This window comes from Zeus faber, assembly GCF_960531495.2.
Source record: "Zeus faber genome assembly, chromosome: 20".
NCBI lineage: Eukaryota > Metazoa > Chordata > Actinopteri > Zeiformes > Zeidae > Zeus > Zeus faber.
In genome coordinates this window covers 4690692-4762780 of record NC_137207.1, presented here as the reverse complement: position 1 = coordinate 4762780, position 72089 = coordinate 4690692, and the positions used below count along the sequence as shown (strand labels likewise).

At 43.6% G+C, this 72089-nt stretch overlaps 3 protein-coding genes across 4 annotated transcripts in view; 1 reads left to right on the top strand and 2 right to left on the bottom strand.

The window, feature by feature from the left end:
* The window catches only part of xrcc6 (X-ray repair complementing defective repair in Chinese hamster cells 6), an 11972-nt gene extending 2859 nt beyond the window's left edge, over positions 1-9113 (bottom strand). Inside the window, exons 1-9 of one of the 2 annotated variants that reach the window (XM_080021879.1) lie at positions 9074-9113; positions 8695-8790; positions 8112-8224; positions 7429-7570; positions 6688-6939; positions 5092-5278; positions 4307-4478; positions 2474-2642; positions 679-840 (exon numbers count right to left, since the gene is read on the bottom strand). In XM_080021879.1, the coding sequence (XP_079878005.1) occupies positions 679-840; positions 2474-2642; positions 4307-4478; positions 5092-5278; positions 6688-6939; positions 7429-7570; positions 8112-8224; positions 8695-8770 (1273 nt within the window). In that variant the 5' untranslated portion in view covers positions 8771-8790; positions 9074-9113. Of the gene's footprint in view, positions 1-678; positions 841-2473; positions 2643-4291; positions 4479-5091; positions 5279-6687; positions 6940-7428; positions 7571-8111; positions 8225-8694; positions 8791-9073 lie in introns of both variants that reach the window. The other variant, XM_080021878.1, reaches the window with a different exon arrangement.
* A 703-nt stretch (positions 9114-9816) lies between these two features.
* On the top strand, positions 9817-12162 carry LOC307245413 (desumoylating isopeptidase 1-like). Its single transcript, XM_080020981.1, has 6 exons — positions 9817-10109; positions 10307-10328; positions 10451-10520; positions 10650-10759; positions 11216-11338; positions 12050-12162. Exons 1-6 carry the CDS (start codon positions 10019-10021, stop codon positions 12132-12134), a joined length of 501 nt encoding a protein of 166 aa, XP_079877107.1. The 5' UTR covers positions 9817-10018; the 3' UTR covers positions 12135-12162.
* An 8566-nt stretch (positions 12163-20728) lies between these two features.
* On the bottom strand, positions 20729-65456 carry shisa8b (shisa family member 8b; the record flags this gene model as incomplete). The annotated part of the gene is made up of 4 exons (XM_080021942.1): positions 20729-21309; positions 31428-31541; positions 50215-50339; positions 64783-65456. The coding sequence occupies 4 exons, from the start codon at positions 65454-65456 to the stop codon at positions 20729-20731; spliced, it is 1494 nt and encodes a 497-aa protein (XP_079878068.1).
* Positions 65457-72089: the final 6633 nt, after the last annotated feature.

Genomic DNA, 72089 nt, shown 5'->3' with positions numbered 1-72089 from the left:
AACCAGAGCTGGGGGTCCATGTGCTATTTATTTTTTGGGAACCTGCCCCTCTTAATGTCTCTACATGGGCCTGTGGAGCGGGGAGGTGAGATCCGATCACCATTGGTTACTCGACAGCTCTGAGCGGAGGGGGCGAGAGCCTCCGCCCCCAGACTCCCTCTCCCCCTTTCCGCTCCAGTTTCAGAACACGGTAAACTGAATTTACACCGTTTCTCTGCTGGGATTTTTCCAGGCGATTAACAAATAAAAATAAATTTAAAAAAATCGTCTGTCATCAATGTCAAACGCGATCAGTGGAAACGATCGCCGATTGACGATTTAAATCGTATATCTGCCCAAGCCTAATTTGCAGTGTTTTTTCATCATTGCATGTAAATTACCCAGGTCTTATCACACACACACACAAGTCAAGCGCACAGTGTCTGAAACCAGTGATTCCAAATGGCAGAAATGTTTTTGCATACTCCATTTGACTTGACATACAAGTTCAAGGTCAGTTGGAGACATGATTTCATGTTTAGCAATGGTTGGGGCTTGTTTATTCATACATTCTATAATTTTTGTTTCCCCGAAACACACTCCGCTAGTGTAGGCCAGTGTGGGTTACCGTTACAGTTATCGGTCTGGTGCTTTAGCATTGAAGCGGTAAAGCTGAGAGCCATTTGCTTAGTACTGTACCCGGTGGTGTAATCTGAATGCGGCCCTCGTCCGTCTGCTCCCTCTGGGGCACCAGGGCCATGAAGCGAGGTGGGTTGTTCCTTCGGGGGATGTATCGACAAAGGGCGAAAACATTCTTCTCGCTGCACTTTTTCAACAACGCAGTGAGCAGACAAGCGCTGCCTAGGTGTAAAAAAAGAAAACATATTATTCTTTGTGCACATCTCTCAACAATAGTTTCTAAACAAACTAAATACAATTTCCCTTTGTAACAAAACAGATATGTAACGAAAAGCAGATCAGAGCTTTATTTCCTGAAATACTTTAAGACAGTGGTCTTCAACCAGAGGTCTGCGACCCCTGCAGAGGGTCCAGCGATTTTCTTTTTAATGCCAAAACAAACAAGTAGGAAACTAATGAAAGAAAATAAATCTAAATTTAAAAACACACAGGAACCGTAAGACTCATAAATTAGTAAATATATAAAATATATAAATAGGTTAATAATATGCTATTATTGGTCAGGCTTAAAATACAACACAACATTATATAAGAAAATAATTAGCTTGTAGCTGGAGTATATTGACTAGTCGATGGATCTTCCGGAATACGCGTGTCTGCATCAAAGCGACATCAAAAGCCACTTTCACACATGCAGTCTATCCGTGAAATGTTCCAGAACATTTCCTGCATGGGCTCATCTGTGAATGGGAGCAGTGATCGATATTCCGGAAAATCTGTTCCGGCAATTTCCCACCTCCCACCTGTGTTGTGAATGGAAGCAGTTACATTGCATGCACATCGCAGGGCCAAATAATGCATCCGTCTCTTTCCAGAATCTTTCCAGACACTTTGGGGTCAGACACTGTTATCGGCTCATATTTTTGGCTGTTTTGACTTGACATTGAGAATTTCATACAACTAACACTCACCTGGTCTGAGAAATGAGGGGGATGCAAATTAAAAAGGTAATGAAATACACATACACATAATAAAATACACATACAAATACACATCTGACGAATAATGCATCCACACTGCAACTTTATTTCTCTATGAAGCAAATCGTTTTATCAGCATATACTTTTGTGCCATTTTGGATCAACAGTGTGAATATCAGGTCCATAATGACCCGAAATGAAACAACCCTTAACACGCAACACTCAGTGCATGCAATTCTCGCAGGGCATGTAGAATTCAGCATAACACTGGGACAAGCACATACTGGAAACAGTTAAGTCCATCTGATGTCAGACGCGTTCACATGGAGCGAGCGAAACCAATCACAAGACTCCACTGTCCCTGTCCAGTTTAGAACCCAGCACTCTTTTAATGTTACTATTAATGTATTGAATGCCTATGAACACGAAAAAACATTACTTGTCTCGCAAACTTGTTAAATATTAGGGATGCATTGATCATGATTTTTCATGGCTGATGCCGATTTTTCACAAGCAAATTGGCAAATGAGTTGTCTATAAAATCTTTGTGCAATGTTTCAGCAGAAATGTATAATTTTTTATAAAAATGTTGTGCACATACATCCTCTTTGCCGCTCTCTGGCGTCTGACTTGGCACCCCCCCCCCGGCCAGTGACATCACTGGAGGGGGGCGGACCGCGTGGACCGCACTGGGTGACTTCTGCTGGACTAGTCCTTGCCCCATCTATTACGTCATGGTATTATCATGGCATGTGTGAAAAGGCACAAGACGGAAATGTTCCTGAATGTAGCTGCGTGTGTGAATAGTGAAATTCACTGGCAGTGCCAGTTATTTACCGGAACTATGTATGAAAGGGGCTAAAGTCTGTCCTGACCTGCCACTTGGTCCTCCTCTGGGTAGAGAAAGACAGAGGAGCGGATGTGGTGGTGCAGCTTCAGCCTATCCATGGGTTTGAAGCCAAACAGAACGAGTCCAGCGTCGTCAAACTTCTTAATGGTGTCGACCTCCTCCCTCTCCATAACAATCTGTCTCTGGCCATAGACCTACATCGAAAAACAGATACACACCATCTCCTTACTCTAAGCACAACAGGGGAAAGGATAGATACGTAAATATATTGAGTATGCGGTTCATATGGTATCGGTTCCTGCCTTTTAGTAACATCTGGTTCATGGCTGGAGAGTAAAACCAGATACAGTCGATGGAATGGAATGGATAAAGCCAAGGATTAACAAATGTTGCAGAAAAAATATACTTGTGCTGTTAAAGTAATATTTGTAATCTGCATGAATAGATTACGGTAAGTGCTGTTGTGGAAAGAACTGACCTTAATTGTATTAGGAACAATACCGTAAATACTGATGTATGTGTGCATACTAATGTTTTGAACTTAAAAGACATTGACCATATAAAAGGAGACAAACTTATAAGCCCTTTTTCAGTTTGACATGATATTGATATCGCAGCATTATCGCCTCAATAGCCTATTCAAATTAATGATTATAATGCTGTTACATTGATACATTTTGAATCGAAAAATCCTGTTTTACAGGATAATCCTGCAATGCTATATTATGGAGTTTAATTTACATAGTCAAATACTAACATTGTTTCTTGTGGAGAAGCTAAATTTCTTCCTAAATTCTGTCCATGCCGAGAGAGAAAATTCTCAGTTTGAGAAAACTGGTGAATGTGGAAAGTCCCCTTATTGTTCCAAGGTCCTTGAAGTATTCAATAATGATTATTACAGTAGATAGGGATGCATAGTAGCATTTTTTTTGGCCAAATTACTAGAACTGACAACTAACTCCTCACTCTTTGCTGATACACAGTACTGTTTGGAATACAGAAAATTTCAGCTAGAGTTAGCTTAAAGGTACAGTGTGTAGAATTTATATAACAGACTTGGCAGAAATGGAATATACTATTCACAAATATGTTCTTATGTTCTATGTTCTATATAATCCCATGAAAGTAAGAACTGTGTTTTTGTTACCTTAGAATAGACAATTTTTAGCTACATACCAAAGGTCCCCTTCCACGGAGCCCACGTTGTACTGCCATGTTGATTACAATAGCCCAGAATGGACAAACTAAACATTGGCTCAAGCGAGGGCCTTTCATGTTTTTCACGGCCACCACCTCTTCCACAGAGACTGCAATGTTGGGGAGGGGATCAGATCGCAACCAACTGAATACAGTTGATTGTGATCTGCAACCTCAACGCTAGATGCCACTAAATTCTACACCCTGCACCTTTAATTATTTTTAGTAATTTAGTTAATCTTTATAAAAAATATATATCATTTATATAAGGAAAAATAGTAACAATATTTACACATGTAAATGGGCTATATACTGTATGCATACATGTCTAAGCATATGGAAAACAACGTATGTATATATAATAATCATATACACACACATCATTTTTTTTTTTATCAAAATCAAATGTGAACATGAAACAGTCACTGTGTTCCAAAAATGGAACATTATAAGGAACTTGATTCAACAGCATTCTTCAGAATCAGAATCAGAAATACTTTAATAATCCCAGGGGGAAATTACTTTTGTTACAACTCCAAATCTACATACAACATACTTACGACATTACATTGTGTACGTGGGAAACAACTGTGACCTTCTGCCTTAATCTACCCCCAGGTGTTAAGCAGTCCTATTCCAGTCGTACCTGAGATTTCTTCACCTCACTGGGTAGCAGCAGGCTGCCGGTCTGTGTGTGGAAGGTGCGCGTCTTGCTGCGAACCGGCTTGTTGGTCTCGCGGTACAGCCTGACTGGGAAGGGTTTGCGGGCTGCTACCGCCATCATGTACACCCCCACCGCAACATTCATCCCTTCACCAAGACACAGGTTCATCCTGAGCAGAGAGGAGGAACATGTGTTTGGTTATAAACAGGGTTCATTCTGGCATTAGAAAATCAAATTCAAGGACTTTCAAGCACTATACCTTTTTTTAAGCACTATATTTTTTTTTTTCAAGGACTTCACGCAAAACAAATACAATAAATTTTCAAGGTGATCATTATTGATTAAAATATTCTCAGTGTCTATCTATATAAATATATCTACTATTAATCTCATTGCCATCTACTATTATAAGTGTCTATTTTCAATCATGCTGGATTAAAATTGAAATTTCTCTGGTATAATCTATGTTGTAAAAGTGATTCTGGATTTTTTTTACGATGCTGCGATTTGAATAACAAAACCAGGGGGAATATCACTGGTTTTCAATTATCACATACTTTTCCAATGACTTTTCCAGGGAATTTTTCAAAGCACTTCAGCACGAAAGAAGGTATTTTCAAGATATTCCAGTACTTAAATTTATGAGGACGAAATTCTAAGAACTTGGAGCACCTCAAGGACCTGGTAAGAACCCTGTATAAATGATGGGTATCGACGTTGTAATAATAATTATAATAATAATAATAATAATAATAAAATATGTTTGCCTGCTTGCCATCTACCTGCCTATGGCCCTTTTCTTCAGCTCCTTGGCCCGCACCCTCTTCTGGAGGTCTTCCAGTTTGGCACTAGGCTCCAGCTGTAGTCCCAGCTCGCTCTCGTCCTCCGGGGGACTGATGATGTCGCAGAAGAAGAGGGAGACGTCAAAGCCGCCGTTTTTCAACAGGTGCATCAAGTCAATAACAACACCTGAAAGAGAGGCGGTCATGATTCAATGTAGTTAGATGCAGCCTCAGGGGTGGACAGATAGGTGTTGGGTGTCAGGTCTGATACTGCGGTCATTCACTTGTACTTGTAAAAATGCTCCTGTGCCGAGCACTTGAATCGATTTCCTGTTTCATGTTCATATTTGATTTAAAGAATATTATATGTGGGTATGTATGTGTATTATAAAAATAGGTATGGAGGAGTTTAATATATTTTGTGTTTTTTTCTATCTATGCTTAGACATGCATACAGTGCATCCAGAAAGTATTCACACCCTTTCACTTTCCCCACATTTTGTTATGTTACAGCCTTATTCCAAAATGGATTAAATTATTTTTTTTCCCCTCATCAATATACACACACAATACCCCATAATGACAAAGCAAAAAAGGTTTTTTAGAAATGTTTGCAAATGTAGCTTCCGTCTGGCCACTCTACCATAAAGGCCTGATTGGTGGAGTGCTGCAGAGATGGTTGTTCTACTGGAATGTTCTCCCATCTCCACAGAGAAACGCTGGAGCTCTGTCAGAGTGACCATCGGGTTCTTGGTCACCTCCCTGACCAGGGCCTTTCTCCCCCGATTGCTCAGTTTGGCTGGGCGGCCAGCTCTAGGTAGAGGGCAAGTGGTTCCAAACTTTTTCCATTTACTTATGATGGAGCCCACTGTGTTTTTCGGGACCTTCAATGCTGCAGAATTTTTTTTGTACCCTTCCTCAGATCTGTGCTTCGATACAATCCTGTCTCAGATGTCTACAGACAATTCCTTTGACTTCATGGCTTGGTTTTTGCTTTGACATGCACTGTCAACAGTGGGACCTTATAGAGAGGTGTGTGGCTTTCCAAGTCATGTCCAATCAATTGAATTTACTACAAGTGAACTCCAATCAAGTTGTAGAAACATCTCAAGGATGATCAGTGGAAACAGGATGCACTTGAGCTCAATTTTGAGTGTCATAGTAAAGGGTGTGAATACATGTGATGTTTCAGTTTTTTATTTTTAATACATTTGCAAAAATTTCTAAAAAAACTTTTTTGCTGTGTCATTATGGGGTATTGTGTGTAGATTGATGAGGAAAAAAATGAATTTAATCCATTTTGGAATAAGGCTGTAACATAACAAAATGTGGGGAAAGTGAAGGGGTGTGAATACTTTCTGGATGCACTGTATATAGCCTATATACATGTATTGACATTGCTTATAGAGAACTGAAAGTTCCTGTATTCCTTACAGTACTGGGTATTGGCAAAGAGTGAGTAGTAAGTAGTCAGTTCTGGCACATGTCCGTCCCTGTGTAGCGTAATCATAATTCTTCTTTGACATAGTTTGTGTTAAAAAAACTTTTTTAAATTGAAGCCAAAAACAGCTGCCTGTGTGCCGATTTTTAACCTACCAGTCTCTTTCAGGTCGCTCGCTTTAGTGCGGGCTTGCCGGTCCGTGGCACTGTCACCCCCATGTGGCTGGTCCTTGCAGGTGAAGATCATGAGACGCTTGTGCGAGAGGCGCAGCTTAATGTCGCTGTACAGGTTGGAGCAGCACCACAAGGCGTCACCCAGAGACGTCTCGCCGCTGCCCATTGTTTCCGCCGCCAACTGGGCGCCTGTCGATCCCCGCAAGGCTTCCACGTCCTGTACCCGCTTGGCGCCTAGATGCACAAAAAGTGAAAGGAAAGACAGAGGGAGGGAGGGAGGGAAGGAAGAAAACAGGAAGAGTGCAAGTAAGATTAAGAGAACAGTGTGAATGTATATATAGTTTTCATACCAATAAATCCCTTCTGCACATTGACATTAACTCTACAGTACAGCACAACACTCGATAAAATATCGTCGTTCGAATATCTTATTGCTTAATCCTGAGGATTAAGCAATGAGATAGATGTCAGAACGTGCATCCAGGACCTGGATTCAACAGGTCAAACTTAAAAATCCCAAAATGAAAATATGTGCCTGCTGTCAGAGGTGGCATAATTCCAGGTCTGTAAAGTAAAAGTTCTGCTATGTTTTCACTCGAGCCCTGAACCGGTACTCCATTCATTCACACCATTTGGCCAATCCCCACGGTTGATTCAAAATCCTGGAGCGGGATTTTACTCTCTGAACTCGGATTTCCCCCCTGCCTGCTGGTGGTTTCCTACCGGGTTCGTCGAGGTCGTGGTACACGTAGACGTGTTTGAAGGAGTTCCGGAGATTCTTGCTCTGCACTGTCCCATAGAACACCAGGGCGACCAGGTCCCTGTGGCTGCTGATGATCTTACTGGTATACACACTGCGCACACACTGCAGGGGAGCGAAATAATACAGGGGGGTATAAATTAGGGATATACTAATACAAGCACTCCTCACTTAACGACCTACCTGTTTAAGGACCGTTCGGATTTTCGACCGGCTCTCCAACCAATCTATATTGTACGCTGTACCGTGTGCACGCTGCGTGTGCAGCGTCTCAGTGTCAAGCATCTCATCGCGCATCACCCTTTATATACTGTATACACTTAAAACACTATATACACTGTATACATATCATCTTTTCACTGTTCTCAGTCTCGTTCCCGCAGTCTGTCAGTATTCACTACACTAGCGTTCGCAATAGCCACGCCCCCTTACGGTGAAATAACACGGGTCCTCGCTTATTGACCAATCAATACCAAATCAACCAAGTCAATGAAGGTAAAACAAACGATTTCATAATGCAGTATATACTGTAGCTGTAGAGCAAAATGGCATCATTTTAAAGAGGTAGAGTCAGGTATTGGAAACCGGGGATGGGCAGTACTGATACAGACAAGACAATTGGGTCAGAGAGGAATGGCTGCCTTACTTGCATGGTCATGTCAAAGTTTGATGGCTCCCCGTTCTCTCCTTTGATGAACATCTCCTTGGAAGCGTCAACCAAAAACACCAAGCTGTCTCTCCCTGTGACCTTGTAGTCTCCTATATGGAAGAAGAAAAAAAATAGCGAGTTTGTTGATTAATTAGAAGCAGAGCATATACAGTACAATATAATACATGATTGTACATTGTTTATTTTAGGGCTGGTTGATATTTACAAAATCAAATTTTTACCGAATACCTCAATAACAACAATGTGACTATACTTTGTGGACTATTCCTGCTGTAATAGGATATTCAGACAATAAATATAGGAGAAACTATTAATAGTAACATGGATATAATAACCATAATAACCAAAGGTAGAGGTGTTGATGAAGTTCATAAAATTACATTACTTTACTGTAATGAAGATATCACTATAACCAAAATCCCAGACAATATTGATATTTATATCGATATATTGATCTGCCCTAATATACCTGAAGAAGAAAAAAACGAAGAAAGTGTAGTTCACACATAGAAAATGATGAGTTTTGAGATATATTTGATGTATAATAGCCAACAACCACCTCCTGCCTCCTCTCCTTCCTCACGCTCCTCTTCCTCCTCCTCATCGTTCTGGTAGAAGGATTTCCACTCTGCCATGGTGCTGCTCCCTGGCACTGCTGAGCAGTTGGGGGTGTTGGCAGTAAGAAATGTGAGTTAGCAATAAACAAAGAAAAAAGTTTGCAACGAACAGCTACTAATAAAGTTATTGTAACGGCGCCACTGCATATACTGGAATTCACTGACAGCATATCAGCTATTGTAGATGGGCTATGTTAGTTAGCTAACTTATTAGCAGCTACTTGGGTGGCTCTTTGCCACATATCATAATACATTCAACAAAACTATATTTAAACAGTTAGGGTAACAGTAACCACATTAATGGCATGAGACTTGACATACCTTACAGTTAGTTGCATGCAGTCGTAAACATGCGCTTGTACTTGTACTTCCAATGCTCAGGCGTGGCGCGCGACACAGTGCTGTGAACTGCGCGTGCGCAGTAGTACAATCGCGCACCCCTCCCGACACCACCCTCCGGTGTCCGGTTTAGGCACCTACACAAAAATCCCGAACAAATATTTATTTCTTTATTACTATAAGCTGATATTGTTACAGCATAAACGTATATCAACACCTTTAAAAAAAATATTTAATTGCGGGGGTGGGTGGTCTTGTCCCATAAAAAGACAGCTTTCTAAAGCTGCTTTCATGTCAAACACTACTCTTTATATAATTACATTATTTAATATTATTCTCTTATTATTCAGGTGATTTGTAGTCGCCCCCCCCCCCCCAAAAAAAATGGAAGACACCCACCTAAAAAAAACAAGTCACCCAAAGTTAATTTTGGGTCTGACGTCATAACGAACGTTTTCGCTTTGTTTTGGACCCTCGTCCACGCAGGCTTCACTTCCTGGTTCACGGCTCGTGCTCCTTTCCTCTTCTCCTATTGGCTGCTCTCTGCTTGCCCTTCTTCTATTGGCTGCGTTCACTGCTTGCTCTTCTCCTATTGGCTGCTTTCTCTACTGTAAAGGCATTTCGTGACATTCACGTTTGTTTACAACCGGCTCATAGTGACACAGCAGTAGCTGTCAGCAGCCGGCTTGTGCCAAACCTTACTCTCTTTGCCCGTATCTGTTTTACACACGAGACTTCAACCAACACTTGTATTTTTACTTTCTCTTTTACCAATACAGTCGATAACCTTTTCCATTATTACAGTTCTAAATGTATTAGCTCACTGTATAACTTTACTGGTGTTAGCTAGGGCTAGCTAATCGGAGATAAGAGATCAGAGTTCTTTACAGCTGCCAGTGTATCATTTTGAGGAACACGCCCGAAATCATGGATCAGGACAGCCCATCTTTCCCAGTTCAACTGTACATTTACGACTTGTCAAGGGGCATGGCTCGCCAGTTAAGTCCGCTGATGCTGGGTAAGTCTTCCTTATAAACAAACTAGGTGCTTGATGGACCAGGAAACAATAACAACACAATACAATGACAAACGCATGTCAATGTCCTTTCTGTTGGGAATGTAATTTAATCCATTCATTAGAATGTGTGCAGTGGAGTTTACACTCAAGTGTTCAGTAGCCTTAATCTGACCACACCAATGGCTCTATTCACACAGGGAAACAGCTTGATGGAATATGGTGAGTGCAGCAACTTTGGAATTTTACTTTATGACACAAGATCAAAAGTCACCCCAATTATGTCAAGGTCTCCACCGGCTTGGTTGTATTTTCTTTTAAGAGGGGGCTTTGAATCTTCCTAGGCACACTGCCATTGTGGTCCATGGAGAAGAGTTCTTCTATGGCGGGGAGGGGATCTCAAATTGCCCGCCTGTAAGAATATAGTTGTTTTCTTGAGAACCATTTACAGGCCTGCAGATACTCTTGTGTCTTCCAATGTTTAACAATTACCAGGGGGTGACAAAGTCATTGAGGACACTAAGGTAAATTTGTGCGTTTTAGGGTGGGACCCAGCTGGGGGAGCCCAACTCGATAGTGGATTTAGGCCAAACTGAAGTGACGGCGGAAATCTTCATGGAATATCTTGCTGCCCTTGGGGAGTCTACGTACAGGTGAGTGGGATGTCAACCTGCATTATCTTTTAAGCTGACCTCCCAGGGCTGTGTGTTGGTAAGAATCTGTATGTTACAGTTTTACCGGTGTTAAGACTAGCTAGATAAGAATAGCATTAGTTAAAAAAACAACAGCCGTATCAATAAAGATAGAGTACAACAGATATAGTACTGTAGAACAATAAATGACTAATACAATACAACCAATACAATATAATCTTTCTTTCCCTACCCTACTACCCGAATCATGTAAGAATTCAATCAGTCTCAATGAATACAGCGTTGTAAGAGAAAGTCTGTCTCTTATCTGCTTTTTTAAGATTCTCCACCACTATCTTACTCTTTCCTCCTGCCCTGCTTCACCCTTCCACTCTTCTCCCCTGTTTATCCCACTCTGTGCCTTTGTTGATTTCCTTGTGGTATTTCATTGTTCTCCCTGCCTGTCCTCCGACGAAGAGCGGCGCGATACCTCTTGTTTGAGCACAACTGCAACACCTTTAGCAACGAGGTGGCTCAGTTCCTCACCGGCAGCAAGATCCCTGCCTACATCACCGACTTACCATCGGAGGTGCTGTCCACGTGAGTCTTTAATCTTTAATTTAATTCAGGGATTCATGATATCCGGGTCTTCGAAGCAGCAGCTGGACTCATACACTGTATGTTGAATCTCTCTTCCTTTTTCTTTGTTTGTAAACACACACATTTAATTCAGTTTATTCAGTCTATTACATCCGGAGAAAGCGGTACAATTATGAGCGGTGGCTGAACCCGGATCAGAACGTGCTGCAACAATGACAATCAGCTATGACAGTGTTATAGTGGGATATAGATAAAACTAAAGAAAGTTTACAGGAAAAATATTACAAAATAACATGGTGCTACAGGAGAAGTAACAGCATAGTATGGAAAAAGAACCCTGCAGTGGAGTTCAGGATTGTGATATATGCACTAATAAAAAAGCAGAGGAGCAGCATGTGGTTTTGACAGCAAGGGATCAGCTGTTAGGCTTTTTCAGCAGGCAGCCGACTCAGCTGTTAGTACACTTCTGGTACTCAATAGTTATAGGTTATTTTAGGACATGGATATCAGTGACCTCGTAATGGCCAATATTTTCCCCCCACATCTGTTTTGTCTCATTTCAACATGGTTCCTATGGTGATGGAAACAATATCGGTAACTCTTTGTCTATACACAATGTTCTGTTGCTGTATTATTTCCATCGTCCACCAGGCCTTGGGACAGGTCCTCTAACTGTTTTAACGCCTGTTGTCCACTGTGTTTTGTCGGCAGGCCGTTCGGCCAGGCTCTCCGTCCTATCCTGGACTCCATCAGCATCTCACCTCCTGGAGGCAGCAGCTTCAACGGCCAGAGATAGACAGGAATGTGCTCTTTAATAAATAAATTCATAATTTTAAGGGTCCGGGGGGGGGGGGGGGGGGGGGGACAAACACAAGCCACCAGCCAAACGACGACATGTTTTTGAGCTGTGCTCGGTCAGTCTTATCTTAATCTACCAGCCATTTTAACTCTAACCAACAGTCCTTGAAACAGCCTTTTCTGAAGTGAAGTCAGTCTGTTTTTTTTTTGTGTTCTGCAAGTCTGATAACTGATAATGGATCGGTGTTGGGAACTTATTTTTGTGTACTTTGTAACATGATATTTCTACGAACATATACAAAGAAGTCCTTGCGTCCGGACACGGAGAACGGGCTTCGAGGTAACTAGCATGTGGAGGAGCCTACACGCACACCTCCAAAACCTCAACTATCAGATGAAGCTCATGCTGTAGATGGAACGATTTGCATGTCCCCTCTTTAAAACCATTGAAGCTATTTCTTTGTTTTCCCAACATTCTCCTTTGGTAAATGTGATGCCATCTTCTAACCCATACACGAACATTGGTAGAGACCAACGTCTGCGAAGAACATCCTAATTTGAGCTTTCGGATCTGCAAGTTTCAGGCTTGAACAAACTGAGGCAGTCGGATGCAGTGACCTAACGCGCACAGAAATGGAGGTCAGTACTCCAGAGGTGGAAAATCCCGCTTTAGAAAGTCAAGATTCCACTCCAGGATTTTTAGCACATCCATATGGATCTGCTAATGAGACCTCAACCCAGAGGTCCAGCCCAATGAGTGAAACCAGCTGGATCAGTGTGTGGCTGGAGCAAAAACATGACAGGTTTTTGACTTTCTGAACCTGAGTCGCCAACCTCAGTCAGACCCGGAAAGGTGGAGGAAAGAAACGTGGGTTTGTCCTCAATTTTTGCTTTGGTTGCTGAACGTTCTGAAAGTCTGGTCCTCTTTTAACCTCAACCAGTTCTTTACCAGCAGAGCCTGACCGATCCTTAACAATACTCTGGCCTTAACAGTATATTACCATAATTCAGCCTTGCCTTCGACAGCTTCTCCGCGGCCGCTTTTCAAGAACAAGAGATCAGAGATCAGACGTAGTGACACAGCCACCCGTTTGAGCCGTAACTTCGATCCCAACGACAAAAAAATCCCAATTCCCTGTGTACCTCGGACTTTGTCGAACATCTCTGACAATTAGTTGAATCTAATCTAATTAGATCCGATGTTTTGCTAACAGCAATGCTATTTATTCTAATTTAATCAGAGGTTTCCCCCCGCTGAAGTACATGAATCTCCCTGAAAGGTATGCATATTGTTTGTGATTCTTCATAGTATTGTCATGTACATGGAACTCAATTATTAATGTCCTTTCTATCAACTATCACCTATTTCTATCCTTTTAAAAATTGATTCCTTCCAACATAATCCGAGGATCATCTGAATGTATAATATCAGGATTTTAAAATAATTTTTTGGGGGTGGGAGGGTGGGGCTATACTGGGGGCCCAGAGCTTTCCAGCTCACCGTTGCACAGGGGGGTGGGAGGAGGGGATGAGAGACTAGAGTGGGTTCTTGTGCAGTAGTGTTTTATCACCATAACTCTTTAAACCTCATCCACACAGTCGTGTTATTTCGTGTCGTCTTTCTGTATCACTCACACTCCGCAGCCGAAGCTGGAGTCTCGGTTACACGGTGTCCTTGGTGGAAACATCCTACACACGCTCAGGAACGGCCACTACCGACCTCAACAAGCTCCGGGTTCTCCGAATTCCCCGCTTAAAAAACGAACAAACAAACAAACAAAAAAACAACCGCATTCCCAAGTGATATAAACGATGTCGGGATAGCACAGAATGTCGTCGAAAGCAGCTCTGCCACCTGTCCGTTGAAGTGTCAAACAGTCGTTCACTTTCCTGCACTTTTGTGTTTGATGTTTGTGGCCATCGGTTCTGCCTTTTGAAGCGACGGTTTCTGTTCCGTTTTAGAACATACTTGGTGTTTGTTATGAGTTAATCGTCTCAACATTCCCCCTCAGATGTCATGGTTGTTGTCCATATGTATTATTTGTATTGTAATTACCAGGGTAGAATATAATAACTGTTATTTAAGTCTAGTTATTGGATTAAAACAACCTTTGTTCTGGACGACTGAGCCGTCTTTTTTTTTTTTTCAGTTAAAATAAGTGCGTGGATTACATAATATATCCCCGTGACAAAAATGATTGGGCTCAACAATTATATACCCAAAAATGAACTCAAATGTTGGTTCTGTGGTGATTTTAGTAAAATAATCCTGAGTACTAATCAATGGTGATCTTAATGTGGACTCAAGACAGAGTTTAGTGAATTTGAAAGAAAAATATAGTTAATCTTAATTGATGTATTGCTACAGTAGTAAAAATAATATTGATTAATATTAGTATATACTGTATACACAGTGAAATCACATTATCCTGTGTTTTACAGCCTGTTAATGGATTGAAATGTATCATAGCAGCAGATGAAATAAATGGACCGAGATATTGAAGTCTTGCCAAATAGATTCTGATTGATATTGATCAGGGTGATCTGGAATGAAAATTGTCATTTTATACTGAATAAATCTTCAAATTCTTTGCTTGCATTAGACTACTTTCAGTCAGTGTGGCAATACACTGCTGATTTACCAGAACCACATCAAAACCAATTTATTTGGTCAATTAATTTTATTCCAACTCCTTACTCCGAACATGACTCCAATGGTTATGGTTCTCTATTTAATTATAGGCCTACTCTCTTCTGTAAGATTTAACACTTTAGGTGTTGTTTAGATGATCAGCTTTATAAAATCAAATGTTTGCATTGTTATTAACTTTGATTTCCTTGGTTTCTGGTCAAAAGTCAAGTTATTTAAAGTAAATGTAAACAGACGACAGATTAGTGTCGTGTTTCAAATAAGGCGATGTGTTCAACAACACATACAAAAAAGAAGCACAACAATACAAATTATGATTATATAGAATTATAATGAGATACCCATTTGCTTGCTTTAATAGGTATTGCGTTTATTATGTAATACAGAAATATCCACCAGATGGCGGTGGAGACCCACTCGCGACTACTCACAGTATCTTGTTCCGAGCCTTAAATAATCCTAACGCACATGTTTTGATAAACGATCTTTTTTTTTTTTTTTTTTGCCAGAAAATGTATTCAATTAATAAGAAAAGTTCTTGATGTTGTCAATGAGCGCTGCGCAATTTCTTTTTGCCTTTGATTTGAAAAGCAGCCAATTGGGGATGAGAGGTTCGACTCTTTTTTTTCGGATTCGGCTCTTGGCGAGTTGATCAGTAAAACGAGTCGTTTCATACATACAGTATATAGGTGGTTTATTTTGGTTGAATGTGAAAGTGTGAATCAGCCACATTCAATGTGAATCTTGCCGAACACATTGGGCTCCGGTTTACGGCTATTAAGATTCGCTCATTCTCTTGCTCTGCTTACCGTTTGCATTAACCGGGTCGTAAATGAAACACACAAATGACCTCTGACCCCTGATTCCTGAGTCATTCGAAAGAGCGGTTCGATCCAACGAATCGTCCGCAAATTCTGGCATCAGTGAAGGGACACATTCACTGTGCACAGTATGATGTCCCCATGAGATCAAATCCAATCAGAAATCCTGACACCAGTTTCTCATAATCTTTAATATTTAATCTTGAAAAGCCTCCGTTACAAACAATCTTCGATAAAGAACATTTCAGGGTATAAATAACCTTTTTTTGTTAGTTTTTTTGACGTACTTTTTGCTTCATATACACAATAGGACACCAAACATAAACAACGTCTTGGCTTCTATTCAATTTGTAGTTAGGAACTTGTACATTTGACACAGCGCTTTATATTGTATTCCACACCTCACTTGAATGTTTGTTTTGCAGAACCCTGTACAGCAGATATTGCTTTCACGTCTAAGGCAACATCCTTCAGCGGTTCCTACCAGCGAAAACCGACACTTTCTGTTAGTGCAAAGCTTCTATGGGTGAAACAAAAACAGTGCATCGTGCGTGTGTGCCTCCACAACAGTATTCAAATTCCATTCCATTCCTTTTTCCTGTCTGCACGTGCATGGAAGCAGTACAGTATGTTACCTTGACTGCGGGCGAAACAAAAACATCATTAAAATGTTTTAAGCTGCTGGTCAAAAAGATTTCCCCAAGACAGTCAAAATCGCGCTTTTTTTTTTACTACATCTTGGCGGTTTCAAACACATATTGTAGTAAGTCAATAATGTATAAACTCACTGAGAATGCTGGACAAACAGTATAACCCTAATATCCTCTATTGCACAGTAGACAATTGCACAATTTTACAAATCTCTCTCTCTCTCTCTCTCTCTCTCTCTCTCTCTCTCTCTCTCTCTCTCTCTCTCTATCCTAAATTCTAGCCATTAAAACATTCCACATTGAGTAACATAAAAAAAAAAAATCAACCATAGCAAACAAATAAATTATAAATGCTTTTAGACTTAAAATGCAAATTACTCCCCTTCTAAAGCCCTTGTGCAAAACCAAATATGTTGTAAATCTCAGGAAAGGCAGTCCCATATTTACACCAAACATATTAATAAATGAATAAATGGACACAGGATTACATTTGCGTTTGTAACATAGACTGTTATTCAACGCGACCGTTAAGGTTCAAATTTGTTCAGTAAAATAAATTATTTTCGGATACCGGATAGTTTTACGACAGTGGCGTAAAAGTGCAACTGCACACAGAAACTGTGGGGGCGCCAAATCCCAAATAACAAATACCAAAAGCTAGATAGTGCTGCTTTAAGAGTTCAGGAAAATAAAAGACGGGAAAAAAACAAAACTAGATGTCGTTCATTTATTTCAAATGGGACAAATGAAAAGTGAACTCTTCTTCGTTTCTTTGACTTATGCCATGTCATAATGCTTATGCCAAACTTGAATCTTGTGATTAATAGTACGAAATTATGAGTTTTATTTTTAGTATGTTTTACCACCGCCATTGCATCTATTTTGGGTGTTTGTTTGATAAAATGTCATCGGCGAGCATTGTGAATACTAAAGGGAATCTGTGCAAGTGGTAGATTCAGATCTTCCATGTTAACTATTGAGAAGAGAAGAATCGTGGGATTGAATCTCATTGGATCTGATGGAAAGGGGGATGAACCGTCGCAACCGATACACGTCCGACTCTCACTTCCTTGTGAGAGGGCCACCAGGAAGGTCAAGCTTGTACCCAGTTGACCTGAGCCATCGATAAAGTGTTCAACTTTCGGCATTTTTATTTTTGGCCAAACGGGACATCTGGGATCCAGTTTGACATTTGAAAGGCCGTTGGCAATTGATTCCTGCCGAGGGTCGTGATTGCAAAGGGATTATTAATTGTCAGACGGCAGCAGCTTATTTGAGAATGTGTGCCTGTGTGTGTGTGAGTTGAACACTGAGCGATGCAGGGAAGAAAGAGGGAGTGAGAGAACCTGTTTCTATCATTGTTTGTGTATACATGCATTACAGTGCTGGTTGTGAAGGCGCTACCGACTGATAGGTAGTTAGTTATTGGTTGATAGCGGCGATCAGCAGTCAGTTGTTTGTGAATAATGGCTGCCGCCTGTTAATAATTACCGTTGTCACGGGGCAACTGCTTCTCCTGTGCCCAGTTTAACAGTTGACCAGCAGTAGATAGTGCTCAGAATAGTTAGCTACGTTGCTGCGGACTATTTATCCTAGCGGAAGCTCTTAAACTAGGCATACTAGTAATAAAATAATGTACATATATAAGCCGTGTGATAAGCCGGATAATGTACAGCCAGCCTGTTGTTATTGCAAAATAACAACATGGTCTCATATTTTTTTGTGCTCATAGTCACAAATCTATTGAATTGTGTCTTGGAGCACGATAGTCCGACTTTTTTCGTGCTGCACATAACGAAATTAAAACCAATTCAATTGAATGGGGAGATTTTCTTTTTGACTTTAGAGGGGGTGGGGGCATGTGGAAGGAGGGGAGATACAGATGCATACACTAAAACTAAAACTAAACTTAAGTACCCACCGCAGGGAGGGTCGGGGGGGGGGGGTAACTGGATATAATAATCTGCCTGGCTGTGTACCTGATGTACACATCAGCCAGTGCGGTAAGCATTCCCATGGTAACAGCAAGCTCCACCAATCAGAGACATCGCTGTTACACTTAGGATTGTGGGTAGTGTAGTCTCGATGACATCGCGAATGAAATATGTTTTTCTTAAAACAAAGTTGATATCAGCCAATTTTGTGTCTTCTACAGGAGCAAAAACTTATTATTATAAACATTGTGTAATATTTACGCAATTATTTATAAACGTTTGAAACCCTCACACTAAACCTTGACTCTAAAAATGACACAAACTACAATTCCATACCATTTTGTAATGCAGCTTGATGCAATGGCTCATGTGTAATGTAGTTGTATTATTAAAAACCTAAAAATGAAACAAATTTATGGGTGAAAATTGACATGCATGTGTTTCTTAGGGGTTGGGGTTAATTTGGTCAGTGAATATACCTGCGTTGTCAGAATTTACTTATGTTATTTGCAAAGCCCCGAATTATATGTTAGGCCATTTTAAATGTTGACATTATTTTGGTAGCTATTTTAATTACTGAGATACTGCTTCAAAGGTGATCTCTGGTCAGGGTTCATAGGTCTGTACCTCAGTTAAGGGTGCACTAAAATGTCATACATAACATATAACATGTCATAACATATGTTAACCTACAAGCTGAGACCTTTGGTTTGGTTTTGTTCTACAAACGGCAAAGTAAAAAAAAAAACCAATCCTGCCACTGCAGTGGGGTGCCAAGTGGATTCCAAGACCATTCATAATATATATGGAATAAAATCAGATTGTTTTTTACTTTGTTGTGCCCCCCCTGTGACTATGAGCACGAAAAAGCGTGAGACCGGTTTGAAAATAATCCCCGACAGGATAATCGGGACCCCTCATTAGGCTACTCTAAAAAGAGGCTCACTGAAGGTGTACGCAAGGAGTTAGGAGCTACAAGTAGTAGTGAGTATACAGTATAAAAATAAGAGAAATTATCCAAACAAAAAAAGGGAGGGGAAATCACTGAGCGAATGCATTATTCAACAACAGCTTCGGCGCGGCAACCTTTGCTGTCGTGGCCATCAAAAGAGAGTTGTGAAATTCTTCGCCCGAGCTTCAGGGGCCCGCAATTGCCCCAGTGGATTTACCTCCAATTACGCCTCGGGGAGACAAGGTTTTTTGTGGCGGGAAAGGGGGGTCGGTCCGGGCACGGTGCGGTAGATTGAACTCAGCGACGAGACGCAGATCCTCCATGACTCCCTTGAGCTGCAGGGGAAGGAAAAAAAAAACGCGCTGCCCCCTGTGTCTCTTGTGCTTCTCTTTTTTCCTTCTCCTCCCGTCATCCCTTTCTTTCTCTCTGTACCTAACTCTCATGCGTATACCTCTCTCCTTTCTAAAGAATTGTAGCCCTCAGCTCTCTCTCTATTTCAATTTGCCTCCCCCCCCCCCCCCCTCTCTCTCTGCTTGGGATGGAAACTGATTTGAGCCGACATGGCGGTGTCATTGCCCATCCCCCCCTGCCATCGAGTTAATGTGGCCCCTAGGGGTGCCGTCCCTGTGTGCCGGCCCCCGACGGCAACCCGAAAACAAACAAGAGTTGGAGCATGGAGTTGAAGGGAAGAAGGAAAAGAGGAGAGGTGGGAGCAAACAGCTGCAGCGAGAGAGAGAGCGAGAGAGAGAGAGAGAGAGAGAGAGAGAGACTGCAGTCCTGGGGAAGGTTGAAAAAACATCTTACACTATACAGTCCAAAGCCTTTAATACAGTTAAATAAGTCTATGACTTGGTGTTGTAATTCAAATTTAGCCTTAGCATCTTGGAAAGTGACATCAATAAGACATTGACTGACGTGAAAAAAATAACCCTGTAACAAATGAATTTCTAAAGGAAAGAATTATCTCAGAATTTACAGGAATGGAATTATTTTACTAAACTACAGTTGTACAGTTGCTCAAAGGTATCCCAGAGCTAGTTTTCCACTAGCTGTAGCTGGCTTTTCCCTTTAGTTTTCAGGTAGAAGAGAGAAAATGTTTAGATACAATATAAAATCTTGTGAAAAGTAACGTCTGCACTGGGCTTGTGCTATGTTTGTTTTTTATGCATCAAACCACACCTCTAGCAATTATTTATTGCTCTGCACACCACGTTAATTTGATTTTCAAATTTTTGGAGGATTCTATTTTGCAGAATAGAAGTAACTTCCGGCGATTGTCATAAGCTCCTGTGCCACCCAGAGCAGTGTTCTCACCGCCCGGTAAATTTTACCATCGCCCTATCGTAAACTCAAAAAATATATAAATAATTTTAATTGAGTGCATTATTCGCAAAAAGATATCAAACTGATAATGCCCTCCATTGATTTTCCTTCCATCAACTCTTTAAAGGCCGTTGAAACCCAGAGACTTCATAAGCCTTTTTTGGGGGGCTTTTGTTTTGTGACTGTTCTCCTCGCCCAGTTTTCGGGGTGTCCATTAGTGTCCTGGGGGGGCTCGGGGTTGTGTCGGGGGGGGTTGGACATTTCACACGGTCACCTCAGTCTTACTGTGGGTGGAGTAGCTCTTGTGCCTGGTGTGCTGGTAGTACGGAGGGTGGGGTGGATGGCTCCCCACCATCACCACCCCACCTCCGCCAGGGCCGCCCGGGCCACCATAGGCCCCCGCGTAGGGTTGGTTGAAGAGATCCGGCATATTCTCCACACTCTGCCGCCTCCGAGTGGAGTAGCCATGCCGGCGGCCAGAGGAGGAGGCTGAGGTGGACAAGGAGGGATGCAGGGAGGCCGAGGGGTGCCCCGGTGCGGAGGTCTGCCGCTGGACGTGGCGGCTGCCGGGCTCCCAGGCCTTGAAGGCCGAGGCGGAGAGCAGCGGGTGCGTGGTGGTCTTGGGCAGGCGCGAGTGCTCCAGGTGACTCGGGGGGATGGCGATGGAGAGTGGCGCGTGGAGGTCGTGGTGCGACGGCGGGGCCTGGTGGAGGTAGGACTTCTCCTTGTGGTGCAGCAGCGTGGGGGGCTGCAAGGTGGGTGGGGGCTGCACCGCCACGGGTTGGTACTGGGCGAAGTCCATCAGCGGGTAGCTCTTGTAGTAGCTGCGCGATGCGCTGTCCGCTAAATTGGCGAGGGGGGGACAACAGTGGAAAATGAGTGAAAGACAACAAACAACATATGCAGCAGCAAGCAGTGGCACCACTAGGGGGGTGTCACCCCCTCTGATGGTGACACCGCCAGAGGGGGTGATGCCACAGTTGGCGAAACATTCGTCTTGCCCACCCAATCAAAAATTGCGCGATCAGAGCACAATCGTGCATAGGGGATACTCCGGATGGGATACTCCGGAAGATGGACCCGGATGAAGTTGACGAATCGTCAAATGACGCAACGCTTTCGTGTTGCTGACGTGACGCTGACGGTGTGCGATTTGGAGTCTGTTTGTTTATTAACGTAGTTGGATTCGTTTGTGAGTTTAGCATTTATTGTTTATATTTCACACATCAGCTTCTGGCTTAAATACAACACGTTTTATCAGTGGAATGAGCAATAATCTATAAATACATTGCACCTATTAATAGGAGGAAGGCAGTGTCGGTTCGTCTCCCTGGGTGGGAGGGAGAACCAGGGACGGCAATGGGTTGATACCATTAACCAGAGGAGGATGCAGGAGATTTCCACAATCTATATACAGTATGTGTATTTATTGAGCTGTTTCTGTAATAAAGTGTTTTCTGATTATGTTTTAGCAGTTATTTGTGGTTCGATTATTAAATGAAAAATAACATACAATGGATATATTCTTGCACATTTGATAAAACATATTAATAGCTTAATAATGCCTTATAAATAAATTGACAGATTTCTCTACTACAAAAATCTATTTCTTGGCAAATCAGTTTGACAAGAACCCACACATATTGACTCCAAGCAACAAGGAGACCGTCCCACTTCCACTGTCCTCCGTGTTCCAGACAGGTACGGTATACCAGACCAATACAGTTTAGAAACTACTTCCCAAGTATGAAGTCAAATCTGAAGTCGATTCCTGGGCATGATATTTGTTTTCCTGTTGGAATTATACTATTTTATTTACATAAGTGAGGTTTAAAAATATATATATATATATATATATATAATAAAGTGGGTGTACACCTTACTAGAGATTTTGGTCCATATTGACATGACAGCATCACGCAGTTGCTTGCCATGATGCCAATCTCCCGTTCCACCACATCCCAAAAGTGCTCTATTGGAATAAGATCTGGTGACTGTGGAGGCCATTGGAGTACAGTGAACTCATTGTCATGTTCAAGAAACCAGTTTGAGAGGATTTGAGCTTTGTGACAAGGTGCATTATCCTGCTGGAAGTAGCCATCAGAAGATGGGTCCACTGTGCTCATAAAGGGATGGACATGGTCAGCAACAATATTCAGGTATGCTGTGGTGTTTAAACCATGCTCAACTGGTACTAAGGGGCCCAAAGTGTGCCAAGAAAATATCTCCCACACCATTACACCACCACCACCAGCCTGAACCTTTGATACAAGGCAGGATGGATTCATGCTTTCATGTTGTTTACACCAAATTCTGACTCTACCATCTGTGTGTGTGATATGCTTGAGTAAATGTGCCTAGTGAAAAGGGAAGGAAAAATAACCTCTTCCTATGAGCTGTGCTTGAAATACACCTAGGGTTGCAGTTATCCTGACACCAACATGGTTCAATTTGTTCACTGGAAAAGTCAACCCATCAGTCACAGGTCGAAAAGTGAAGAACAAAATAACCGGTTTGAGTAGAGACCACTGCATTGCCAGGATAAATGAGAAGCCTGTTCATAAAAATTACTTTGAACCTTAACCAGTTACATGCACAGTGGTCTTTACAATTAGTTTGACGCTCATTAGGCAGACATGCGGCCACCTGGCAATTTGGTTATGTTCTGATAGAGCAACCCAATGTGAACGCACCCAAATTTAGCTTGACACTAGTAAGCCATGAAAATTTACAAATAAGAGCGAGTGATGCCAAGTGACTGAGTGCAACAAACTAGTTGCTAAATCAAGAAGAGCACACAACCAAGTTGGAATAAGGTCCTTGCAAAAACTTTTATTGTCAAGAGGGCTTTAAATGCAGATCATTTGGATCACGAAACCACATTTTCCTAGATGAGAAAGCAAACTTTAGCAAGGACGTTATTAGTCAATTGACATTGTTCGACAGTTAGATTTGGGTATTCTTGGCTCCTTTAGAGCCAGAAGATGGCTGACTAGCATGTGGATCAGCCTTTGAGCTAAAGGGGCACTGAGGAATGTCTTCAGTGTAACTGCTTTTGGAAGAGGCGATGCTGCCTCGTTTGTAGCCCGAGACATACTGTACGACATAGATGTGTGGTTGAGGAGGGAATGGCTCACTGACCCTTTGGGGTTCTTGCACCGCCTCTTGGGTTGAGTGTACAGGTTGAAACAGTAGAGACTTCCCATGACTTGGCTGGAACAGAATGCCTTCATCTTCATTCGATTGCAGACGCTGATTAGCACCAGAGATGCTTCGAGCAAATCCAGGGTGAACAATTCCCACTCCAGGTTGTGCTTCCAACGCAGCTACACCACTAGCAATGTGTAAGTCTTCCCTTGCCGGAGTATAATGACCTGGATATCCTTGGCCTGGCTGGTTGACCAGGTAGAGCCCTGACATGTAATCGAAAGACCACAGGTCCCCATTGGCGTCAGGGTCATGAAGTTCAGAGGGCGCAACAGGGCCGGGATGGCCAGGCAGTGCTGAATGCCCATGGGTCACGCTAGTCCGGCCCCCTGAAGTGCCATCGACCTGGTCAACAGAACCCAAGCTGGATTCATAAGCCTTTAGCACATTGGCAGCAGGAAAGGAACTGGGACTGTTTACATCCCAGGTTTGGGTACAGCTTTGCTCCTGAGGTTGAGAGCTGGGAGAAGATGGTGCGAGTCTTGCAGAAAGAAGGTGTCCCATGGGATTAGCTCATAGGGACAAGAAAGAAAATATCTCCCACACCATTACACCACCACCACCAGCCTGAACCTTTGATACAAGGCAGGATGGATTCATGCCTTCATGTTGTTTACACCAAATTCTGACTCTACCATCTGAATGTCGCAGCTGAAATCGAGACTCATCAGACCAGGCAACGTTTTTCCAATCTTCTATTGTCCATTTATGGTGAGCCTGTGCCAATTGTAGCCTCAGTTTCCTGTTCTTAGCTGACAGGAGCGACACCTGGTGTGGTCTTCTGGTGCAGTAGCCCATCCGCTTCAGGGTTCGACGCGTTGTGCGTTCAGAGATGGTATCTACATACCTTGGTTGTAACGAGTGGTTACTTGAGTTACTGTTGCCTTTCTATCGTCTCGAACCAGTCTGCCCATCCTCCTCTGACCTTTGACATCAACAAGGCATTTTCGTCCACACAACTGTCGCTCACTGGATATTTTCTCTTTTTCGGACCATTCTCTGTAAACCCTAGAGATGATTGTGCGTGAAAATCTCAGTAGGTCAGCAGTTTCTGAAATACTCAGACCAGCCCGTCTGGCACCAACAACCATGCCACGTTCAAAGTCACTTAAATCCCCTTTCTTCCCCATTCTGATGCTGGGTTTGAACTTCAGCAAGTCATCCTAAACCATGTCTACATGCCTAAATACAATGAGTTGCTGCCATGTGATTGGCTTATTAGCTACTTGTGTTAACAAGACATTGAACAGGTGTACCTTATAAAGTTGCCGGTGAGCGTATGTGTGTGTGTGTGTGTGTGTGTGTGTGTGTGTGTGTGTGTGTGTGTGTGTGTGTGTGTGTGTGTGTGTGTGTGTGTGTGTGTGTGTGTATATGTGTGTGTATACATCTTACATTTTTTGAATGGACCTCTACGTGAATCTACGTTCCAGTTTACACATTGTGCTCAGAAAAATAGAGCCGAGTCCTTAAAAAACACGAGGAGTTTAGGAGCCTCGCATCATGTCACTTTCACAGCGCTTTCACGACGCTGATGCTTCTGCTTGGTGTGACCTTCCACATTGATTAACATGGCAGCATATCTGCAGCATTGCCGTTCTGCTTTCGTGACACTGACGTGTCGCTTGTGGTGTGGCCCGGGGGTTAGAAACGCCCCGTTTACACACATTTCAGTGCCACTCCCCATCGGACTTTTCAAAACAGTCTGATTTGTGAAATATGTTTGGCCCGTTTAGGCCAAGAGGGAGTAGCTTCGGCAGGTGGGATGGTTGCAATCTTAGATCAGCTTCAGCCGATCAGAGACTCCCTAAAAAAACGCTGGAGAAGGAAACCGTCTGGTTTGCTTTTTTGACTTTCTATGATGGGCCTTGAGGTCCATAGCTTAGCATTTGCATCAAGCTACAGACACAAACTCCTGCATCTACTGTATAAAACAAATTTGCCTCACTTCAGAAGCATTCCCTTGTTTAGCATCAACTGGATGACCAGAGGTTTATTTATAATAGTGTGATGCAAAGAGAAAGAGAGTGCATATAGAAAAACCAGAGGGCTGTGTGTGTGTGTGTGTGTGTGTGTGTGTGTGTGTGTGTGTGTGTGTGTGTGTGTGTGTGTGTGTGTGTGTGTGTGTGTGTGTGTGTGTGTGTGTGTGTGAAGGAGATGAGTTTGAAGAAGATTAAATGAGAAGGCTGGTGATTTAAGTATTTCAACTAGGTGCGTGTCCTTAAGGAAGGATGTGTGTGGTTGAGTTCCTCTGTCCCTGGGAGATGTGTGTGCGTAGGTGTATGTTTGTGTGTGTATGTGAGTGGCGGGGAGATAATATGGACTGATATGGAGACTTATGGGTCACTTACGTTTATTGTAAAGGACACAGGAAGAGAGGTCCCTATATAATAAGGTTAACTTTGCTGTGTGTGTGTGTGTGTGTGTTGTGTGTGTGCTTTTGGTGCGTGTATCTCTTTGTGTGTGAGTGTATGTTTTTGTGGTTGTTGTGTGACATCTTGAATCAACTCTATGTACGCCTGTCTCTCCAAGCGGTGAGTTCATCTCTGTTAGCATCCAGGCCACACACACACACAAACTAATGTGTGTGTGTGCGTGTGTGTGCGTGCGCATGTGTGTGTGTGTGTGTGTGCGTGTGTGTGTGTGTGTGTGTGTGTGTGTGTGTGTGTCTATAGAGAGATGCTTCACTTAAAAAACATCTATTCATCGGGGACCCCTCTAAGATTTCAGTGATGTGCCCCTCAGGAACTTCCTGGACTTGGAAGAAATTTCATTTTTTTCTTTACAGAAGAAAATGATTACAATTATTTTCCCAAAAAAAGCTATATCGGTATTTTAGACTGTCCCACTTTTAACTACCGCAAACTGCCACTGTCCTCGGGCACAGAGGTGGAAGCTTGCAGAATGACCATCAGACTCCAGCTATCTTTGGATGAAAGTCCAGTGCATAAGAGATCAAATCAAAATTGTATTGTCTCTGTTAATACGTAAAATCGGTTAACTGCCCGTATGAATTCTGTCATTGATAGATTATTACCTGATTTCTCACCAATTGTAAATGCTGATGACGTAGTTTCATTCGCGCCTTTTGTAACACACTCGTGTACATACTATTGGTCACTTTCATCGAGTAGTTTGTGGCTTAATTAAGGAACAGAGATGGGGGGCCAAAGTACCTGTGAGGCCAAAAGTACCTGTGAGATGGTAGTTCCGCTAGTTCAGACTTTTTAAGAGTGAGAAACGAGAGAATAACCACCAAAGTTGACCCCCAAAAACCGATCAGGACCCTTCAGAGTGTTAACTGCTTGCTTACACGCCTTTCAAGATTGGCAGCCCTGGCTCTGGTCCAGGTGATTTATGATGCTAAGGTATGTAAGCAGCTGAGGTCCAAATGGGAACTTGCCGAAATGCAACAATGACCTTTTCCAAGGGAAACAAAGTTTTGGCCCAAGGCTGAAGCCTCAGCTTGATGCAACGCTAGCAACAGAGATAGAAATAGACGTGCCAGGTATAGTGTCACTATCAATCAAATGGCTGACCACTATCTTTTAGTTAACAGAGAATTGCGCTAAATAAAAACACATATACCTACAAAACAAGATACATCTAAATTGTTCCTTTTAGTAGTCAGTCTAGTTGAGTTGCATTTGTTATTATTTGTTAAGCTACAGTATGGAAAAATATGGCTTAGTTGACAGAAGCATTCTTTACTCTGGAATGGTAATATGTATGCATTAACTGACACTGATTCCATATTCCTGTATAACTTCTCCCTTATCCAGGGAAGTCGGAATCATGCATGCGTTTTAATTGTGGAGATATTACCCAATCATTTAGGGTATGTCATTTAAGGCGAAATAAAAAAAGGCCTAAGCCCTAGGGTACAACTGTTTCCGATGCTGGGGCTAATACAGAGCACTTCAATGGTACAATCATGTAAGGGTCAGTCCTTTATTCTCTCCTGAGGCTGATGCTGTGACTCATTTCTAGCTGGTGTTTTAAAAATCAAATAATACCCTCATCCCCAAACTGTCGGCCGAGGCCCCTGCTGAATGTTATCCATCCATGCTTTCAGTTTGGCAACGCATGAATCAGTCGATTTGTCTACACGGGCTTCCTTCAAAAACAGTGAGGTGAAATGTATGTAAGAGAGAGAAAGACAGAGAGAGACAGAGAGAGAGTCTTTGATGGGAGCACAGGGCATTTTGAGCTTTGAAAAAGAGTTCTGTGGGAAAAGTTTCAATTCCAGTCTTCCTCAAATCCAATTTCCGCTTAGTCATCTCATTATCCCCTCGAAGGTAACCTCTCATGATCTTGATCCGACTCAGCAGTTTTGGCTAATACTTCTCTTTAGATTAGCATTGTAGACATACTGTATAATATTCTTAAATCTTTATAACATGGACGCCACTAGCAACTGATTTCCCTATTCTCATCTACTCCCCTACAACTTCACTGCCCTGATGCCATTGAGCAATGTATAATTGTATCAAGTCCTGTCTCTGTACTCTATCCTGTCTGACCTCGTATTTTGTGTTTTTATCTTTCTGGAGGACGCACATAAACTAAACTCGCTAAACCCACCAGTCATGCTCGGGCATTTTAGTGTCCAAATTTGAAGACGTTTTACATTAAACCCCTTACGTTTAGGGTGACCTTCCGGTGACTTAATCTGAAACAATCAGGCATTCACACCAAATAAATCGTGACATCATGCAAATTGCTCATCTGGCAAAATAATTGCCGTTTGGGCTAAGATGCCTAGAACTGGAAGTGGTAGCGCAGCTCTAACTTTTAAGAGATTTGGGATGCTGGGGTGCCGGGTGTGTGAGACAAATGTTATACTGCTCAGCTGTTTTGTTGCAATTGAACTTATTCAGTAGGATAAATAATCCATCATAAATATTTGAGTTGATTATATTTTGAGATTAGTATTGTGCGTCTAGTTAGTCATGGTAATTGGGTAGAGTTCCGTCAACAGAGAGAGAGTGCTGTATTATTTCCGCATTTATGTCATTTCTATGAATTGGATTACGTGACGTTAGCTAAATATGCACAGTTTATTTTGTAGTTCTCATCATGTCATTTCATGCAAAAACATGTGGACTTAACTTCGAAAATGTGTTCAACGTCACCGCTCACTTTTGCGCGGATCATTTTGAGACTTTATCCGGCGGACGGATGAGGCGACAGTAATTTGCGTTTTTCGCACCGTAGAATGGGACCCCGAAGGCGGTCCTCAAACCGTATTGGGAACGTCAACACCCACGCGGCTAACCCTAACTCTAACCCTGGGGATGTTATTCTTTGCCTGGCTGTGGTGCGGTGTGGCATGTCTCTCTATGGGCCAGCGGGACTGTATTGTATGTGGCTCAGCCCCACGGCTGTAGCCACAACTTTAGTGATGAATCGTAGTCCCCGGCATGATCTGTTTTGGTGCTGACTATGAATATTTCTCACGGAAGACAAGCTTAGTGCCAAGAATGGCTCTGGGATGCCCGGCCCTGTTTAGCTCATCCCTTAACGTTGCCTCGAGGTCATATCCAAAAACTACAGAGGAGATTAATGTTAGAGGAGAGCACTGCTCACGTTAATTAAGGATCCCCCCCCCCCGTGCCCCGCTACCCTCACACGGCTGCACCCTTAGATTAGGTTTGTGGATAAATAAATACAAACACCCAGCGTTGGGTGTTTGAATTTATAATAAGTAAATTCTTCCTAGTTTTCTCTGGGCCGAAAACAATGGGCATGGAAAGGCTTTGAAAATTCAAACTCCAATTCAACACAAAACTGGATGGCAGGGATAGCAGATGACAGGGCACATTTACTTTAGAGGTGTGTTGGAGTACCAATAAATTACACTCAAGTGTAAGTCCCATGACTTTAAAATAAATTGAATGCGAGTTAAGTTCATATTCCATCGTATTTCATATTACATTGTAGATTTCATGGACTACTACGTAAAGGCCGTTTTTCATAGTTTACCTCAATCACTCAATTCAGTTATCAGTTGTAAGTTGTAAGTAAGTTATAAAAAATAAAACATTGAATCTCTTGAAGAAGATATCCTCAATTGATCTTTAACTCTTTAAATTTATTTTTTATGAACTCTCATTTATGTAACAATGAATCATAATTTTCCTCATACAGTATAATCTATGCTCACAAGGTTACCCAGCACAAGAAGGAAAAGGTTTTGCTGTATGTACAAGGTATGAGGAAGGTTGCGCTATCCTTTCGGGTTACTGATCTTGTTATTTTCCACTTTGTAAAGGCCAGACCACATTTCTTTGTTACTCATCTGTGTGTAGAGATGAAGACAATATGGTGTTCGTACACACTAGTAAGTGCTAAAGTAAGCCAGGGACTTAGGTTTTAGAGACATCCAAGAAATCCATTCCTACTCTTAGATATTGATTATTTACTTTCATATACTGATTATCTAATACAAAGGGGATCGTCATGAGAGTGGAAAACAACTGGCAGAAGTACCTATCTTATCTGCTATAGTCATCTTGCCCCTGCACAATAATATTGTAAAACTGAATGCGCCTGGATAGCCTCGGACTATAAACTGCTCAATATTGTATGCGGAACAAGACATGTGACTGGGGGGCATAGTCACACTACAATGCTCAAACTCTTTCTATATAGTACTAGTACCCCCTTAATGCTTAATATATATATATTAAACCTCACTTATGTAAATAAAATAGTATCATTCCAACAGGAAAACAAATATCATGCCCAGGAATCGACTTCAGATGTCTGCTAATGCCACAAACCCTTTGTATTTCCCCGGTGTACCCTGTGGGGTGCACTTGGACAAAGTTCCCATCTGTATGAAATTTCGAACTTTGACTTATTTTTCTCCGCACTCATCCATGATCTCAGCCATCCAACGTGTATAGGCCCTGGAGAAGGCCTGACCCAGAGAAAATCTTCCAAACTCTGAAGTAAACTTGTGATTTTGGTTCTGAAATGTCCTCACAGCCATTTTTAGCTACTTAGTGTTATTTAGCCAGAGCATTCAAATGTACTATAACTAATGCTATCGCTATATGCATTGGGCTCACTACTCCTCGTTAGCATAGTGCTGCTCTACTGTATGTTAACTCTGGATAGATAACATAACATGCATGTAACATGTATGTTATTTTTATTTGATCTTTCATGTTTTTTTTATCTCCATTGTATTTCTTATCCCTTTCTTGACTTGCACTGCTTTTTGCTGCTGACACCCGAATTTCCCCAGGGGCATAAGTAAAGTGTTCTATGCTCTTCTCTTATCTTTGCTATATAGCCTACATATCAAGCAAACTCTACTCCAGCAATTTAAGATTTTTAATCGCCACAAACCCCAGTGCCATCATTTCCATATTTTCACTCAACATCACGTCAGCTAACCTTGGAGACACTTAGCTGAGGCAATGGCCTCAGTTTGGGACACAGTAAATTCTAAGATGGATTGGTCGTTCAAATTGAATTCTTTGTGTTATCTTGAATGTGTAACCACACCCACTCTAACCCCCGCCCGACACAGTCTCACGGGGGCTGGAGCAACCGAGCACGACATGGCGCCAGGCTGGAAGAGTATGTGGCAACTTCCTTAATATCACATTTCAGTTGGCCAAGTGGGAAGGATGTGCCAGATGACAGCTCCCAGTACCTTGAACCTTCTCTAAAGGTCGTTTATGTCAGTCGGACTCAGGATCATCATACGTGTGTGTGTGTGTATGTGTACACGTACAACTTACCCACAGCTTTGAGGGACGTGTACTTGTTGAGTCCCAGCGCACTATGGTTGCTGTGGGGGTGTGGAAGTCCTTGTCCAAACGGTCCGTAGCCAGAATTGTTCAGCTGGTACTGTTCTAGATAGAGCAAGAGAGAGAGAGAGAGAGAGAGAAACTCAGTAATAATTACAACATTTCTATTACAATAACCACTTTCCTTCATGGTAATGTCTACAGGAGGAATAGCCAATGCCTCTTATTTCCTTTTCGATACGATACCAAGTAATACCGAGGCCAGTATCCCGATTCGGCAGTCCTGATATTTGCGGTATCGATCTAACTGTACTTGGATGTTTTTGTTATCCCTGCCTGAGGCCTAGTTTGAGTTATTTCACATTTTAAATGTATTGCTATGGGCTTTAACATTACCATTGTTTGATTTGACCAATAATTCACTATTTTACTCTATTGTTAGTTTCCATTTGACTAAAACGAATGTCTTTGGTTTTTTGACCATGAAGCACTTTGTACCCTCTATTTTGAAGAGTGCCCTATATTATTTTTGTGCAAAATATATTCAAAGATGTAAACATATTTACAGCATCACATAGACTTATGAGGAACACCCATCTCCGCCTCTCGGTATGGATTCTAGTACGCTATTCTCATCAAAATGCGACTTTGTGAGTCGGACACATCTTGGCGTTCACTATTCATTCCACGGCTGATGGATTGGTTCTATGGCCAATGCGGAACCTACGTGTTTGAAACGGCCCAACACTCGACCTCTCTGCAAACGCACAACGGGTAATTCCTTTGTCCTTGAGACTCCGTACCCCTTGGACACCCGGTGAACAATCGGTCCGACCTGGGGTTACTGGTGAGCCTCCATGTTAAATGAAACAAGGCCAATGGACAATGGAGGAGCAAACCAACACAGCGAGGGTGAAATCCTGTCTGTTTTCATTAATGAGGTCCGGCGATGCAGCCAGCGCATAGCAGACCTGGGGGTGGACACACAGATAGACAAAGATACACACACACACACACACACGCACACACGCACAGATACACAACTTCCAAATGTACTCATTGTGCTTATTGAGGCCACTCGAGAAAGCTACAAAACACCCTGAAGCCACATTTGTGAAATGTTCTCAGGCTGCTCTTTCTATAGCACCTTGATAGTAGGATGGAAGGATTATTTGTGTGTGTGTGTGTGTGTGTGTATGTGTGTGTGTGTGTGTGTGTGTGTGTGTGTGTGTGTGTGTGTGTGTGTTGTTGTATGTGTGTGTGTAAAAATTTGCACGTCAGATTTCACTCAAATCTTTAGGAACTCCATAATTTTTTCTTCAAAATTGATTTGACGTCTATCAGTGTTTACAGGGAGGGGGGAGGGTATAGAGAAGAGATTGAAGAGAAGAACGAGAAAGCGACTAAAAAAAACCCAGATTGTAGAGTTTTGGTGTGAGATAGAAAGTGAGAGAGAGAGTAAGGAAGGAAGGAAGGGAGGGAGGAAGAGAAGGGCAGGGGGGTAGAGAGAGAGCATCAAACAGAAAATATTTCATCCCAGCTGTGACTGACACCAATAAGGGATGGGTGAACTCTTGAATACTAATCACCGCACACACACACACACACACACACACACACACACACACACACAGTCTACAACTGAGTAAAGTTAAAGAAAATTGAGGGGAAGAGAGAACGAGGACAATTACACAAAAAGGCAGAGAGAGGTGAAGTGAGAGAGAGAGAGAGAGTGAGAGAGAGAGAGAGAGAGAGAGAGAGAGAGAGAGAGAGAGAGAGAACGAGAAAGAGTATCAGGGGAGAATGGAGGCAAAATTACATAGAATGCTGGTGGAAGAAATTAAAAAGTGATGGTGGAGGAGGAGGGGAGGAGAAATGTCAAAAGGTGTTAGTTTTTACACTTTCCTCTGAACTCCTACCTTAATCGCTCCCACACGCACATACACACTATGCACGCACACACACACGCACACACACACACACACACACACACACGTGCACACAGGAATTACAACATACGAAACATCTCACTAGTTAATCAGCTTAAACCATACCACACATCACACAGATGATTTGTGTGTGTGTGTGTGGGTGTGTGTGTGTGCACGCGTGGAATTCAGTAAAATCACCCAGTGTAATTCAGTGACCCCTCAGCATGTGCCAGATTAGAGGATTAGAGAAGGAAAAGTCTCTGCTAGTGTGTCAGCGTCACCTTCATCATCAAACTTTTCCTTCTCGTCCTCGCCGTTAACCTCCCTGAAGCAGTGCTCCTCATAAAGAGGGGGTATATTTGGGGACGTGGTTGCCTTGCTGTTCATGGTGGTCCCCCCCGCTCACAACACACCAAGGCTCCACACCCCCCCTCCCAAAATTTGGATGTCTTGGCTCCATATCCCAATGAGCCTAGACCCAATTTTGAGGCTACATATATACTATGGGTTTCTACGAACAGATTAGGAGGCTTGTGCATCACCAAATAAATTTTAACCATAGCTGTGAGCGTAACCACCATGTTACATACAGCATACATATATGAGATGCGCAACAATGCAAATAATCACGCTAAACCACAAACCCCACAGATACTTAAAGAAGAATCAGAAATGAAGGGGCAATCAATGCTGAACTTAAAAAATTATGCAGATACCATTTATTTTCTCTTGGTGGTGATTGAGTAGTTGTAGTACAGTAAGAGAGTGACTGAGCAAGTGTCCCCGTTACGCATGGTGCTTTTTTTTTGTTTCGTTCAATAAGGAAATTGGGTAAAATAAAATACAGTGAAAATAAAAACACAATGTTTTTATTTGCTTTATTTAGAGGAGCCCGGGTCCGGGTCTCCGTTACACATGGAGAGGGAGACATCGCAAATTGTGCCCCGATCGCTATTCATAAAACATTCGGAGCTGAAGTCCCAGATCCCCTAATGATGCAACTGCCTACAGCTACAGGTAGATTTGGTCTGTGCCATCAGGAAGCCACATGGCTAATTTGATCGTTGATTTAACCAATGAAATACCAGATATTTATTTGACACCGCTTTCAGCCACTAATTTGTTAGACCACAAGTCTTAAGGGAATGTATACTTAGACATAGGCTATTTTTACTAATGAATTTATTTGTTTGTTTTTTTATTTATTTATTTATTTGTCTATTTGTTGATTTATTTATTTGTTAGTTAGTTAGTTTATTTATTTATCATATACCATTACAAAAAGTACAAAATAGGGATGATCTCAAAAGGAGGACAAAAGAGTGTCCGGCTTAAGGCTGCGCCTGTATACGAACACGGTATTTCAAAACCAGACTCTCCGACCGCAATCTGGATGGATGGCCACCCTACACCAGAGCAGGCTCTGCTGCCACCTCAACTAGCAGTTTATAACCTCGGCAAACTCAGGAAAGTGCTGAAATAAAGCGACGTCAGCATACAAGGACGTTGGTTTGTTCGCAAAGCCAACAATCCTTTTTACTCACATACCCAAGTACGCTGGCCAAAAATAAATGAAACAAACAAACAAAAACAAGTTTGCTGGACAGTAAGTGCACATACAGTACGTAGTATGTAGTAGGCGGTTTCAGATGCATGGGGAACTTTGAAAAAAGACCGGCTGATGTTCTTCAGAGAAAATGCGGTTTTGCTTATATGACAAACAAAGCATCCCATCTGCCTGAGATTTATCACACACATGGACCTACGCGCCTCTGTTTGACTTCCCTTTTAGACAACTGCTATATTGAAAGAAATTCCTATTCATCTTCACGACTGCCACCATGAAAGGCAACCCGCCGTACGGAGGCTCCATACGGAGGCTGCTGGATCAAGCGTGAATCCTTTGTCATCCCCTTCTTCTTCTCCTCCTCCTCAAAGTCATTATCGTCAACATCTGTTGTTGAGAAACTTTTCTCGGTGAACAACAGTGATGAATGAACACATGCAAATGAGTGCCCAGAAATCTGAAAGTCTAATTAAGAAACTTGTATGTATGTACATTTTTGAATGTAGGCGCATGAACTGATGTGAACAAGAGGGGTTTCGCAGTTAGTGTCAGTTACAATACATCTGATTAAATGTGGATTAAATGATGTTGTTTTGCATGTAATGTATGCATATTCATAGAATGCCTGCCTACAGATAAATACACAAATACATACAGTATATTAGCACAAACTTTGTGTGAGTGTGTGGAAGATTTCACACCGCGTGTATAAAAATAATTAAATGATTGCAGCATTTATATCAAACTAATCTCTCAAAACTGAAAGGAGATTATTAAGAGAGGATGGCCTTTTTTTGCGGGCGGGGAGTAGGAGACTTCGCCGTGGTTACACATATTCATTTCGCAATTAAGCACCACCAAGTACACCTTTTGGCACTGTGACCCTCTTAAGCAGAGAGCAAGAGGGGAGGAATGCTACTTAATGAATTATGTAATACAGTATCTACTGACTCCACAGGCAGAAGCTGGGTGATTTAATACTACCACAGTAGTGCCACCAATACAGCTGGGTTCCTCAGATATCTGCATTACATAGAGCCCTTATATTTAATAGTTAGTTCATAGTTAGTTAGGATAACACTGTTTTAATGTCATGATAAAGATATAAATAGCCTGCCTGTCTTTTGCTTGGAGCACATTTGCTATAAGCATATATATCACTCACACCCCATAATAATTTCATTGCCTTAGTCCTTGTACTCTGTGCAATGACAATTAGTTGAATCTAATCTAATGTAATATATCCCAATAATTATAATTAGCAAAAGAGGCCCTTAGAGAACATATAGAGTGGACATAGACATGGTGAACGGAGGAGAGGAAACATGAACTTGTAGTGTTGGGACATTTGTGATGAAAAGTTTGAATCTTTTTAGAGATTCTGCTCTTTATGTGGATGAAATTCTCACAGGCTGCAGGGCTTGCGACTCACAGATGTTTTATTTTAGTCCATACAGACAACACAAAAAACCAAATGTTTGTATGTCGTCTGAATTCATTACATAACATAAATCAACCAGGTGAATCTTCTTTCGGCTGCTCCTGTAAGGGGTCGCCACAGCGGATCATCTGCCTCCAATTCCTCCCTTACACCAACTGCCTGCATGTCCTCCCTCACCACATCCATAAAACTTCTCTTTGGCCTTCCTATTTTCCTCTTGCCTGGCAGCTCCATCCTCAGCATCCTTCTCCCAATGTAACTCTCATCTCTCCTACACACATGTGCAAACCATCTCAATCTTGCCTCTCTCACTTTTTCACTAAACTGTCCAACCTGAGCTGTCCCTCTAATGTACTCATTGTTAATCCTGTCCATCCTTGTCACTCACAATGAAAATCTGAACATCCTCAACTCTGCCGCCTCCAGTTCAGCCACCTGCCTTTTTGTTAGTGCCACCGCCTCTAAACCGTACAATAGAGCTGGTCTCACTACCGTCCTATAGACCTTCCCCTTCAATCTTGCTGGAACCCTTCTGTCACAGATCACTCCGGACACTCTTCTCCACCCAGTCCACCCTGCCTGTACTCTCTTCTTCCCCTCTCTCCCACACTCTCTGCTACTTTGGATGGTCCACCCCAAGTACTTGAACTCATCCACCTTCTCCACCTCCACTCCTTGCATTCTCAGCTTTTTGCCGCCCTCCTTCCCATTCGGGCACATGTATTCTGTCTTACTCCTGCTGACTTTCATTCCCCTTCTCTCTAATGCATGCCTCCACTTCTCCAGGCTCTCCTCAACCTGCTCCCTACTCTCGCTGCAGATCACAATGTCATCCGCGAACATCATAGTCCACGGAGACTCCTGCCTGATCTCATTTGTTAACCTGTCTATCACCATTACAAACAAGAAAGGGCTCAAAGCTGATCCTTGATGCAATCCCACCTCCACATTGAATGCCTTCGTCACCCCTACTGCACACTTTACTACTGTCTGACTGCCCTCATACATATCCTGTACCACTCTTACGTACTTCTCTGCCACCCCTGACTTCCTCATGCAATACCACACTTCCTCTCTCGGCACCCTATCATATGCTTTCTCTAAATCCACAAAGACGCAGTGCAACTCCCTCTGGCCTTCCCTGTACTTTTCCATCAGCATTCTTAAAGCAAACATTGCTTTCTGTAGTACTCTTTCCTGGCATGAAACCATACTGCTGCTCGCTCTTACACCTCTCCTCTTAACCTAGCCTCCACTACCCTTTCCCATAGCTTCATGCTGTGCTTGATCAACTTTATTCCCCTGTAGTTAGTTCTTGAAGATGGGTACCAATACACTTCAGTCCACTCCTCCGGCATCCTCTCCCTTTCCAGGATGGTGTTAAACAGTCTCGTTAGGAACGCCACTACCATCTCACCTAAACATTTCCATGCTTCTCCAGGTATGTAATCTGGGCCAACTGCCTTTCCGCTCTTCATCTTCTTTAATGCTGTTCAACGATCATCCTTGCTAATTTACTGTACTTCTTGATCCACTATCCCCTTATCATCCACTCTTCTCCCCCTCTCATTTTCTTCATTCATCAACTCCTCAAAGTACTCCTTCCACCTTCTCAACACACTCTCCTCACTAGTCAGCACATTCCCATCATTATTCTTCATCACCCTAACCTGCTGTATATCCTTCCCAGCTCGGTCCCTTTGTTTTGCCAATCGGTACAAGTCCTTTTTCTCCTTCCTTACTGTCCAACCTCTCATACAACTCGTCGTATGCCTTTTCCTTTGCCTTTGCCACTTCTCTCTTCGCCTTGCGCCGCATCAGCTTGTACTCCTGTCTATTTTCTTAATCTTTCTGACCATCCCATTTCTTCTTCGCCAACCTCTTCTGCTCTATGCCCTCCTGTACTTCCGCATTCCACCACCAAGAGTCCTTGTCTTCCTTCCTCTCCACCATTACATCCAACTCACTAAAGAATTCTACTTTCTCTTCCATCTCACACCCAACTTGGGGAGCATATGCACTGATCACATTCATTATCACCCCATCAATTTCCAGCTTCATGCTCATCACTCTGTCCGACACTCTCGTCACCTCCAATTAACCAGGTGAATAAGCAAAAGTAAAAATAAACTTGCTACACGGCACTACAAGGATTATCATCAGTACAAAACGTCTAGGTTGTGAAGGTCACCATGGTTCCCTGAGAACGGACCAGATCTATTATTCATGGGACTGATTGAAAGATCAATTAATCTAATCGAAGACTCTGCATTCACGCCGAATGGCAGAGGAGGTGACGAGGCTGCTGAGCGCCTCGGTGGGGCTAAAGGAGAAGTGACCAGATCAGGGAGAAGGGCCCACATCTAGGTTGCCTTCACTACCTAAACGGTCCCTTTCGCAGGATCTGCGATCTATTACTCACGGGACCATATACCATCACGCACCAGTATGGTGATCACCCGAGGTAGGTCCACATAATATCATACCTCCCACTGGAGTGTCTGTCCCAGACATGCCAGCGGACGTGTGAGTAAAATGCTTGTGGGATACTTTCTGTAGCACAGCATACTCAACTGCTTATATTATATATTATTTCCTCCGCCCTCAAACTTAATGCAGGATAGTGTTTCGGTGGTATTGCTGCACCGTACTGTTGTATACTGTGCTGTATATCTCTACACACACACAGCAAGAAGGTCCTGGGTTCGATTCCCGCCTGGGCCGCTGTTGGCACCGTGCTCCGGGCGGGTTATCACCCAAATAGGAGCCTTTCTGTGTGGAGTTTGCATGTTCTCCCCGTGCTCACATGGGGTTTCCTCCACCTAACGTCAGTAAGGACCCACACCAAAAACATGCACACATCATTCTCTGACCTGCGATGGACACTCGTTACCAGGTCCCCGGGTCCGTCGACAAATGCTGCCCACTGCTCCTGGCTGCTCCCCCGGTGGAAGGACAAGCCAGGATGGGTTAAATGCAGAGGCCTCATTTCACCGGCCACCACCCAAAAGCATGTGAGTGCGCATGTGTTGTTGTGTGATAATTAAAGATTCTTCTTCTTCCCTTTATTTTTATTTTGTACCCCCACTCTGCATTACCTTGAATTCTTATTTTATTTTATTCTATATATTTTATTTTATTCTATAGTATTCGACTTACTGCATTACATTTTAGGACTCAGTTAGTCAAGTAGAAATTGTTAGGTAGCTATTGTGTTCAGTCTAGAACATATTGTGCGTAATCACCGGGTGCGTTGCATTGACATTTCACTGCATATAGTATGTATGAAAGTATGTATATGTATGTGACAAATAAACCTCTTGAATTTTAAATCTTGGACGGGTGAACTGACAGTGCCTGCAGTTGCCCACACGTTTTGCCAACATGAGTGCCTGCAATAAAGACATATTAAAAGAAACAGTCTTGAAGTCTATGGTGAGCAGAGGCTCAAATGGAGAGACTGTAAGACTACCAATAAATCCCAAATAGGGATCAAGGATGTTCAACACCAGTGGGTGCCTGGCGTGAAGCCGTCCAAGCCTACATGACATGCTGAGATTGCTGCCAGATAGACTTTAAGTGTAGAGGCTGCTTTTTGGATGCCTATTGAGAAGAGACAATCTTTATTTGTCACACAACACACCACTACAACACATACATGCTTTTGGATGGTGGCTGGTGAAATGGGTTCTCTGCATTTAACCCATACTGGCATCCCTTCCTCTGGGGGGGCAGCCAGGAGCAGTGGGCAGCATTTGATGAGGTGCCCAGGGACTTGGTCCCATATGTCCATTGCTGGTCAGATGATGAGTGCATGTTTGGTGGGGGTCCTTACTGTTGTTAGAGGGAGGAAACCCCATGTGAGCACGGGGAGAACATGCAAACTCCACACAGAAAGGCCCCTAATTGGGAGATAGGCTGCTGGAGCATGGTGCCAACAGCGCCCCAAGTGGGAATTGAACCCAGGACCTTCTTGCTGTGGGGCAACAGTGAAATGTGCTCTGCCACCATGCCGCTGCCCTCTTGAATCTTGAATTTTGGACGGGTGAACTGAAAGTGCCTACAGTTCGCCCACACGTTTCGCCGACCAAGGACAGCGATAAGGCTGCGGCTGCAGACGGCAGCATGGCTTCCTTCCCTGTGACCGTAAAGCTATCCCAAGTCGGCCGGATCAGTGCCCTCTGATTTGGAGCTTTCTTACTGCCTTGTCTGCTGCACAGGGTTTCCCCAGGACAATTGATCCACTGTTTTGTTGAGTTTGCCAGAGATGTGAACCACCCGGAGGGAGAGGAGGCTCCACTCCGCATACAGCCGTAAGCGGTTCACCATGTGGCACAGGGGCAGGGACCAAACCCTTCCCTGGCGTTTGATGTATGCTATTGCTGACGTATTGTCTGACCTCACCAGAACATGTCTGCCCCTGAGGGCTGGTAGGAAGTGAGAGCTACATGTAATAACACAACAAGTAATAACACTGTGTGCAGCTCTAACACGTTTACGTGTGGCCGTCCACTGCCCATTGGCTGTCGCACCATTGTAGGCGGCTCCCCACCGCCGTGGTGGATGTGTCCTTGGTGATGGTGGAGTGTTTGGCTAGCATCAGACACACTGAAAAGGAAAGAAGCCATTGGTACATCATCCACCAGTGGCAGCGTCCTATTGGGTCGCCCTACTCATAGCCAAGCCTTCTAAGCTGCATACAATCGGGGAGAATTTAATTCTTCCTGCCACAAAAGTGATCGTGAAGGTGATGTTGGGAGAGAAGGCGTGCAAGCCAATCAATCTCATCTCATTGTCTGAAAACTCAGTCAGAACAGGGTTGATGAGATGGCAGAGAATGTGTCAGAACAGCTGATAGCGTACGAGGGACTCGTTTTTATGGAAAATGGATATGTGGGCCAGGTGAGTGACCGGTCCAACTTTGACTCGTTTCAGAATCTGTCAAACTTTTTGACAAAGGAAGAACTGTGGCCTCCCGTCACTGTGATCAATCAAGTCAAAGAGCACCTGCAAAGTTTGAGGACCAAGTTGCGAGAATACTTCCCCATCCAAGATGCAGTGCAGCTGGATCGAAAACCCCCTCGCAGGCCTGAGCCCAAAAGAGAAGGACAATCTTGTGGATCTCTCCTGCAAAAGCACATTGACACTGTCTTTCTCACAGAAGTACCTGACAAACTTTTGGCTTCTTGTTGCTTCTGAGTATCCCGATCTGTCGGACAGAGCTGTACGATTTCTGATGGCTTTTCCGACAACATATCTCTGTGACACTGGCTTTTCGGTGCTTGTGGCATTAATGACGAAATACAGGAATAAACTGAATGTTGAGCCAGATCTGCGGTTGAGACTGTCGTCCCTTAAGCCAGACATCAAGCATTTGGTGTACCATGCAACATCAGCCTTCTCATGAGGTGAGCTAATATTAAAGTACTCCTGTTATTGTTAGTTTTATCAGCGCTGGCGTGAGTCGTTAGGCTACATTCAAAACACTGCACCCTTCAAACAGCGCTTACTTGATACTGTTACTAAGGTTATGTGAAAGTTCCATAGATATAAGGTAATTTTTAACCCACGTCTTATTTTGTTTTACCACTAATTTTTTATTGTTAAAAGATAAATCCTCTGAGAACGCACTGTTTGGCTCCCGTAACACACACACACACACACACACACACACAGACACACACACACACACACACACACACACACACACACACACACACACACACAGTTAAATATACATCTATTGATGCACCTAGACACATCATCAGTGATGGAACCTGGGGTCATTGGGTGTTTCGGGTCTTTCAACATCATACACCCCACCCAGGCAAACCAGCCGGGATTGATCAAGTCCCGACTTGATTATGTAGCATGTGCCCACGGATCACCCCTCTTGATCCACAGCCATCTAGAGGCCTTCTCAGCTGCCTCTGTTGTAGTTTTGATGGCCCTTTTCTGCCGTGCCCCTGTGATGCCAAGCAGGCTGTATGCTTTGCAGAGAGATCGTGCTGCGAAGCCTCTACAGCCCACCTCGATTGGCGCACACCGGGCATGACACCCCCGTCTGCGGCACTCCTCCACTAAGTCTGCGTACTTGGCACGCTTCCACTCATTGGCCTCTTCCATATGCTCCTCCCAAGGGATTGTCAACTCCAGAAGAACCACCTGCTTTGTTGAATCTGAGAACAGAACTATGTCTGGTCTCAGGGTGGTTTCCACGATGTGCTCTGGGAATCTGAGATGCTTCCCCAGGTCGGCCTTCATCTGCCAGTCCGGCGCGGTACCAAAGAGTCCCACTGCTCCCCTTTGCTGGGGCTTAGGTTTCTCCCCTGCTCGGACGAACGCAATCACCTGCCTTGCTGGTCGGAGAGGCTTGTCCTGGGTGATGCTGGTGAAGATGGCTTCTGCTATCGCCTTCAGCACCTGGTCGTGGTGCCAAGTGTAGCGTCCTTCTTCCAGGGCTTTTGGGCAAAAGCTGAGGTGCTCTAGTGTTCCTCTTCTGAGACACAAGGGACATGATGGTGTGTCAACCTTGCCCCAGCAGAAGAGATTGGATGGGCTGGGTAAGACCTCATAGACGGATGCAATCAGGAACTTGATCCGGTAAGACTCAGCTTGCCAAAGCTTGGACCAGGAGATCTTGCGGTCCACTGCCTGTTCCCATCTCGTCCATGCGCCTTGCTGTCGCATCCCCACCATCTGGCTAGCGCGCAGTTCCTCCACGCCAGCTCTCACCTCCTCTTGGACCAGTCGGCGTCTATCTTTACCCAGGGCCTTGTCGTAGCATGTGGTTGGAACACTACCAAGCCCTGCTCGTCCAGATGCCACTGGGCCGACCAGCACGCTGTGACTCAGCCTGCTCGACTGCTTCCCTTTCCCTCCACTTCCTCCCAGTCCTGACTAGGATGCCAGCCTGGGAGACTTTTGGGTCACTGGATTCCCTGTACTGCAGCACCTCTCTTGCACGGGTAACCATAAACTCCTAAATCAGGCTGCTTATGGGGAGCTTCAGCTTGTTGTTCTGCCAGTACAGAGCGATGCTACTCAGGCTTCGTGGCAGGCCCAGTTATCTACGGAAGTAACGACTGATCCTCTTCTCGAAGCCCTCCACTGTTGTTATTGTGAAATTGTACCCAAGCAGGGGCCACAGAATCCTAGGGAGAACACCGTGCTGGTAAATCCAGGCCTTGAATTTACCAGGCAGACCCAATTTGTCCACTGCTGTCAGCCATGCCTCCATCTCCCGATTTGTGGCCTTGATGGATACAGCGTCCTTCAGTGTGCAATCAAAGGTCTTGCCGAGGCTCTTGATTGGTTTCTCAGTGACAGATGGAATCTTGGTGCAGTCCAGAGAGAAGCAGAACTTGTCTGTCACTTTCCCTCTCTTGAGCACCAGGGACCTTGATTTTGCAGGCTTGAAACACACCCGAGCCCAGATGATGATCTACTCCAAGCCCTGAAGGATCCATCGGCACCCCGGCACTGACGTTGTTGTAACTGTCAGGTCATCCATAAAGGCTCTGATAGGGGGCTGGCAGACTCCCGACTTGGTGAGCGGACCTCTGCACTCCACTTCGGCTGACTTGACCAGCATTTTCATAGCCAAGGCAAAGAGGATCACTAAAATCGTACATCCAGTGATGATCCCTTTCTCCAGCCGATGCGACTGCCCCAGAGGTGACTCTCAGCTTGAAACTCTTGTAATAGTCCAAGATGAGGTCCCTGATTTTACCTGGGACATGGTGCCGATCCAGTGCTGTTTCCAGCCAGCTTATGTGGAATGGATCCATAAGCATTGGTGAGGTCGAAGCACAGCACTGCTAGGTCTCCTTTCCCTTCTCTTGCCTCTATGATCAATTGAGTGACCACACCTGTATGCTCGAGGCATCCTGGAACCTTTGGAATTCCACCCTTCTGTACAGAGGTATCGATGTACTCATTCTTCAGGAGGAACTCTGTCAACCTACGGGATAGGATGGCGAAGAATATCTTCCCCTCAACGCTAAGCAGCGAGATAGTTCTGAACTGCTCGATGTTCTTAGCATTCTCCTCCTTGGGAATCCAGACACCTTCTGCAAATCTCCATTGTTGGGCTACCTTTCCCCTCCTCCAGATAAGCCTCAGGATCTTCCACAGCTGGTGAAGGAGTCTGGGACACCTCTTGTACACTTTGTAGGGCACTCCACTTGGTCCCGGAGCAGAACTGGCTCTGGCTGCCTTGACGACCTCCTGAACCTCCTTCCAACTGGGCACCTTGGTGTTGAAGTCAGTGGTGGGTCCTGGGGGGGTCTATCAAAGGTCTATAGGGAACTAGGTCTTCCTCCCAAGCAGCATCACTGTAGGTGTTTCGGAGATGGTGGTCGATCTCCTCTTTGGGACAGACGAGGTGGCCGCTTCGTTTCTGCCCAAGCAACTGCTTTGTGACTCCAAATGGGTTTGCGATGAAGGCAGACCGTCTCTTGGCCCTCTCTTTCCCCCGCCGTCTGTGCCATTCTGCCCTTCGAAGAGTGGTGAGCTTCTTCCTGAGGATGCAGCGAAGTTTTGATAGTGCACTACCGCTTCAGGACCCGCAGCTCCTGCCTTATCGTGCTGATCTTCTCTGCCCTACGGTTGTTCATGTAGGGGGTCTTGGTACCCACCTTCTCCACCGTACCAAACCTCTCGGTAGCAAGGCTGATGATAATGGTTGCCATGGTTTTGAGTTTCCTGTCTACTTCGCCCTTGGCTGCTGCTTCTAGGATATTGTCCACATCATCATCGAACTGGAGCCACTGTTTGTCCTTACTGGCCGGAGCCCACTTGACCCGACGATGTTCGGTTACTCCACCTGGGTCTGCGGCTGCTGGTTCATGGAGTCTCCGAGCACTGTGGGGTGACTCCGGGCCTGGCTCCTCCTGCGTCTCACCAGGGGTGATCCCTGCGCACTGTACCAGTTGCTCCTTCTGCAAGCATTTCATCCTGGCCTGGTGGATCATCAGGCCACGCGGGTTCTTGCACACCTTGCCGCAGACACACTCTGCAATCCTTGTCGATAGTCCGTTTGCATTGGTCGTTGCATTGGTCGTCTGTAGATCCGTCCTGTTGGGGTGCTCATTCTTCCCCCCTCTCGGGCACCCCCGGAGGTATATTTCACAATCACAATGTTCAGACATGCTCACAGATGTTTCATTTTCATAGCCAAGAAGGTTTGTGTATAACCTAAGTGTGTTTTTGTGGTTGTATGCATAAGGCATAAAGTAACAGAAAAGACACATGAATAGAGTCTTAAGGGTTAAGGTTCGGTGTATACATGTTAGTGTGTGTGTTATGCCATGCTCACACTACATGACTTTCAAAGTCGTCAGATCGCTGTACTGTTCACACTACACAACTTTCTGTCTTAAGATTGGGAATCTTGCTGTCTTGTGGTTTGCACACTACATGACTGATCGGCGACAGGGGGTCACACATTACAAGATCTTTCAACAGGAGGAATACCAGACGACTCTGTTGGGTCTCTAAACTACGTTTTGTCATGAAAACACACACGAAAATTGACACCGGAAATGTGGAGGACAGGATTTTTTATTTTATGCTTCATCACTTTAAAAACATTTATAAAAGCAGAATTTATAAAATAAATATCTTAAAAATCTGGCTGTAGCTGTTGTGTCACTCCTGACTCAATCCCGACATGACCAGATATTAAACCTGCTTGATATATCGGTGGCGGCGGCGAGTACTTGGCGAGCAGTCGGATGGCCTTGTGAGCAGTTCACACAAGCTGGCTTTACTTTTCAGCTCCCAAAACCGAGGGGGAAAAAAACAAAGGATGTTTCGAAGACGTGAAATCAACGAAACATGCTGATACACCTGAAAACCAATACACAGGGATACAAGGTATTTGCGCCACAGTTTAAAAGTGAAAAGAAAGAATAATACGCGCGACCAGGTTGAACTTGTTCTCTGGTACCTTCGACTCATCGGCAAATAGGTCATTGGTTTTAGCTTCAAGCTTTTTTCAGGTTTTATTTATTTTTTCTTCTTCAGCTGTGACTCATGTTTGTTGGACACTTTTGGGGCAAATATCATGTTTCATGTCCTTGGTTAATATCAGCCGCCGAGCATAAAAGCTTCATGTAAATCTCACAAGCGCATTTTGACTCTAATATCTGCTGACTGTCCTCGTCCTCCTAATCTCTGATGTTAATGCCAGCTGCGGAGAGAGAACAGTGGTGGGGCCTCCCTCCAGCAGGGCACAAAAGCGTTCAATCGCCACATTACTTTTTCCAAACCCCCGTCCTCCGGCATGGAAAAACCAATGAGTGATTGACGTTACGGCTGTTACCTTGACGACGCAATCTATCCATCAATGCTATCCGCTAAGTGGCCTAGTTGAGGGGCGGTTTTAACATTTTAGCTGTGTGACTAAAGCTCGGGCTCGAGTGTCACGTTGGAGTAAAACTTTGATCGAAAATATTACAAGTACAGAGATTAGTGCTCCTCTATGACTAGGTAAAAGTGATGAGGAATTAATGAGCTGAGGGGAGAGATGTTATAAAGTTTTGTTAACTTTACTTTTTAACATCTATTTCTAGTGGACTGTGTCCACTATTTCAGAAATCGATTTTCTTTATGAGTGTACTGAATTTCTGATGTTGCGCTTTTATTTATAATAATAATAATAATAATAATAATAATAATAAGAAGAAGAAGATAAAGAAGAGTGGCCTGGAACTGCGCTCCGCTGTGTGTCCCTTTGCGCCTGTTCCACCAAAAAAAACTTTTTTTATTTTACATGTAGGCTTTTTTAAATTAAAATTAGATTTTGCTCATCTAATTAAATAAAAGAAGCACCATGCAAAATGGACCATGCGTAAGGGACGCTCTCTTGCTCTCTTCCCCCCATCGATAGATTGGGTAGGGTGGCAAAATGGTTAGAGTCGGGCTGGGGGCACGTGTGTGCGGGGAGGGGAGGGTCCAAAAAATGTTTTGCACCGGGGCCTATCACCCAGGACTAATACAAATGTCCTGTATGTAACTGCCTGGCCAAACGTGTATATTGCCACTTGAAACCCTTTCTGTTAAATGCCACCTCCTTTTTCAAACAAAGCCGTCTGAGTTAAGCTGTGAACCAGGGCTTGTCATTGTTATTGTTATCTGATTGGCGAGCAGCCTGCGTCTTTCCTTCCAGAATGAAGGAGAGGAACTCACGATAAGATTCAACTTTACTTTATTGTCATTGCACAGAGTACAAGTACTGAGACAACGGAATGCAGTTTAGCATCTAACCAGAAGTGCAGAAAAATAGTAAGGTGCAGTTATGTGCATATGTATCGTGGAATATATAAATAAATTAGATATATGCAGTATGAACAGTTTTGACAGTGGAATAGTGATGGAGACTATGAACATGAGCAGCAACAGCAGTAGGTAGTGCAGATATGGTATATATTAGGCAACCCTGTATCATGCTTTTTCATGCTAATAGTCAAGAAAATCTATCGAACAGTGTCCCTGAGCATGATGCATGTGTTCAAATTTCGTACCCTCAGTATGAATTTCATTCATAGATACAATTTAACATGAGGGTCTGACCCTATTCTCCCCCAACATTGAATTTAATAGACCATTAAGTGGAGAAAAAGCCAAACCAGTATCCCGCTTTTATTTTGTGACAATCAGAACGAAAGTTAAACCCATGCATTTTGTCTTGGCGATCTCTGCAATGAGCTGGAGATCACTGGAAAAGTTATCAATAAGATCCGATCTCCAAAAGTTGCTGATGGCAGGTTTGATGTCGCCCAATGATGACGCAATCAGTAGTAGTCCAATCAGTTATGCGGTGATTTCAAGTGACCAGTAACACAATAACACGGTGGCGATTGTCTGTGGCCATCAGTAGTCTGTAGTGCTGTCACGTGACCGTTTCAGACCGTTCCTAATTTGTCCCACAAAAATGTATCGATATGGATTAATATCAGACGACTGCATGTCTGCACTACCCCGAATACAACTATCTATCATTCGTGTCCGTGCCAGACACTTTGACAGCCATTTTGTTCTAAAGAAACACAATAATAAACACAATCATATAGTTGTTGTGGAGCAAAGGCAACAAAAACAGCAAGCAGGCAGCAAAGCAGGTAGGGCAGGAGGGATTGTCTGCTTAAATAGGCCAGCCCATAAAGGGCGTGGAAGCATGTGGCATCACCGAGTTGTCTTGACAGAAGCCTGAAAAAAAAACCTTGAATTTCAACCTTCTGAACTAGGTAAAATTGAACAAGTGTATTGTGATACAGGGGCAATTTATGGCTGAATATAAAATATCATTTATTATCAATATCAATTTGTCTAGGATTAAAACTTCTTCAGAGTATGATGGTTTTTTTTGATTTGCCTGAATGTCACACCTGTTGGGCAGTTGATCTTCCTGGTCTGACTTTGCATCTTGGTTTCTCATTGGTTTCTCCTCAAATAAAATGCAATTGCAAGACAGTGTGCGGGAAGTGTCCTGAGATGATTTTTCTATCCTTAAATGACCCACCCTCAAGCTGCTTGGCGACTATGTAGGTCCCCATGCGAGGAAACAGTATGTGGTTTTCAGCCAAGACTTTTAAAATCCCGCTTTGCTGTGCGGAGCCATGAGTAAAATTAACTAAACGGCACAGGAAAAACCCGATGTGGAGAGAGAGACATGAAAGGAATATGTAGAACAGAAGGCGAAAGTGAGGCCAAATTCAGAGAGGGGAAACTGTAGCATCCTAATGTGTAAGCAGACGGAAGGAGAGAGAAAGAGAGATTCAGGAAGAGGGCAGTAGAGGGAGAATAAATATGGGGGAAATGACAGGGAGGGAACACAGATCTAAGAGATTTAGATAAAAGAGACCAGGTTGTGGAAGGAGAGAGAAAGAAAGAGAGAGAGGTGGTTGAGAAAGAGTTAGAAGAGTTGGAAGAGAATGAAGTGAAAATTGAGAGAGAAAGAGAGGAGGAGAGAGCGGTCACCAGCGAGCTACTGTAAACAAGGCGAAGCGGTAACAAAACAAAAATAATCAAGAATATAAGTAAACAGAGGATGAGATACATAGAAGGGAGAGACATCTTGAGAAACAAACAGGGCGCAGAAAAGTGAGATAGAATGACATACGCTGAGACTCAACGGAGCATATTGTGAGCGTGTGAGAGGACTATGGAAGGAGAAAAGGAGAGGTTGAGCGAGAGAGAGAGAGAGAAACGTGTTCACAACACATCACACAAATCCTACGTTTCCCTTTTACCATTGAAGCCGCATCTATGGCAAAACTTGGAGGCTCGTCTTCATGGCCTTCGTACAGTGGCACTGTCACCAGCAGATAGGAACCCAATGGAGCTTGTTACCACACCTGACACCTGAATCGGAGGTGTCCCTGAATATTCTATCCATGTATTCAAAATGAATAAATGCTTTCGAACACCTAACAATGATGTATTCACATTGTTTGCAGTCAGTGAAGCCGACTTGGTGGTGTCATGACCAATTTGTTTCTCCCATCACTGTGGATCAGCCGGTTCGTTTTAGTACTTGATCTGCTTTGTATTGAGTATACAGATGCAAGTTCTTTCTTGATTCGTAGTATACCGTCTACTTAACTGTCACATTGACTGGCACCCATCCTGGGCCACTGACAAAAAATGATGATGATGATGATGCTGATGACGACAGAAAAACAGCCCGATCACAACAAAACAAATAATGTTGTGTGCTTATGTGATGTCATTAGATCTGGATTACTACTGCATAGTACATGTCCTTACATATATTCATACTTATTTCTGTTTTATGACATCATATTTTTTCAACAAATACTAAAATATACTCACCACTCCTGCTGCGGAGCATCCTGGCTGAAATGCCATTGGCTCTTCCTCCGGACGGGGGGCTGCTGGAGGCGTTATCCACTGAGTTCATCTCACCTCCTGGCTGCTTCAGCAGGTCGGTCAGGGTCCTAGATTAAAGGACAGATGGAAACGTAGCAAAGTCAACAGCAGCAAAAACAATATTAAGTTGATCGGGGATTCACTTTTAATTCAGCTAATATTAACCAAAGTGTGCAGAAACATAACTTCATAAAAGGCCGTCCAAGAGATCAAGCCTGATTTTATGCTGTTTTTAAACTCACGCCATGACTGGTCAGCAAACATGCAAGAGAGTCCGGAATGTTCAGCAAAGTGTATGGTGAGATGAAGAGACACAACAATCATGCATAAATAGATGAACAACATTATTTTCACCAAAGCTTTTGGCAAAATGGATCAAAAGTATCACAATAGAGGCCCTTTTCAAATATTGAAATAATGCAAACAAACACATACACACATACGGAAAAAAATTTGACAGAATGCATGAAAGAATAGTTAACTAGCTGCTACAGGGATCATTGTTGTGAAAATAAATTTCACACGCAGACTTCCCATATCCTCCGAGTGGACTTCCCATCTCCTCCTATCCACAGCTGACGAACAGACATGCGCACACACACACCCACACACCACACACACACACACACACACACACACACACACACACACACACACACTTGGCTTCCCCCATGCGCTTGCTGAGTTTACAGGGTTGACGGTATTCGCTGCCTTGATCAATAATTCAAAGTCTGCTGCTGCTGTTCTGCAAACCCAGCTCGTATCACCCAATCCCATGCAGGCGTGTGCACACGCTCACCAACACACACACAGAAACACACACTACTTAGGCTAAGGTGGCCCAGGGAGGCTTGTATGTAAGCTACCTGCCAAACACTGGGTCCCTCTGGCAAGGCCTCAGCTGGAGCTCTCCACTGTGGGTGGGGTGAGGGAAAGTAACTGTGTCACTGGCGCCACAAACTATCCCCAACGGCGGGCTTGTTGACAGCAAGGAACTCTTTTGGTGTCAGACATGATCATCTGACAAGCCATTTTGAATGCCTGGTGCCTATGTGGGCTCACCCAAGCATTGTGTGTGTACGCGCTTGTGTCTGCATGTGTTGTCTACATGTTCGAGTCAAATTAAACGCATTGATAACCGTTCTAGACAGCACCTGACAGCAAGATGCAAGTATGGAAATATCTCTGTTTAATATTCTTGGTGTGTAAGCGTCCGTGTTTAAGTCACTTTGAGGTTGTGTGTGTGTGTGTGTGTGTGTGTGTGTGTGTGTGTGTGTGTGTGTGTGTGCGTGTGTGTTTGCATTGCTATACTTGTGAGGAGCAGTGTGAGTTTTTAACCTCCTGAGTGAGGACATTTTGGAAAGTAAGGACATTTTGGCCAGTCCTCACTTTCTCTTTTCATTCTGTATGTTTGTGTGTGTGTGTGTGTGTGTGTGTGTGTGTGTGTGTGTGTGTGTGTGTGCGTGTGTGTGTGTGCATGCGTGTGTAGGCGTTTGTGTTAAACTAGGACTGTCTCTTTTGGAATATTTGCATCAGATTGTGCACACAACAGATGTCAGAGCATCTCACTCTCTCTTTCACCCTTCACACAAATAATACACAATACAGTTAATCATATAATAATATAGTTAATCATAAGTATATTATAGTGCTCCATAGCTCCATAGTAGACCTACATACTACATAGTAGTACTATGTAGGTCTTCACTCACTGTAAGTAATATACGTTAAGTTACGAGTATTACTATAACTATAAGTACTATATCTGTCACTATAACTGTGGTTATAAATTGGTGGGTCCCAAAAATAATCTATATACTGTATATATATATATATATATATATATATATATATATATATATATATATATATATATATATATATATATATATATATATACGCTACTAACAAAAAATTAGGGATATTTGGCTTTTGGGTGAAATTTATGAAATGTACACTATAATCTTTACAGGTGAACTTAATTTGACCTTCTCTAAACTTTTGAATGCACACGTCCAACTGTTCAATGTTTCAGTACTTTTTGCACAACTTGCTGTTCTCTAACAAGGAGCTGAACGGCAAAATGCACAACAGGTGTTTGATCCATGAATCGACCAATACATTTCCTGGTTCAATTAGAATTGGTATTTAAACAGTCCTCTTCATCATGCCATTCCCATTTTGACATCATGAGACCAAGACGACACCTAACAACTGATCAACAGTACCTCGCCATTGCGAGGCTTCAAACAGGATGTTCTCAGAGGGAAGTGGCCACTGAGCTTAGAGTGTCACAGAGTGTCATCAGGAGCTTGCAACAGAGATACAGAGAGACTGGAAGAGTCATAGAAAGGCATAGAGGTGGACGTCCTTTGGCCACATCCCACACTGATGAGCGCTTCATTGTGAACAGTGCCCTGCGGAACGGTTGATGAATGCCACTCAACTCCAGGCACATTTAAGGGAGGTGAGAGGCACCCAAGTGTCACGTCAGACCATTCAAAACCGTTTACATCAGCGTGGTCTACATGCTAGACCACCTGCAAGGGTACCTGACCACACCACCAGGCACAGGCATCATCGTCTTGCATGGGCCAGGGAGCATCTACGCCGGACAAGGGACCAGTGGCCTCAGTGCAGTTCTCTGATGAAAGTCGATTCATGTTGAGCAGAAATGATGGCCGCCACTGATGTCGGAGATGTCAAGGAGAACGCTAAGCATCAGCCACTGTTGTCACCAGATGAGCCTTTGGTGGTGGTGGTGGTGTTACAGTGTGGGCAGGTGTGTCTAGTCAATACAGAACTGCCCTACACTTTGTGAATGGTACAGTGACAAGCCCATACTACCTGAATAACATCATTAATCCAGTCATTGTGCCCCTGCATGAACAACACAGGTCTAATTTCATCTTCATGGAGGACAATGCTCCAGCCCATCGAGTTGGCATCATTGGGGAACGGCTGCTTGAGACTGGGGTACCTCAAATGGAGTGGCCTGCACTTTCTCCAGACCTGAATCCCATAGAAAACCTATGGGATCAGCTGAGTCGCCGTGTAGAGGCTCTTAACTCTGTACCCCAGGACCTCAATGACCTGAGGGCCGCCCTTCAAGAAGAGTGGGGGGCCAGGCCTCAGCAGACAATAAGTCGACTTGTGAACAGCATGAGACGTGGTTGTCAAGCTGTAATTGATGCTCAAGGGCACATGACAAGTTATTGAGACATTGACATTTTTTGGTGTGGTAAACCCACCACTGTTGTTGGCTTTTGTTTCAATACATTGTTTGAGATAAGGAAATCACCATTACATGCTTCTACTTAAATGCCCTACTTTCATGATCTAATATCACTGTAGCGTGAAGTTTTTACATTTTCCATAAATTTCACCGGAAAGCCAAATATCCCTTACTTTTTGTGAGTAGTGTATATACATATATATATATATATATATAGTGGTCTGTTGCTGTCATGACCTCAATACAAATCTTATTAGGTCGTCACTTGCTGCGCTTTCCACATCAAAGCCAACTGTCCACATAAGCATTGTGGATTACTGCGGGAATTCATTTAGTGAAAATTTCATTTTCAAAGCAAAACATTTCAACGGTTCAAGTCTTGAATTATGTTCGGGCGTGACTTCATGACTTCCGGATACGTGTGGATCCTGAGGCGAGACCTTGTTTGGAATCACTGATCTTAGAGTTTGTTTGTATAGATAAAGAATTGTTCACTTTATTGCAATATTTCATTGCAATTATTGGCTAAATCAGAAACTATAACAGTATCTTCCATAGATATATAATATGAATATCTATATTATAAACAGTATACTATAATATAGAATAACAAAGTTATCAATTAACTGTAAAGGAACTGTTAGATCATTACAGAGAAACGTAAAGTAAAATTAACATTTCTACAATGTCGTGACACCATAGACATGGTAAGTCTATAGAAAATCCTACTTTAACACTAAAGTGCATTTTCTTCCAGGTTCACTCCTTCTCTCTCTTTTTTTTAGAGGCCTAAATCTGTCTCTTCCTCCTTTACCTCCCCCATCAAACCCGACTGTTTGTGTTCTTCTCCTCCTGCTCGACTCAACATTCCTCCTCTCTCTCTCTCTCTGTCTCTCTCTCTCTCGCTCTCTCTCTTGCTCTCTCTCTCGCTCTCTTTTTTCTGACTCACTTCTACAGAGCGCCTCTGGCCTCCGCACCTCCCTTCGAATTGGCTCAACTTGCTGATTTGGGGTTTTAATCTGCTACAAAGCTGCTCTGGTCCCGGGGCTACACCTATGATACAATGTTTATGGAGACTTTGGCTTAGTTTAAATGTGAGTCTCCACATTTCTCTCAAAACCATAGAAGTGCAACTTCAATTGAAATGAACCATCAGACACGAGACAGACATAACCATGTCATAACCGTGTCATAAACAGACTTTGTAGTATAGAAACGTGCAGTTGGAGCTGTCAGAACATTTGATGACATCACAGCTGATGTCACATGCCACATGACACATGCACAACCGACAGAATACCGTGAACACATAAAAAAAATTGTCTTTGCCTGTCACGCAGGTGGTCGAATTCAAGACTACCTTTAGTCAACAGCAAAGAAATTAAGAAGAAATAAATGAATTTTGCAGGTTATGACATATGTTATGGCATTCATAAAATGAGTGTTATTCGTATTCAAATAAAATGTTACCAGAAATTTGACTTATGTAGATCAAAATGGAACTGCAACCACCAACAGCACACATTAAGCTCTCTACTTGTGGGGCGCCGAGCACACCCGGCTACATGTGTTAGCACTCAGGGCTCGAAGCCGGGTGGGGCATCCAGCCGGTTGCGGTGTGGCGGGCCTAGCCTTTGCGTGAGGTTGCTGGTGGGCATGGGGGCCCCACCGGCTTGCGGTTCTGGCTGGATGTTGGTCTGTTGGCGCAGGACTTGGCTCCGGGCCTGTGGTCTGTGCCTGGCATTCGCGGCCAAAGTTCTGCACCTATGGGTGCGTCCTATGCCTGCACGTGGGGGTTGCTTGTATGTGTATGCTTCGGGGGTGCAAGGTCTCCTGCGCTCTCTGGGACTGGTTTATGCTCCTCCCGGCCGTGCGTGGGTGTTCCGCGGTGCGTGGGTGCTTCGCGGTCTCCCGGCTTCTCTGGGGGGGTTCTTCTGTGACTGCAGGGCGGGGTGCTCAGGGCTATCCTGCAGTCGTGGAGTGTCTACACGGCTGCGGGCAATTTCTGCTGCTTGTAGGCGCTACAATATAATTCCGACCTCATACACCCGAAACTGCAATGACTGATGGACACTCTTCTATAGGCGCAGTTTGGACCCACGTGTGTATTTTCCATTGTAGATGATCCACACTGGAGGCAAGATGAACACTCACATATGTAAAACTGTACCATATATGCGAACACCTCAGCTCATTACGCTAGAACCTTGCATGTTTCGGACCCTCCCCATGAGAACGACGGTTGTTTTGGAAGAAACACATAATTTATCTCGTTCAAAGTCATTAACTCACAGTGTGATCCACAAATGTAGAATCGATAGCTCACATTAAACTTCAGAAACAGGAGAAACTAAAACAGCAATCTTTGCATATACGGGGGGCAAACAATTTCCCTTATTTTTAAATCCCAATGAGAGGTATCTGATCACACAGGCACCGCCACCGCCACCTTTTTTTATTTTTTGTCCACGCAGTTACCACCAGCTCAAGATCGTTCTCCAAAGAGGGGGATTGGTGGTGGTTCGGTGTAACAAAAAACTGTGCTCTTGTCATCCCACATGTCGTCCACAGGTAAGAGTTGTTGCAAGCAGTTCTTGATAAAAAGTGGCATTGCAGGTTGAGAAGTTGAACTCCACTTGTAGACTAACTCTGTCCTAGATGCAATGGCATACAAAAAAATTAAAAATTAAAATTGAAATTCCCTCACAGACTCTCTATCAGTGTTTCCCAACCTTTTTTTCTGCCCCGCCACACTTTTTACTATTAAATAGCCCAACTTTAGTACAGCTTTGCAATTTTGATCTTGAAACTCAAAAGCATATTGCCTTCAGTTATTCATTTTAAGTTGAATTTTAACAATTTTCACGACAAATCTGCCGTACTCTGGTGGCCCACAGTGGTTGAAAAATACTGCTCTGTACTCCAATTCCATGGTGTTACGTTAACTGACTCGGATGTGAATCCATAAGCAAGACACAAAAACATCCAAAAAATAGGCGGGGGTTAATACCAGGAGATCAGTCGGGGAAGGCGAACTTATCCGGCGGGAAAACAGGCAGAGAATCGGGGTCCAGGGAATCAAGCAGAGGTTCGGACAGGGTACAGGAAACAGGTAGTAGTGCGGGAAAGCACAGCATAATGCAAGAGACAATCTGGCATAGAAAATAGGAAGTGGACTGGTATTTATACTGAGGGACCAATGTGGGAATGAGCTGCAGACAAGGAAAATCAGGTGAAGGGAAGGAAGTAACAGCAACGAAAAGTGAGTGTGGTGAATGGTGGATCTGAAATGACATGGAGGTTAGTGACGTGGCATGAGGAAATGAACAGATGAAAACAAAACATGAAAACAAATATAAGTAGTGAGGGATCAGGGTGGATTCAGGACACTGTTGTATTTGCACACTCGAATAGCTTGCTATCACCAAAAAACGACTTGCCGTTGAAGATCATTAGCAGCACTATATCTACGCATTGGCGGGCGTCTCCCTAATCAATGTAGAAATCATAGCGGTTCCATTTTACATAATATTCTTTTCCTCAAGAGCCCATTCCTCTGCAGAATCTCCTTGATGATGCCGCTGCCCTCCTCCCTTGCTGTTCCTATTAGATCACAGACAAAGTGAGGCAGGGCTTGTCTAATGCCCTGTAACAATCATTTAGGTCTTACCAATCAGCCGCTTGCAAGCCGCACAAGAAAATTAGCTACACCGCCTCTTTATCGCCTGTCTCTCCTGTTTTCCACTCTTGTCTTTCTCCCTCTCTCCATCTCTCTCTTCTGTTCTTCATTCTATAGGCGCAGTTTGGACCCACGTGTGTACGTATTTCCCATTGTAGATGATCCACATTGGAGGCAAGATGAACACTCACATATGTAAAACTGTACCGTATATGTGAACCCCTCAGCTCATTACGCTAAAACCTTGCTTGTTTCAGACCCTCCCCATGGGAACGACGGTTGTTTTGGAAGAAACACGTGATTTATCTCATTCAAAGTCATTAACTCACAGTGTGATCCACAAATGTAGAATCGATAGCTCACATTAAACTTCAGAAACAGGAGAAACTAAAACAGCAATCTTTGCATATACGGGGGGCAGACAATTTCCCGTATTTTTAAATCCCAATGAGAGGTATCTGATCACACAGGCACCGCCACCGCCACCGCCACCTTTTTATTATTTTGTCCACGCAGTTACCACCAGCTCTCTGCAGACGGTAATATGTTCATATTAATTGCGTGTGGCTATTAGTGCCAGGGTTTGTGAATTGGAAGTTTTTTTGCAATGAGGCTCATTAGCATATAAAGGGGCCAATGTTGCACCAAATTTATGAATAATACCTCATTTAAATACGTGCAGATAGCACCAGAGCACTGAGACTCTACTTGCGTGGCACCGCAGTTAGCGGTGCATTTCACCGTTTGCGGGTGCTTTGTGAATAAGACGCTTTCATTTTTGCTTCTTTGCACAGGTTTAGCGGCCACAAAAACCCGCAATCCTATTGTGAACTCGCCCCAGAGTGTTGCCATTATTGCATCAACAGCTGTTGACACGCTGTGATGGATTTGTCATCCATCTATGACCATTTCGTGAGGACAAGACGTGACCTCACTTACTCTCACACACACACACACACACACACACACACACACACACACACACACACACACACACACACACACACACACACACACACACACACACTCAAACCAAGCACCAAGGCATGCAAATACAACTGCGTGCGCCTGCGCATGGCATGCACTCAAAACACGCAAAGACACGGACAATTGAACACACACACAAACAACTTTAAATTCTAAATCTTCAAAATTCGAATTCTTCCCTGTCTAGTAGATGTCTGCTATATGTCTCTCACCCTTTTCTAGCCAGCAACAAAAATCAATGAAGGCCCTGTCCACATGTATACGGATTTTTCTGAAAAAGCATTTCCCCCCCTCTGTTTAAAAGTTAAAAATCTCAGTCCACACAAGAATACAAAAACAATTTCAAATGCTCAAATTACAGTCCTGGCCAGTAGGGGGCAATAATATCTCATAAAACTTGATGTCAAACACCACAGAAAAACATGCATATTGAGCTACTTTTTGAGCGCTGTGATCATAACATTCATACAGGACACTGAATGGGCACGGTTCCTAATGTTGGAGAGACTTTTAATGGCGACACCGCAGACAACACAACGGTCGTCGGCCATCGCTCGCAGGCTCCTGACGCACGTGCAAATGTGAAAGTTGAGTCATGACGTCAAGATGCTCCGTTTTACCCGTCCACATATACACGGAAACAGAGTTTTGAAAAATCTTTACCCTGGAAGCCATATTTTCCAAAAGCATGTGGACAGGGCCTGATACTCATGAAGACTCCCCCTCAACGCTCTCCATTTCGCTGCCAAATTGGTTGTATGAGAGTCGTACCGGTTGCAGTGATGAAGCCAATATACTGCGGGTTAGTGAAATAAAAAATAAAATACATTTTGACACTTTGACAAATTAAAGATAAATGGTCAACAAAACATACTTAACACAGCCTTGCATATTTTAACCAACTGCAACATATTAGGCCGAGAGAGCCTAGTATGCTCTGAACCAGAGAAACATATTTGTGCCTGTGTGTATTACGTTTAAATTTTTTATTTTTAAATTTCCGATTTTATCAACAGACAGATCATGCTGAGATAGAACATGTCTTGAAACAATCTCTCAAGACTGTTCTGTCACTATGCGTCCTTCTGTTGTCACTGTTGGGAGATACAGGCACTGTGGGTTCAAAAGTTAAAAAGAAAGACTGAAGATGGCGAAACATCAGGTAAGCACAGGCAACTCAGGCATAAACGCTAGGCTCACAGCACAACACACAGATACAGTAAACATCAATCAACAACCGCACACACGCACGCACGCACGCACGCACGCACGCACGCACGCACGCACGCACGCACGCACAACAAAGGCAGAAAGACAAACACGTGTGCACAGATTTAGTTCTTATCTAAACTCTCTTTGCTCTGCACACCCTCTCAGTGTTCATTTACATTTTGCATCTTCTGCATTCTGCCGACGCTCTAATTCGGGACGACTTAAAAGGCGGAGTGGCGGTTAAATAAGCTTCACTCCTGGGGAAATTTCACGTCAACACCACAACAACAACAACAACAACAACAGCAAAAAAATAAAATAAAAGTCAAGAGTGCAGGGGTCTGCACTGTGGAATCGTGCCTGATTATTTGCAGGGGGTATTTCTGTAACCCTGCACCGATGAGAAGAGCAACATAAATGAAACGGGGGATGGTATATTGAGCGATTCAAATTTTCTGCGCTATTTTTCCTTTGCGACAACGGACCCAAGAAGGGTTGAGCATTAGGGCACCACACCACCACCAACACACCAACACAAAATCAGCAACAGAAACATTCTTCAAGTAAAGGTTCTTTAAGGCTTTGTGGGATACGCTTGCCAACGTAATGTGCGGTGTTGGCATACTACAATATTTCACTGGATGTAGTATGCCATCCTGATACTTTTCACATACTAATTGAGTGTAGTATGGTTTCCGACTTGTCTCCACACAAAATAAACATGGTTGTTAATAGTAATTTATGTAAAACGTTACGATTTCGATGTACACTTCCAGTTATGAGCCCGTAACACATTCTATGACGTATATTTTACACTATTTTATACACATAACATCTGGCAACAACAATTAACAAGCAAAATCATAATTTCGATATGTATTCAGTTATTTGGTCTGTATCTGATTTGGCAAAAAAAAACCCCACAAATTACAAATCTCAGACCCAAATCTGGTCCAAGTCTGACTCAACTGACAATAATTTGTAAAATCGCCAAATCGGTGTAATAACAAACCACCGGTATCAATGGTGGTGAGGTGAGGTATGTACGCGTGTGGTGTCAAGGGAATGTGCTCTCCCAGTTGCCCGACTAATCACAGCACACACTCACTGCTAGTGACGGATCATCATGGGCAAAAATCTCGCTTTTCTCTGCAACGTATGGCGTGGCGTAAACACATGATGAGTCACATGTCTGAACGATCTCGATCTCTCTCTCTCTCGCTCTCTCTCCCTCTAAACCAGTGAGACGCCCATTGAAACGCAGAAGGAGAGAAGAGTCAACAAAGAGGCGGCGCTTTGCAGAAGCGATGTGGGATAGCGTAACCGCTCAGTTCGTTCTTGCATTTGTGTGTGTGTGTGTGTGTGTGTGTGTGTGTGTAGACGCTTAAATGTGCTCACGCAAGTGCACGTGGGCATGTTATTACATGACAGAGAGAGAGCGAGAGAGAGCGAGAGAGAGAGAACAGCAAGATGGCAGAATGAAAAAGCAATTCCCTTTTGCTGAGTACGATGGCGATCCATATAACGTAACGCCCGTGTCGTATTGAGTTTCATTCCATAAGCGGAGGTTCGAGCCATTTAAATGGCTTTGGCCCTTGTTACGTAATGCTAAAAATGGCCTGGAGCTGGACTGTCACGCGTTTACATACATACAGTAGGTCCATGGATCGTTTGATACCATACATGCTGTGACCCATCCAAACAAATGGACGTATGGGCTTATACTCGAAGTGGTCACGTGACTGCTTACGTTTCCTCGCCTGTATGTCCCACAGTTCTCCACGATGCTTCGTGGCTCCCGCAACGGCGAGAACACAGGCTAAAGCTAAATGTCACCGCTGTTATTGTCGTTGTTAATTGAACTATAAATCACTGCCCATGAATGAATGCGTGCGTGCATGTGCGTTTGTGCATGTGCACGCCATAAGCATTAAAGGTCATCTGTGTTTGTTTACTCTCTCTCCCTCTCTGTCTCTCTCTCTTTCCCTCCCCGCTTTTTGGCTCGAGCTCTCCATTAGTTGTGACACGTTTCACCTAAGGCGGCGCAGAGTGGCGTGTCCCGTTTCTTTTGTTGGCCAAGGATGCCCGGGCATGCCATTATGTTTTTGAAACATGAAGACACCTGGGCTTGAAGTGGAAGTTTCAAAGCTGATTTGGGAAAATTGCTTTTGATCAGCCTCCAAAGATTAGCAGGCTCTTATGGAATGAGAAAGAATGCAAAGGGAAGGAGGGGAGGGGGCATGGCGATGGTACGCTGATTTAAAGCAAGAAAGAAAGAAAGAAAGAAAGAAAGAAAGAAAGAGACTTTGAACTTTTATTTTTCCAAAGGGAACTAACTGCAAGCAATGTGGGATTAGGATGACATGAGCGTAAATAGCATAACCAGCCTATATTCTGCTACCGTTAATGTCCCACTGTTAGCCAGCTTCATATATTTCAGTTTGTATGTGCACACAGTGTGCAGGGTCTTAGATGCGTGCACCTTCTCAGACCAGGGATTTATGTCAGGAAGACTAATAGCCACCGCGCACCAGGAGTGCGAACACAGGCGAGCACAGCCTGGAGATGGCAGCGTGGAAATCATGGTGAAATGGGTTTTGATCTCAGACATGGAACCAGTAATCTGGCAAAAACGGGTTAATCAGGTTAAGGGAGACTTGTATTGCTGGGAAGTTTTCCATTTCGACGAGGTGCTCTGAACTGGGGCATATTAATCTGGAATATGTAGTTTGTAGTTCAGGAGAAGAAAGTTTAGGAATAGGTCTCCATTGGTTCCCAATGGCGAATGACTTTTCTGTTTCCACCGCCTCAACAAGCTTGTCCGCTTCCCGAAATCAAAACGGTCAAGATGGTTAAACTTGCAGGGATAGGTAGACAATAGTGTTTGAATGTAACAGGAGAAAATGAAAAAGGGAAGGAAAGGGAGAAAATATCAAGATGTGATTCTTTGAAACTCCTCAAAAAATTTAGAAGAAGGATGTCAGACAGAAAACAAGATAGGTAACTGCAGCGGTGGGGGGCGGGGCGACACTGCAAGGTTGGATATATTCTTGGCAGCCGTTTGATACGAATGGATGGTTCTGAGGATTACAAACAACATGACGCAGAGGAAGATGAGAAGGACATTCAGGTGGACGGCACCTATTCACCTGCATCACCCCTCACCCTGCTTCCGCTGGAGACTGTTTGATCTCCAGACCTCCTTACACCTTTGTCCCACCTACACCAACTTCCCATTGGTTTATCAGAAAGGGCACATCAAGACTTGCCCTGGCAGTGCTTGTCTAGCAAACCAACTTGGCCAAAGGGTGTTTTTTTTAAGCTATTTTGTTTGTAGCTAAATAGAAACCATCTAGTGACATATCCTAGACTGGATGTACAAACGCGGTGGTCCTTTGCTTATTTATACGTCTCCAAATGCAGGAACTTGCATGCATCAGATGTTTGAAGGACTGGCGCAAAGACATTAGATGGGCTTGGTTGACACATCACGGGGGGTATAGGTCTGTGTTTTTGCAACCTCATTAAAATATTATTTTCATGGATCACAGCACAAATAATTAAGTTAGAATTGCACTTTATCTTTTGAGCAAGCCTCAATGCCATCCAGCGGGCCAGATGATTTAAATCCACTGAAAACCCCCGATAAATATACTTTCCGAAAACGAGATATCGTTCCAAAGTGTCTGGTGCTTTAACTTGTTCGCTCATCTTCTAAAGTATGTAAAGAGTAAAAAGTAGTGTGTACGTTTGAAGATAGCTATTTCAAAAAGAAGTAAATTCCTGTCGTGTTGTCTTTTAAAAGGCAAAAATCTTTTGCCCCCATTGAACTGCATTGCTGCTCGCTGAAAAAGGTAACGCACAATTCAAACTCCACAAATTGTGTTGCAATTAAATTCCATACAACTTGCATTCCCTAAAAAAACAATGTTTCAATGGTGTGTTGGCTACACAAAGCCTTTGAAAAAAACAGATGCGAAGAGGAGGAGAAAAGAAATAGAGATAGAGCCCATGTTATGGTGCTATTCACCATAATGATTTTCTGTGACGAGGAGCTTGAATCCTTGACTCAATATTTAACCTGACTAAGTGTTTGTGTGTGTGTGTGTGTGTGTGTGTGTGTGTGTGTGTGTGTGTGTGTGTGTGTGTGTGTGTGTGTGTGTGTGTGTGTGTGTGTGTGTGTGTGTGTGTGTGTGTGTGTGTGTGTGTGTGTGTGTTCGTGTGTTCACCTTGGTGTGCTGGCATGCATACTTGTATGCGTGGGGTGAGAGAGGGTTTGTTTATTCTTTTCAAATTGATCCACACATTGTCAAAGTAGATTCTTGCTCTTTTTTTTGCAGGTGTGCTCTCAAAACCATCAGAGATGGGTTTGTCAGTTTTTATTTTTTTTTATTATTTTCTTGTTTATTTCATATATAGGTCATGCTTACAAGCAAAGCAAAAGTACATGAAGGATGGAATCAAAAGAAAAAGGCAAACAATTCACAAAACAAATCCAAATAAAGAGAAAATGGAAAAAAGGAGAAAATGAAAACAACATATAAATTAGAAACATGTGGAAAATAATATTTCACGAACAGATATGAAATGAGTGTGAGATATGGGTGAAGGCATGTATATCAATATTCATACACATATGAATGCACCCTTACAGCAAATGGACATGCACGTCATGACTTACGGTGAAATACATTGGTCAAATTGCATCGTAGTGCACACAGTCCAAATGACCAGATTTGAATCCATTCTAATTTTTCCTCTCTTCATCTCTCAATCATTCGAGTATTTTCTGGATTTCTCTTTTTGCCTTTACAACGACTGGCTTGGTCTCGAGATCAAATGATGGTTTGTGCGGTTGTACAGCAGGTATCTTGGTGGCGCAATAGATCACTGTTAGGTCACTGTTAATTGATATTACGATGAGAATCAGTATTAGCTGTTATTTGTGACTTTGTATGTTGAATTAATAGAGAGAATACAGGAAGCAAAATTGGTAAAAGAATAAAAATAACACATGCATTATGAATCATTAACAGGTGGAAAATGTTTGCTGCAACACAATGCAAAAGTCTTAAAACTCTCACACGCTCGCACGCACACACACGCACACACACACACACACGATAATACAAGTATGATAAAGGATGTAAGCATAGGGCTGAATAATTATAGTGGGAATTAAATACAAGCATTGCAGCTAACCTGAGAACATAGCCTGTAATTGTAGCTTAGCATCTATCTATCTATCTATCTATCTATCTATCTATCTATCTATCTATCTATCTATCTGTCTATCTATCTAACTTTGTCCACGTATCTAGGTATGTGTCTACATATTAGTCTGTCTGTCTGTCTGTCTGTCTGTCCTTCCTTCCTCCCCGCGTTCTGCTCCTCTCACCTGGCGTTGCTGAGGTCCGTGTGGGCGCTTCCTGTCACTCCTCCTCCGGCTCCTCCTCCACTCCCCCCACGGCTCTTCTCCAGGCCCAGCTTGGTGAAGATCCCCACCAGCACCATGATGGCCACCACACCGCAGATGATGTAGACGATGAGGTGGGTGCGGTCCCTGTCCTGATTGCCCTGGCCCTCGGTCACCGTGGCGATGGGCTTGCCCGTGTTTGCCCAGATGGGCGTGTCGTAGTTGGAGCAGATGCTCTGATCCAGTCGCTGCTGGCGGAACTGGCAGCAGAAGCGGTAGAAACAGGTGCCGCAGCAGTACAGGAAGACGCCGGCGTTGCAGTTGAAGGGCGGATCCCACTGGCCCATCACATCGTAGTAGCCTTGGCAACGTGTCCCACCCAGGGGCGGCAGGTCCTCGTCGTCAGCGTCCCCGCTGCTGGTGGGTGTGGACAGCCCCGTTTCCAGAGGCGGGCCCCGTGTGGAGGTATCTGTGGTCGTCCGATTGGTGGTGGGCGCCGTGGGATTGGTCCCGCTCCCAGTCGGTGCAGTCAACGTGAGGTCCTGAGTCATGCCGGTGGGACAGCGGAGCAGCAGCAGGAGGAGGGCAGACAGGAAGAAGAGGTGCAGGTATGACGAGAAGGGACGGAAGACCGCCGTGGCACCCCGAGACCCCATCGTCTGTCCGTCCGACCTGTAGGCTTCGGACAGGAAATCAACATTAGGGGAAAACTGTGAGGAAGAATAGATTAAATAAGAAAGTGATGTCAGCAGCGAAAAAGTTTCTTATGTTGCAACTTCCTTTCAAAAATGTCCCGTGCTCCACTTAAAGACAGTTCAACAGGCCTCAAAACAGACAATCAAACCATTGACATAAAAAAATTAAGGTTCTTCAAATATTGATCAGCTGACTTTTTGCAACCACCTGGTAACACGGTTTGGTCGGTTTCCAAAAGGAAACGTTTCAACCATTGATTTCATCTGGGATCCGAAAGCACATGATGGAACCCTATTGATCTGCAGGCTCGTGGAATCAGTAACGGACAGAAAACAGGGTGGGTTTAAATAGGTTGGGTGCATGATGAAGATTTGTCATTAAGTTATGCTGCATTTGTTATCTTAACGATCATTTATCTGCGTTGAATCAAAGCAACATGAGATAGTTATACATAGAAAACTGGCAGGACTATAGCAATATGAATATAACACAATTTCCCATATCATGGAACCTTTTTTAAAACAGACTGAAGGAAATTCTATACTCAAAATCATCCATTTTGATTAGAAAAAGGTGACAATTTCATGAGAAAATGTTGAGAAAATAAATCATACATTTCTTCTTGCAAAAAAACAGCTTCAAATATCATTAACAAATGAAGAAAATAATTCAAAACAAGCGCTTGCTCACCTTTTCCCGCCCTTTTTGTAACGTCAAATCTCCGTAAAACCTTGGTTTGCCCAAAGTTCATGGGTTTGAGAAAAATATATAGAAAATTTTTTTTTTTATATATATATATATATATATATATATATATATATATATATACAAATATATCAGTTTTAGAAATATCCACAAACTTTGGTTGGCAGCATCTCTCCTCTCACCGGGGTCTCTCTCTCACTTCGTCATGTCTTCTCCATCCTCGGGGTGGGAAAAAAAAACACACCACAAAACATACTCCTTTTATCCTCGTCCGTCCCTTCGCTTCTCTTTCTACTTTGTCCTCTCAGGGTTACGGTCTTGGTGGTAGTAGTGGTGTGTATGTGTGTGTGTGTGTGTATGGTGGGGAGCGGGTCTTTCTGTGCTGGTTTGTCTTTGTTGGCAGGTGTGAATTCAGACCAATCCAAGTCAGTTACGGTTTCGCTGGCACTTCCAAGTCCCCCGTTTGTGTATGACCGCTTGGCTGTGTGTGCACAAGTGTGAGTGTATGAGGGGATGTATGGGAGAAATGCTAAGATAAAAAGAGTGTGTGTGTGTGTGTGTGTGAGAGAGAGAGAGAGAGAGAGAGAGAGAGAGAGAGAGAGCGAGATAGAGAGAGCGAGAGAGAGAGAGAGAGAGAGAGAGAGAGAGAGAGAGAGAGAGAGAGAGGGAGAAAAAAAGAGCGCCTGCACCCAGTGCACTGCGCTCTGTGAGGAATCAAAAAACAAACTGAAAATGCAACAGTTCAGGCACTAAATGAGAATCCCTCCTCTTCTCTCCTCTTTCCCACTCCTCTGCGCCACAGAGAGAGAGAGAGAGAGAGAGAGAGAGAGAGAGAGAGAGAGAGAGAGAGAGAGAGAGAGAAAGACAGAGTCAGAGAGACAGTGGGAGATAGTCAGAAAGAGAGTTAGTGGGAGAATGGCAGAGTCAGAAAGCGACAGAGTCAGAGAGTCAGAAAGGGAGAGAGTCAGCGAGAGAGTCCGAGTCAGAGATAGTCAGCGAGAGTTTGAGTCAGAGATTGTCAGAGAGAGAGAAAGAGAGACAGAAAGAGAGAGAGAGAGAGAGAGAGAGAGAGAGAGAGAGAGAGAGATTTTTTTTTTGATTTTTAAAGCATCTTTATTTTAACATTTTCTCAGAGTCAGAGATAGTCAGAGAGAGAGGCAAAGAGAGAAAGAAAGGGTCAGTCAGAGAGAGTCAGCGAGAGAGTGGAAAAGAGTCACAAAGAAATTATTTATTGTCTTTTAGATGTTTTAGCAATATAAAGATTTTATCTTTATTTTATTATTGTCTATTTCACCATTCATACAGATTATTACTGTAGTTGGCTATTGCTTTTTTAAATGAAAAACTGATGTCAGTAGTCGATGGATCTCGTGGATCTGGAGCACTCATGGACAAGATGAATAAATTGTGTATTGGGGCAGTTCTCACATACCGTCATCCAAGTTTGATCCAGATCGGTCCATTATTGTGGAATAATTTAGTAAAAAAATATTTATTTTTATCATCGTCGCAATGCGTGTGCATGCACAAATGACGGTGTGCACAGGTCACAGGTAGCATTGCAGTCTAATGATTGGTCAAAAATCGGGACCTCACCAAGATGGCGGTACGTGCAGATGTAACTGACGTCAGAACTTTATGGCTGTCATGTATCGGAAGAACCCACAGACAATTTGAATAAGATTTGTATTCGGGGTCATTCCAACATGGCATAATTTGAGTTTCGCTGGCTTACTTACTATGAACCTTTATTATGTTATGGTAATACTTATAATTAGGTTAAAGTATTACGAGAAGACAATTGGATTAAAGCACAGCATATTTAACTCCATAAATATATACGCTTCTGAGGACAACTGACATGCACCAGACTAAGTTATACAATATAAAAACTGATTATTCATTCATTATTGTCTTAATGTGTTTTCCTATGTGTTGTGTAATATTATACTTGTTATATACATGTATTCTTATGCTTTGACAATGCAAGCGTGCTTGTCATACCAATAAAGAATATTTTATCTGAATTTGGAGTCAGAGAGACAGTGGAAGAGAGAAAGTCAGAAAGAGAGTAGCAAGAGAATGGGAGTCAGAAAGCGAAGGAGTCAGAAAGAGAGAGAATCAGCGAGAGAGTCAGTCAGCGAGAGTCAGTCAGAGACAGTCAGAGAGAGAGGGGGAGGGTCAGAAAGAGAGAGAGAGAGAGAGAGAGAGAGAGAGAGAGAGAGAGTCAGAGTCAGAGATAGTCAGAGAGAGAGAAAGAGAGTCAGAGTCAGAGAGAGAGTCAGTGAGAGTCAGTCAGCAGAATTTAGAGAAAGATACAGATAAACTCCAAAACAGTCATCTGATCAATCTGCCCCTGCTTCTGCTGAAGAGGCCTTTATACTGACGAGAGGTTGTGTACCATTGGTCAGCTTGTCCTTCACAGGACTATGCCCCCCAATCATATCCCTGGGTGTTTCTCTCATACAATGATTTAACAGTCAAACTCCGGGCACATGTACGATCTTACTGTGCTATAAAACAAAACACAATGCTCTGTCAAGCCCCCTGGGGTTATCCTTATCTCCACACGAGGTTGAGTAAAGATAGAATGTGATCTGGTCTTTACAATACAGTATGGCATTATCTGAAAGAATAGTGTCTCTTCATGTGAGCTCTGAGAGACTCATTAAAAGCCCAAGGCCATGTTTTAAAAGCTACGCAACATATAAAAAGGCTATTGTCCTATACAAAACATGTCGTTCAAAGAATTGATTGAGCCTAGTAAGAAATGTGATTGGGCCAGCCCAGTGTCAGTATAGAAAATGAACCAATGGGCTGCTATCTTTGCTTTATGGGCCAGACGTTGGACATTTCTTTTTTTTTTTATTAAAAATTCGGCCCCAAGGTGTGTCGGCCCACTGGGAAAGTATACAGGATTACCAGTCCACCCCTGGTTATTATTTAGTTCCAATAAAGCCTTTTAAATGAGGGTTACGTTATGCTTTGGCAATGTAAGAATTTCATTGTGTCATGCCAATAAAGCAAATTTGAAGTGAATTGAGGGTCAGATAGAAAGAGTTTGTCTTAATGTCTTTACCTCATTGTGGCAGTTTCGCCTGCCACACGCCACCCAGATGGCATATTCAGGGTCCTCCGGCACAGAGACACAGACGAAGGGCTTGAGAAAACACAGTTTACTGTAAAGAGTGGGCTAAGTGGAATAAGCCCAGGAGCAGATGGACACGTGACATGACAAGGGCTCCTCTCCTCTCTGGCGGATTGGGGTTTTACCTGTAGACCAACCAACTAGCAACAGGTATACAGCCACCTAGACCCAGGACAGGTGTGGCTGCTCAAACCACACCATTCCCATACCACATACCTCAACACCAAACTGAGGCCAGAAGCTGCCCTTAAGCCTGAAGCACCCCCCCCCCCCCAAACAAGCAGAGAGAAAAAAAAATGTAAAAAAATGCCTGGACTCTGAAACAGGGTTTCCATATGTCGTGAACAGATTCAGGCCTGGACCTGTATAAAAAAGCCTGAATCTCTGGACAACATTTCTATCTTATTCTAACTTTCAAAAACTTGGAAAAAAATCTGATGCGAAATTTCTTGTGTTTCAGAAAAACAAACACAACAAAAAACTCAGAGTTGGCTTCACGAAACCAACCGATTTATCTCCGGTTGTATTCATTGCATTATAGACGTGAAGAAGCTCTTGCTTATTTACATATCCTGCCTCTTTTTGTGTCATAAAACTTTGAATCTCATGTTTTGAGCCAATTGCAGTTCTTAGCCTTCTTAGCTTTCTGATGTCACTTTCCTGACAGTCAATCACAGCCTTCATAGTTGAACACCCTCTCTTCTCTTGGAAGATGGCGTCGCCCTAACTTTCCGTTGCAAGTGGTATAAAAAAATCGGACTCTGCAATCCTGTCCCTTGTGTGACCTTGTAAGATTCAATATTTAATCTTTCTGTATTGTAAAAAGCTTTGCCACCCTCTGCAGGTCATAGGCTGTACTAGACTTTGGTTCCCTCTACTTGCTTCAAGGTGTATCCGATTTTTTGCTCCCTCTACTGGCTTCATGACGGATACATATTTGAAAGGGTTTTTTATACACTCAATTTGGTTTTTATCGCATTGGAATTAGTATAACATGTAGTAGGTTTTTCATGTGGGCTAACTAATTTAACCATAACACATACCTAAAAATACAGACTCTGAGACAGCGTTACCATACCTAAAAAGGATAGACTCTGACACAGGGTTACCATACCTAAAATACAGGTACTCCTCACTTAACGACCAAGTTCCGTTCCTAGGGCCGTTCCTAGGGCTTATCGAGAACATGGGTCCTCGATAAGCGAGGGCCCATGTTATTTCACGGTATGGGGGCATGGTGATTGCGAACGCCAGTATAGTGAATACTGACGGACTGCAGGAACGAGACTGAGACTGAGAATGGTGATGCGCGATGAGATGCTTGGCGCTGAGACGCCGCACACACAGAGCACAATACACACTGGTTGGAGAGCTGGTCCTAAGTCCGAAAGGTCGCTAAACAGGTAGGTTGTTAAGTCAGGAGTACCTGTAATAAAAACACAGGACTCTGAAACAGGGTTCCCATGCCTCAGACCAGCAAAATGTCCAACAAAAAATGGCCTGGCTGCTAGGCTGGTGGATGGTCACGGCGGTGGCTGCTGGGTGGAGGAGCTAGCTGCAGGCGGTTACCCGTAGTGGTTGCTGTGGCTGCTTTGCCCCCGGTCCTCCGCCAGATACCCTAGGTGTTGCTGCTGCCAGTCAGGAGAGGTGCTGGGGCCGCCCATTGACCCACTGGTGGCTCCAGGGCATCTTCAGATGGCCCTTCTGTGTCCCTTCCCCGTACCAGAGAGTCCCTTTTGAGGCGCCACTGTGGCAGTTTCGCCTGCCACACACCACCTGAGTGGTGTATTCAGGGACTTCCGGCACACAGACACAGACAATGTGATTGAGAAAACACAGGGACTCTCCAGCATGGGGAAGGGACACAGCACCAGCCCTCTCCCGACTGGTATCAGCAACACTCAGGGTGTCCGGCAGAGGACCAGGGAAGAAGCAGCCCCAGCAACCACCACGGGTAACCACCTGCAGCTAGCTCCTTCACCCAGCAGCCACCCTGTGAGTATCCAGAAGCCTAGCAGCCAGGCCATCCCTCCAAGCAGCCCCTGCAACAGCCAAGCCCAACTACGCCTCCACCAGCCAACACAGCAGCTCGAGGCCGCACGCTCCGGAAGGGAGGAGGGGAGTCTGTCGTCGCCCTGGGGGAGGGTCGCCGGTGGACCATGCTGTTCCCGGGAACCAGGTCCCCTGGAAGGAGACCACTTTTTTCGTCGTTGGACATTTTATTGGTCCAAGGTATGTGAACCCTGTTTCAGAATCCAGTGTTTTATTATTTTAGGGGATGGTGTGGTTTGAGTCTGTCCTAGGTCTAGGTAATTGGGGCCCAGGATCAGTGTGGCTGTACACCTTTTGCTCATTGGTTGGTCTAACGAGCAACAGGTAAAACCCCCATCCCCACACATACACAGGATAGGAGCCCTTGTCATAACATGCTGTCCAACTGCTCCGGGCTTGTTCTATCTAACCCACTCTCTGAAAACGCCACTTGGGTGGCGTGTGGTAGGCGAAACGGCCACACACCCAATTAAAATCATCCATATGGAGTAGCAAAAGAATCCTACAAGCGTACACAAAAACTACAAACATCGCCTGCACAGCTGAATTAGGACAATTACCCCCTACTCAGAACAGAAGGTATTGGAGGCAGATGATCCGCTGTGGCGACCCCTAATGGGAGCAGGCGAAAGAAGAAGAAGAAGAAGAAGAAGAAGAAGAAGAAGAAGAAGAAGACCCCTACTCAGCA

Coding starts and splice junctions, on each gene's coding strand:
- LOC307245413 (XM_080020981.1), top strand. CDS start 10,019: ATGGATCAGGACAGCCCATCTTTCCCAGTTCAACTGTACATTTACGAC. Junction 10,110..10,306: donor GTTAAGTCCGCTGATGCTGG/GTAAGTCTTCCT, acceptor CTATTCACACAG/GGAAACAGCTTGATGGAATA. Junction 10,521..10,649: donor GGATCTCAAATTGCCCGCCT/GTAAGAATATAG, acceptor TGTGCGTTTTAG/GGTGGGACCCAGCTGGGGGA.